Below are 72,089 nucleotides of genomic sequence, written 5' to 3' on the forward strand. Positions count from 1 at the left end.
TCGTATGTATGGCACGTTTAATTTGTTGAACGTGCCGCACAAATGATTAACCCCCGTCACACGTACTTACCTTCCATACGACCTCGATGTGGGCGGCGAACGTCCACTTCCTGGAGTGGGAGGGACGTTCGGCGTCACATCGACGTCACGCGGCAGCCGGGCAATAGAAGCAGAGGGGCGGAGCTGAGCGGAATGTAAACATCCCGCCCACCTCCTTCCTTCCGCATTGTGGGCTGGGAGCCGCAGGATGCTGGTAAGATCTGTTCATCGTTCCCGGGGTGTCACACACTGCGATGTGTGCTACCCCGGGTACGATGAACAATCTGACGTGCAATTCTAGAGAAAGGTACGATGTGTATGTGATGAACGTTTTAACGTTCAATCACAATCGCACGTACCTGTCACACACTGCAATGTACTTAAAATGCCGGATGTGCGTCACTTACGACGTGCCCCCGCCGACACATTGTAAGATACATTGCAGTGTGTAAAGCCCGCTTTACAAATTCTATTGTAGTAAATACTCACGGAAAAATCAATATAGAGCCGTACTTTGCTCACTTCTGTGTTTAAAGCCATTGCTTTGTATGAAATTAGAGCTGAACAACTACATTAACAATAATTCCAGATCCATCACATTGCCTGCCATTTTACCGGACATAGAAATGCAGTATACACTATTTTGTCTGGTATTTCCCCCAGGATTTGTGATGAACCTTCCCTGACCAAAGCCTCTAACCCAGATGTGAACACAGCCTAAAATGTATTATTAAATCTTGATTTGTAAATACGTAAAACACAATGTTCTGTACAGTCCCCGTATTTAAAGTATATCTGTATAATTGCTATATTATCTACAATTTTCCTGCTAGGTCGGATAGTTTTTGGCATATACTACATGCTGCATGATGCTAAATGGTGCATGACTGGAAAGAGGCCAAACCCCATAAAGTCTACCTTACGACGCTCCGAAGCAATTATGTTACAGCTCGGGCGGTTAGCTTTATTATTACATCTGTGCTAAAACTAGACCTTAGTGAGTTACACTTATTAGTTAAAACACATACTTAAACATATCCATTTTATTTCCTCTTTATTTTCTCATCTTTTCTTTCTCATATACAGAATAATATGGACACAAAACTAGATCACCAAATTATTAATTGACTTCTATGGGATAGGGGAGAGTATTGTGGGCACGCACAGTAGTCATTATGCAGGGGGATAGAGGACAGAGGTGAAGGTCAGCTATGGCCATTGTGAGGTAGCCACCAGCTATATTGTAAATGATTGCTATGTATCACAGTGGAGGAGGTCCTCTGTAATATAAAACCGGAAATGTTTACTATGGGAGTTGTAGTTCCACAAGTCTTGTTAAATGTATTAAGTGCCAGATGTACGAGTTGTCAGAGTGCTGGGCGGCTCTGACTATTCAGATACCTCCACCTATGGGTGTGTCTGGTCTGATATATGAGACTGGTTGTTTGTTCACATGGTCTCTGTGTGCTTGGAAGCAGTTCACTTCCCGGAGGCACACTGCGTGCAGACCATGTGGGTTTAGAGCCAGCTGCAGACTTCCCTAGAGACACTGGCTAGGAGGCCAGGTGTATGGAGCCTGTGGTCGCTCTGTACTTTGGAAGCTGGAGTCTTTCTGAAGAATCTGGACTGGCAGGAGTCAGTGGCTGGAGCAAGTCACAGTTCCTAGTTGGTGATCACAGTGAGGCAGTCTTCCAGAGTGTCTGTTGGAGCATTGCGCAAACTCCAGAAAAGTAAACTCACTAAAAGAGGGTTGTATACTGACCAAGGTCAGTGAGTGGACAGTGCTATACCTCCACTGGGATACTGCTGCGAGGGATTGTATCCGAAGCCATGTGAGTGTGCCTGCGGATGAAACAGGCTGTATGTCAAATACGTTTCTGTAAAGCCAATGGAAGGCTCATGTTTGTGTTTGTTTGAAGCCGGAAGAAGGCCTTTGTTATATTGCTGCAGTGCTGGTTTATGTATGTGAATAAACCAACTGCACTGTTTAAATAGAAAAAAAATCCTGTGTGCCTTAATCTAGCAGCCAAGTGAGTATCTCCCAGTACATTCAGTGAGCACAGCCTCACACTGACCTAATGTCAGTGCTGTACGCTGTGTTATCTGCTTCCAAAGTTATAACTGAGGTGTAATTGTCATTGTACTCCTAACCTCTAGTATTCTTAGTACAATATGAATTGTAATCTTATTTTGAGTGCTCAATGGCCAGTGTGGCTAGCCTGCAAACAAAACAACAAACAATAAAAAACACAATTCAAAATGTGGCTCTTCCATCTGGATTCTCAGACTGAAAATCTGCGATGTATATAAATTGTATTTTACCAAATCTCATACACATGCTGCAGTAATAATCAATGGAGGAAACAAACCTGCCTTGACGGTGTGAATTTTTCCATTATGCAATGTACATTTTTTAAATAATGTTTAAAATAATGCAATAATACACATATAAGTAGTAGAATGCGGCTTTTATTTTACAAAGTGAATGTGAATATCAAGACACTGATAAAGTTAAACCCCCTGAATGCCCCATGGCTGCACTGGCCACACATCACCGGTAGGAGGGGGACTGTCTTCTGGATGTCTGAGAACTGCGTGAATTGCTCCGTTCTGTGAATGTAAATTAGGGATCGGTCTTGGCCATTTCCCTGAATCCTGTTTTTGATAAGTGAGCTTCAGCAGTGAAACATCTGCTGGGAACCATGCAGGCAGATCTTGGGTGAGGTCATGCTGCTTTCCACTGAGCTTCCTCTTTCTGTTTGTAGCTATTGAGTGCATGTGACCCTGTGGCATTTAGGAACAGCCCAGTTCCCTGAGGAACGGCTGAACCACTCTCTGTTTTTATCTCTCTCCACACAAAGCCTCCATGACGCTGAAAAAGGAAACAGAGTTGACATTAGCCAGAGGAACACAGGCAGAATGAAAATGCAGCTGTGGACTGAGCAGAAATATCGGCCAAACCTCCATATAGTGATATGACTTTCCTAGACATTAGCCTGATGTCTAAGAACTGGTAGTCATGGCAAAATGACCTTTCTATGAAGCCCCCACCTAGGAATGTCATCTGAAGCTACTAAATATATAAAAGCTATGGGGTCAGGTGAAAAAATGAAGTCTGAGATACTCAAAGGGAATCTGTCAGCAGGTTTTTGTTACCTCATCTGAGAGCAGCATGATGTAGGCAAAGAGGCTCTGCGTTCAATGATGTATCACTCAGATTATTGGGTGCTGCGGTTCTGACACAATCAAAGGTCTTAGATTTAGCAATGCAGCAGAGCTGAGAAAGCTGCTCCTGCCTACACCAGGCTTTCTATAGACATTATATATTGATAGTGAGCTGCAAATCAGAGGAGGGGATGTATCGGACAACATAGCAAGTGTCAGCTAGTCACAGTAATGATAAGCTATTACTGCTAAAACAAAAATTGCAAATAAAGAACACTACAGACCTTGACAAGAGAAGCATCGCTACAGCACGCTGTCTTCAGATTACATACTAAAAACCTGCTGACAGATTCCCTTTAAAGAGAGTATCCATATACATATTTTTACTATGTGCCCATAAACTAACAGGTAGGTAGTTGATAAGAGAGCAAAAAAAAAGAAAATCTCCAGCTCGTCCTTGGTATGACGTCTCGTATAGTCCGGACAATGAAGAAGAACGGTATCTCACTACTGGTGAGCGTAAGCCCCGTTTAAGAAAGCAAGTCATTCAAGACGTGTCTGGTTTTATGCTTGTATACTAACCTTTACAAGTGTCTATTTCAGAATGTCTAGATTTTAATATTTTTCATTAAAGTATGGATTTTATCAAGCCGGTCTCTCGAAACCTGGATCAATTCCCCCTTTCCACAGTTGCTAACAGAGGCAGCCACCTGTTTATTGTGCCCAGTGCCGTCACAAGTCTTCACCAACCGCTCCTGCCGTGGATTCAGTTGCCCAATGTCAACAGAGCAGCTCTTCTTCTTCTTAGCTGCTCTGTCGACAGGGTGTGTCTGCTGGCGTACTGCTGATTGACAGCCGGTTTCCCGCAATTAGACAGAGGAGAGCCGACTGTCAATCAGGATGATGTGGGCAGGCATGCCCTGTCAACAGAGCAGAGGGGAAAATAAGCCGCCACTCTTCCGACAGGAAGTCAGCGGAAGACCTGGTGACCTGGTACAATAGGCAGGTAGTTAGCAACTATCAACTATCTGCTTGTTTTCAAAATATGGTCATGCTGATAGAGCTGTTCTTATGCTCAATATAAAATTAGATATATATGCAAACGATAAGAAGTATGGATAATAACATTGTTCTATCTTAACTGCTAAAGATATTATGGACTTTATATGACTGTTTATTGTTATATTTAAATATTACTATCTATATACTGAGCTATCTTTATATGGCAAATGTCAGTTGTACCATGTTTGAAATTGTTAATAAAACGAAGTTAAAAAAAACCCAAAACTATCTGCTTGTTAGTACTAAGGCACATTGTAAAAAAAAATAATGAAAAAGTCCCGGATATCATCTTTAACTAGATAGTTTTCCAGGTCATGTTATTTTAGTCTTCCTCTTTCATTGACCCTAAAACTTTTGTCTAACAAAATATTTCTATATGAAGTTGAATGTAGGTTGTTCTTAATCCAGTGTTGGTGTCTGTCAGTTTCCACATTGCACTGAAACAGAAAACTAGGAATATGCTGATGTAGCCAGTGCCACATTTTTTCCGTTGTAGGAAAAGTGTTTTGGGTTTTTTACATCCCATCTGTACACACCCTCACTGTGCTGGCTACATACAGTACATAAGAGAAGTAAACCAGAAGTTTAGTGCAGGCAAACGTTTAAGTAGGAGTTTACTACTGGGTAAATAATCAGGGCTCTTTTTCACTCTTGGTACTTTAACCAATTTCCTTAGTAAAATAAAGACTAAAGTCGGAGGAATCACATCACAGATCTGTACACTCTGTATACAAACAGAAACTATATTGGTTTCGATTTTATTCAGAAATAGTTGGAACAGATCTCAGTTTTGACAATTCTTCACATAAAACAATAGTAGGTTGAGGCAGGCCAAGAACGAAAAGCAACACATCCAACCTTCACATACCCGGCACAACTCCAGAGAACGATGCTTATCCATACAGGTATTCTATGTATGCATTAGCATTAAAGAGAATCTGTCAGTAGGATCAGCCCTGCTAGGCCATCTATATGGGCATGTAAGTCATAGAAAGTTGGATAAAAAAGAGAATTTTGTTACTTACCGTAAATTCTTTTTCTTATAGTTCCGTCATGGGAGACCCAGACCATGGGTGTATAGCTACTGCCCCCGGAGGACACACAAAGTTACTACACTCAAAACGTGTAGCTCCTCCCTCCTAGCATATACACCCCCTGCTAGCCAGTCCTAGCCAGTTTAGTGCAAAAGCTGAAGGAGGACATCCACCCACAAGAAGAGACAGAGTAAAATCCGGAAGAACCGGAACCTCTGTCTACAACAATAACAGCCGGTGAAGACACACGGAACAAGAAACCTGCCAACAGGCAATAGGGAGGGTGCTGGGTCTCCCATGACGGAACTATAAGAAAAAGAATTTACGGTAAGTAACAAAATTCTCTTTTTCTTTATCGTTCCTATGGGAGACCCAGACCATGGGACGTTCAAAAGCAGTCCATGGGTGGGAATAAACAGACAACTGAGAAGCAGGCAAACCTAACTTCACAAATGGGCGACAGACGCCGGAAAAATGCGTCTGCCCAAGCCCACGTCTGCCAAAGCATGAGCATGCCTTGGGTAGTGCTCCGAAAAAGTATGCAGACTAATTCGAGCTGCAGTCTGACAGACCTACTGAGCCGTAACCTGGTGCCTGAAAGCCCAAAAAGGCGCCGACAGGTCTGATCAAATGTGCTCTGATCCCCGGCGGGGAAGGCACTTGAGTACACTTGTAGGTCTCGGAAATGGCCGACCTAAGCCAACGAACTAGGGTCGGCTTAGATGCCGAGAGACCGCTACGCTGACTAGCAGTCAGCACCAGAGAGAGGTGCACCGCCTAATAACGGCGGTGCGAGACACATAGATCCGGAGCGCCCGCACCAGATCCAGGATATGCAACGCTTCCTCAAGCGATGAACAGGAGCTGGACAAAAGGAAGGCAGGAAAATTGCCCCGGATAAGGTGGAAGCAGTAACCACCTTAGGGAAAAAAGTCCGGAGTCGGACGAAGACCACCTTGTCTTGATGCAAAAGACCAAAAAAAGGGGGTGACTCCGAGAGAGTGCAGCCAGAACTCTCTGGCGGGAAAATATAGCCACTAGAAAGAATACTTTCTGTGAAAGATGAAACAAAGAAACCTCCCCAAGAGGCGCAAAGGGGGGTTTCCGGGAACCGGGAGGACCGGATTAAGGTCCCAGGGCTCCATAGGCCGCTGGAAAGGCGGAATGATGTTGAGATGCGCCCTCAAAGGAGCGCACCGGAGCCAGCCGGACAATACGCCGCTGGCACATACTGACAGAGCCGAGACCTGTCCCTTAATGAGGGATAGTCCTATCTGTAGACCGGACTGTGGAAGGGACAGGAGGGTCGGCAAGTCCAAAAAGGTCAAAGGACACTTTGGAGCTCGAGTCATAGCGGAGATGACTTCAGGAAGGATATCAGAAGTCGCCAAGATCCAGGACTCAAGAGCTACGCCGTCAATCTGAGAATTCAGAATTCTGACGAAAAAAACGGACCTTTTGAGAAAAGGTCTGAACGGTCCGGAAGATGCCATGGCAACCCAACGGACAGAAGGAGCAGGTCAGAGTGCCAAGCCTGCCTGGGTCAGTCTGGAGTATGAGAATGACCCGACGGCCCCCTTTACTGATCTTGCGCAGGACTCTGAACAAGAGGTAGAGGGTGAAATACGTAAAGAGACGAAGCTGGGATCAAACATGAACCAGTGTGTCTACCGCAAAACCTGAGGATTGTGGACCACGGTTGGACAGCTGAAATAGTCTGCCTCGCAGTTTTCACATCTAGGATGTGGGCTGCGGATACGGTGGACTAGGAGTCCCTTGTCCACTGAAGAATGTTGAGCCGCCAAGATTGCCAGGCGGCTGAGTGACCCGCCCTGGAAGCTGATGTAGGAAAACGCTGTCACGTTGTCCGACTGGACTCGAATGTGCCTAGCCGCCAACAGATGGTGAAGGCTTAGAGAGCTAGAAATACAGCTCTGGTTTCCAGCACATTGATCCAGAGGGCTGATTCGGACAGAGTCCAAGCGCCCTGCGCTCCACGGTGGAGATATACTGCTCCCAAGGCGGATAGGCTAGCATCCTGGTGAGGATCACCCGGGACGGGGCCAGGAAGGAGCGCCCCTGAGACAGAGTGGCCGAAGCCACCACTGAAACGAGCCCCTGGTCAGTGGCGAAGCCACCACCCCGTGGGAGGAGGGAGTTCGCTTGTACAGCGGAAAACATCCAGTCTCAGAGGACGCAGGAGGAACTGGGCAAGGAATCGCTTCCATTGACGCCACCGTCTGACCAGCACCTGTATATGGTGTCTGATAGAACGACGTCGACCGCCAGCGGAGGGACTACTGATCGACTAAGAGCAGCTTCACAAGTGCCGACAGAGTCTCAAGAAGGCCGTCCAGGGCAAAAGATCACTGCAAATCCCTAGGGGTGCAGGACCTTAATCACAGCTGCCCCAATGAGAATACTCGAGGGGCCGTGGCTAACCCCAAGGGAAGAGCCACGAATTGGACCACTCCGATTGTCAAAACGTAGTCAACGCTGGTGTGAAACTGCGATTGACTCCTGCAGATAGGCATCTCTGATGCCGATGGCTGCTAGGGAATCTCCTTGGGTTCTTGATTGATCCGGTGAAAAACACACGGAACAAAACCGAGACTCCATGTGAAAACGCCAAACCTGACTATGCTGCAGTCTGACAGACCTACTGAGCCGTAACCTGGTGCCTGAAAGCCCAAAAAGGCGCCGACAGGTCTGATCAAATGTGCTCTGATCCCCGGCGGGGAAGGCACTTGAGTACACTTGTAGGTCTCGGAAATGGCCGACCTAAGCCAACGAACTAGGGTCGGCTTAGATGCCGAGAGACCGCTACGCTGACTAGCAGTCAGCACCAGAGAGAGGTGCACCGCCTAATAACGGCGGTGCGAGACACATAGATCCGGAGCGCCCGCACCAGATCCAGGATATGCAACGCTTCCTCAAGCGATGAACAGGAGCCGGACAAAAGGAAGGCAGGAAAATTGCCCCGGATAAGGTGGAAGCAGTAACCACCTTAGGGAAAAAAGTCCGGAGTCGGACGAAGACCACCTTGTCTTGATGCAAAAGACCAAAGAAAGGGGGTGACTCCGAGAGAGTGCAGCCAGAACTCTCTGGCGGGAAAATATAGCCACTAGAAAGAATACTTTCTGTGAAAGATGAAACAAAGAAACCTCCCCAAGAGGCGCAAAGGGGGGTTTCCGGGAACCGGGAGGACCGGATTAAGGTCCCAGGGCTCCATAGGCCGCCGGAAAGGCGGAATGATGTTGAGATGCGCCCTCAAAGGAGCGCACCGGAGCCAGCCGGACGATACGCCGCTGGCACATACTGACAGAGCCGAGACCTGTCCCTTAATGAGGGATAGTCCTATCTGTAGACCGGACTGTGGAAGGGACAGGAGGGTCGGCAAGTCCAAAAAGGTCAAAGGACACTTTGGAGCTCGAGTCATAGCGGAGATGACTTCAGGAAGGATATCAGAAGTCGCCAAGATCCAGGACTCAAGAGCTACGCCGTCAATCTGAGAATTCAGAATTCTGACGAAAAAAACGGACCTTTTGAGAAAAGGTCTGAACGGTCCGGAAGATGCCATGGCAACCCAACGGACAGAAGGAGCAGGTCAGAGTACCAAGCCTGCCTGGGTCAGTCTGGAGTATGAGAATGACCCGACGGCCCCCTTTACTGATCTTGCGCAGGACTCTGGACAAGAGGTAGAGGGTGAAATACGTAAAGAGACGAAGCTGGGATCAAACATGAACCAGTGTGTCTACCGCAAAACCTGAGGATTGTGGACCACGGTTGGACAGCTGAAATAGTCTGCCTCGCAGTTTTCACATCTAGGATGTGGGCTGCGGATACGGTGGACTAGGAGTCCCTTGTCCACTGAAGAATGTTGAGCCGCCAAGATTGCCAGGCGGCTGAGTGACCCGCCCTGGAAGCTGATGTAGGAAAACGCTGTCACGTTGTCCGACTGGACTCGAATGTGCCTAGCCGCCAACAGATGGTGAAGGCTTAGAGAGCTAGAAATACAGCTCTGATTTCCAGCACATTGATCTAGAGAGCTGATTCGGACAGAGTCCAAGCGCCCTGCGCTCCACGGTGGAGATATACTGCTCCCAAGGCGGATAGGCTAGCATCCTGGTGAGGATCACCCGGGACGGGGCCAGGAAGGAGCGCCCCTGAGACAGAGTGGCCGAAGCCACCACTGAAACGAGCCCCTGGTCAGTGGCGAAGCCACCACCCCGTGGGAGGAGGGAGTTCGCTTGTACAGCGGAAAACATCCAGTCTCAGAGGACGCAGGAGGAACTGGGCAAGGAATCGCTTCCATTGACGCCACCGTCTGACCAGCACCTGTATATGGTGTCTGATAGAACGACGTCGACCGCCAGCGGAGGGACTACTGATCGACTAAGAGCAGCTTCACAAGTGCCGACAGAGTCTCAAGAAGGCCGTCCAGGGCAAAAGATCACTGCAAATCCCTAGGGGTGCAGGACCTTAATCACAGCTGCCCCAATGAGAATACTCGAGGGGCCGTGGCTAACCCCAAGGGAAGAGCCACGAATTGGACCACTCCGATTGTCAAAACGTAGTCAACGCTGGTGTGAAACTGCGATTGACTCCTGCAGATAGGCATCTCTGATGCCGATGGCTGCTAGGGAATCTCCTTGGGTTCTTGATTGATCCGGTGAAAAATACACAGAACAAAACCGAGACTCCATGTGAAAACGCCACACCTGACTATGCTTGAAAAGCTAAAGATCCAGGTCGAAAGGCACCGCCCTCTTCGGGGACTAGTAATAGATTTAAGCAAAAATCTCAGAACCGTTCCCAGTCGGGAACCGGTACAATTACTCCATTGGCCTGCAAGAAATGCCACGGCCTGTGAGAAGGCGGCGGCCTTGGAGCCGGGAGAAGTTGACAGAAAAAATCTGTTTGGCGGGTGGACAGAATTCCATCCTGTAGCCATGGGAGATATAATCCCGCCCCCACTGAACGGAGACGTGTTAGAACCCTACGTCGCCAAGTGGAGAGAGCCTGCCCCCGACCAAGGAGGTTGTTGGCGTGGCTAGATAGCTCGGAGGAAGCTGACTCAGTGGCAGCATCTCCTGCGGTCTTCTGAAGACGCAGCTACGAGCCATTTGGTTCTATGAACCTAGGCCGAGCTAGAGGACGATCAGATGGAGGAACGGAAACCACCGAAACCTCAACTGATTCCTGCCCTGGACAGGTTCCCTGGTTTAGGTTTGTGGCAAGGAAGAACACTCCCCGCCAAGAGCTTCCTTAATTTCATCCAGTTGGTTCCGAGGAAACTGGTCCCTCCGAAGCCACAGGGGCCTGCGGATAGCGAGGAAAGTAACCAAGACCACCGCCGTGCGGTGTCCAGCATGGCAGACCTGGCAGAGGATGAAAAGACTGAAGTTCAGGCAACCGTTTTGGGCATAGAGTCCCTGTGAGGGAATGCATCTCCTCCAGAAAAGCAGAGAAGGTACAAAAAAACCCGCCTGCTGTAAAGCTGAGGAGAACGAAGCTCCTGCCGCCCCCATACCGACTTGGCCAAAAGGACAACCGGGCGGACCGCAAAACCTTAAGTGAAGAGCCATCAGCCACTGACATAACGGTCCGGGCTGAGCCACCTGAGGTGAATGAGCCCACTTCTTGACCACCATTGGTGGACAGGGGAAACAGTCCTCAGAATCATGCTTCATGGGAAGCGACTGTCAGAGCGGACCCTGGGCTGGTCACAGGGATCTGAAAACTGGAGTGGTTAAGGAACACACGTTGTGTTCACCTAGATAAGGTAATTCCGGCGGATTGAGGTCCAGTACAAAATTAATGTACCGTGGATCCTTATAGAGGTGCCGTCAGCCACTGATACAACTATCCGGGCTGAAAGTCTAGACACCGGAGTGGCCACCCTTGGCGAATGAGTACACTCCTTGACCACCTCTGATGGGAGGGGGAGACAGGCAGCAGAACCCCGCTGTGGGGTCTGCAGGACAGGCTGTGGGCTTGGACGCAGCGGGCTGAAAACTGGAGTGGTTAAGGAACACACTCCTCGTCCTGTTAAAGGTATACTGATGCCTTTCTGCCAGCGGGGAATACTCCCCTGATACAGGCGGATGGATGTCCAGTACAAGTATAATGGACGCAATCCAATCATTCGCATCTGCGTCACCTACGGACGGATCAATTAAGTAGCGTCCGAGCCCCTGTAGAGACATCCTCCTCGTCCAGTGAGTCAGCTCGTAATCGGAGCTGCGGGACGGGGAGGACAGGGGACCCTGCGTCTCCCTGTCAGGAGGACGGGGTCTGAGCCCAGAAGGAGAGTCCCTTGTGAGCTTTGCTGAGCGAGCTGAAGCAGAAAACACCCTGAGAAGGGGGCTGCATGCTCCGCAGATGCCGGGACAGCCGACCCCTGGAAATAGGATTCCCCCAGGGGTCAGCCACCGAAACCGGAGCAGCTGGAGGGACCATTAATGAGCCTCCAAGCTGAGGGGCCACAGTGGTTATGAGCTCGGTACAGCCGTACGAGACTACCTGCAGTGGACAATAAAAACAGCCTGCAGCCTCGTTCTGTGAGACATGCTGCAGAGGTGGGGGCTCTGTCTAGAATGTCTAGAATACCCAAGACAGGGGTTCAGCCTGGGGAGACTCCAGGCTGAGGCACCACCACATAAGAACCATTACAGTGTGGGTCTGTGCCGGTTCAGGCAATATCAGCTTACATGCAGAACATGTAGTGTACAGCCTTGGAGCTTTGCTCCTAGTGTGAGACATGCTGCTGAGGAGGAGGTTCTATAATAAAGAATTAACTCCTTCAGAATGCGCTGAGAGTATATAAAAGTGCACAACCAGAGGTTGTGACTTATCAGGCCGCTATATGAGTGCCCCCCGGATTCCAAGCCTGGACCCCCAGCCAGATATTCACTCCCTCTGCACTGCAGAGCAGCCAGCGCCGACCAGTGTACTAAGAACGCTGAGAAAATGGCGCCAGAGTGAGGGGGAGGGCGGGGGTTAACCCAGGAGCGGGAATCGGAGGGCTAAGGAGATGTACAGGGGAGGGAATCATCTCCTCAAAAAGGAGTGTCCTCCCCTGAGCAGAGCGGCCGGCGGGCGGCGCTGCAGTGTCCCCCTGCATGACTGACATGCAGGGGAACGAAACGAAACTAGGCCGCGGCTGAAGCCGGGGCCTAGAGTTATGCATGCGGCCGACAATCAGGCATCATCGGCGCGGTTCTCAGTAAAAACCGTGGAACCGGCCGGAAACACAATAAAACGCAGCATTATCAAAGTAAATCACTGTTCCCCCCAATAAAAGTGCCCCACATTGCAGAAGGACCCTCTGAATAACGTCTCTATACTTAGCTTTGAGACGCAGGGCCCAGTCTCTGGGTGGGGTGGGGGTTCAGTGCTCCGTCCAGCAGGGTCCTGCAAAAGGGCTGCGGATGGAGGCCGGTCTCCTGCAAGGCAGTGAGAACCGTGTAGGCTCTAACTTCAAGCCAGAGCCCCTAAGGGATGGTGAAGGAGCGCGGCATGAAGGGCTCCTGCCCTGAAGTCAACCTTAACAGCACCGCCGCCAGGGGGGTGAGAAGGGACATGCCGGGAGTCCAGTGGACCCGCTTTTCTTCCAAATCTTTAGAAAAAATGAAAAATCAAAAAAGGATGCATGTGTGTGTGTGATCCTCCTGACACAAAGCATGAAACTGGCTAGGACTGGCTAGCAGGGGGTGTATATGCTAGGAGGGAGGAGCTACACGTTTTGAGTGTAGTAACTTTGTGTGTCCTCCGGGGGCAGTAGCTATACACCCATGGTCTGGGTCTCCCATAGGAACGATAAAGAAATAATATTTTGATACACAGTATGTGATTCAATGTTTTATGAGCTGTTAAAATCTATGGACCGGACATAGATCTCCTTGAGAATCTGCCTCCAGAGCTTATTTTAAAAGAAAGGAGGCATTACCAGTGTGAAACATGTAGATCAGGAGAGCAGACTGTCAGTCATTACATGTCTCACACTAATAATGCCTCCTTTCTTTTAAAATAAGCTCTGGAGGCAGAGTCTTATGGAGATCTACAATTATGGCTGAAAGTGTCGACACACCCTTGAAATTGTTTTAGAAAATTAAGGATTTCTCCCAGAAAATTATTGCAATCATACATGTTTTGTTATACACGTTTATTTCCTTTGTGTATATTGGAACTAAACACAAAAAAAGAGAAAAAAGGCAAATTTGATATAATTTCACACACAATCCCCAAAATGAGCCTGACAAAATTGTTGGCACCTTTCGAAAATTGTTGGTTTATTTCAAGGACATGATGCTTGTTCAAAATCACCTGTGGCAGTAACAGTTGTGGGCAATATGAAAACACAGCTGAAACTTAATAAAAAGGGGAGAAGTTGAGTTAATCTTTGCAGTGTGTTTCTGTGTGAGCCACAATAAGCATGGAGAACAGAAAGAGGTGAAGAGAACTGTCTGAGGACTGGAGGACCCACATTGTTTAAAAATATCAACAATCTCAAAGTTACAAATCCATCTCCAGAGAGCTTGATGTTCCTTTATTTACAGTGTACAACATAATTAAGAAGTTTACAACCCATGGTACTGGATGCGTATGGCAGAGAAAAATTTATGAAAGACTGCAATGCAGGATAATCCAGATGGTGGATAAGCAGTACCAATCAAGATCCAAACAAATTCAAGTTGTCCTGCAGACTCAGGGTGCATCAGTGTTAGCGTGAACTATCCATCCACATTTGAATTAAATGAAACACTATGGCAGGAGACCCAGGAGGACCCCACTGCTGACACAGACATATAAAAAAAGCTAGACTGAAGTTCGCCAAAATGTAAATGAGTAAGCCAAAATCCTTCTGAGAAAGATTCTTGTGGACAGATAAGGCCAAGATAGAGCTTTTTGGTAAAATGCATCATTCTACTGTTTACCGAAAACAGAATGAGGTGAACAAAGAAAAGAACACAGTACCTACAGTCAAATATGGTGGAGGCTCAAAGATGTTTTGGGGTTGTTTAGCTGCCTCTTGCACTGACCATTTTCAGAAAGCTGGGTGTGCATCTTAGGTTATGGGTTAAAGGGAATCTGTCACCAGGTTTTTACTATGAAGACCGCATGCTGCAGGGGTTAACCCAGAGATTTCAGCGATGTGTAGCTTTTGAAAAAGTTAGATATGTTTAGCTTAGAAAAAAGACGTCTCAGAGGAGATCTTATTTATTTGTCTAAATACATGTGTGGTCAATATAAAGGACTGGCACATGACTTATTCCTTCCAACGACAATACTAAGGACGAGGGGGCATACACTGTGAGTGGAAGAAAAGCGATTCCGGCAGCTAAATAGGAAAGGGTTCTTTACAGTTAGAGCAGTCAGACTGTGGAATGCCCTACCACAAGAGGTAATAATGGCAGACACTATAACAGCTTTTAAAAAAGGGCTGGATGATGATTTCCTCAGTACACACAACATTGTTGGTTTTAAATTACTTAGTGACCAAATGTAGAACTGGTGGAGGAAGGTTGAACTAGATGGACCTAGGTCTTTTTTCAATCTAAGTAACTATGTAACTATACTGTGTGCGGTTGTTTACCTGCAATGTTTGTTTTAGCTTCCGAAGATTATCATTGCTGGACTAGGTTAGCTGGAGATCAGCTAGTTTGGCATGCCCTCTCCTGTGATTAGCAGATCACTGTCTATAGAAATGTACATTCAGAGCCTGGTGTGGGCGTGGTTAGCTTTCTGAGCTCTGTTGCATTGCTAAAACTAAAAACTCTGTTTGTGTCAGAACCGTTGCACCCAGTAAACTAAGTGATACATCATTGGATTCTGGGTCTCTTTCTTTTGGCCATTAAAGGGGTATTGTTTATTTAAAAATAGATAGTATGCCTTTCTTTTTATTACTTTAGGGATATTTCTGTGCTAAATCGGAATTGCACAAAACATCTCAACAGCCCCTTAATCACCTCCTTTAATTTACTTTGATTTTGTCTCATATTACAGGTAAAATTGAGCACTTCTCTATCTCAGGAGCTCAGTCTTTTCTCCCCCTCCTCCTTTTCACTTTCCCATGTATGGCTTTAAGTCTGACTGCAGCAGGAGCCTCCCCCCACTTCTAGGCTAGGGAAATTTTAATCATTTATTTCTATGTTTAGTATTTCTTTAAGTGTCTCATCAAATTAACTAATAATATAATAATATTTATTCATTTATATAGCACTATTAATTCCACAGCGCTTTACATACATTGTGAGCCCCAATGGGGACAGTGTTGCCAATCTAAATTCCCTATCAGTATGTTTTTTGGAGTGTGGGAGGAAACCGGAAAACCCAGAGGAAACCCACGCAAACACAGGGAGAACATACAAACTCCTTGTAGATGTTGTCTTTAGTGGGACTAGAACCCAGGACCCCAGCGCTGCAAGACTGCAGTGCTAACCACTGAGCCACCGTGCCACCCATATTAGATAATAACTATAGTGCATTCAGCTTTGTTTTTTGCTGTTTTACATCTTGTGGTAAAAGCTATCTTACTGGAGTTAATACGTCTTGGCATTCCTTGTAAAACAGTCAGACCCATTACGTTTTACGTGAACTCCTTCCCTATGAACATACATAGTTTCATGCATAGGCTTCTACTGGTAAAATCAACAGGAGAGCAATGTATGCGGCTGTAAATCCTCCGTTTGCACCTTACTCCCACTGTGTATGGAGGGGGTTTCATTTCACGTCCTGGAGGCTTTACACAATGTATATACTATAAACCGTAACATTAATAAAGAAAGGAACGCATAATATGATTTACTATAATGGACCGAACAGCTTAAGATGCCTGGAGAAATCTAGAAGAAATCTGAATTTTCTTACCTTTCCCCGAATGGGTTCATTGGGTGTTAATCTTGAATTGTATTGATGCAAAAAGGAAATCTCTTCCTGTAATAGTTTTGGCAGCCGATTTCTCCCCCTGGGAGATGCTAGAGGAACTATAAAGCAGTGCATGTGTTAATGACATAGAAAGAGCATGCTTTCCGAGACTATGAGGTTCTATAGAATTTTCTAATAAATGAAGCAAAACAAAATGTGACACCTTTACATATTAAGATGTTCTTATTAGTATAGTATTAGAGGTGATGGCAATACGGTGTCGGATCTGTGGATCCTTCATCAGTGACTATGGGTGTGCGCCGGCTAGAAGACGTCTTCTATAGGGATCCAAATGGTTTGGCATTTTTCAGCCTATGAGTATCAACAGCTGATATTTTATACTGCACGTCTGTTACATAATTACATACAAGTACATCTCAATAAATTAGAATATCATCAAAAAGTTAATTTATTTCAGTAATTTAATACAAAAAGGGAAACACATTATATAGAGTCATAACACACAGAGGGATCTATTTCAAGTGTTTATTTCTGTTACTGTTGATGATTATGGCCTACAGCCAATGAAAACCCAAAAGTCATTATCTCAGAAAATTAGAATAATTACCACAAAACATCTGCAAAGTATTCCTAAGCATTTAAAATGGTCCCTTAGTCTGGTTCAGTAGGCTACACAACCATGGGGAAGACTGCTGACATTTGACAGATGTCCAGAAGATAGTTATTGACACACAAGGAAAGTAAGCCACAAAAGGTAAAAACCAAAGAGAAAAATTTAGTATATACTAACTTAGTATATACATTTTTGTAAAAACATGGCTTCTTACGTTTTTGCAAAAATGTATATACTAAGTACCCTGTTATTAAGCACTTGAATTTTATTCATTATTATTCAGGGTATTTTTTATACAATTATTCTCTGTTTTTTTCTTGTCTAGAGGCTGCCATTTACATGCTTGTAATGTTGCATGTTTACTGGGTTTTTTTTGTTACAGCTGAGTTTTTTGGTGATTTTTAAGCCACAAAAGGTCTATCAAGTTGAACCGTTCTCCACTAGTCACAGGTTATCTATTGTTGGATTATTTGTAACCCAAAAACCCATTTGTTCTGAGAAAAGCATCCAGCCCTGTCTTAAATGCTGTTATAGTATCTGCCATTACTACCTCTTGCTGTAGATCATTCCACAGTCTGACTGCTCTAACTGTAAAGAACCCTTTTCTATTTATATGCTGGAATCGCCTTTCCTCCACACGTAAAGGGGACTTTACACGCAATGACATTGCTAACGAGATGTCGTTGGGGGTCACAGAATTCGTGACCCTCATCCGGCCTCGTTAACGACATCACTGCATGTGAAACGCACGAACGACCGCTAACAATCAAATTTACTCACCTAATCGTTGATCGCTGACACATCGGTCTAATCCCAAATATCGTTGCTGTTGCAAGACGCAGGTTGTTCGTCGTTCCTGAGGCAGCACACATCGCTATGTGTGACAGCGCAGGAACGAGGAACAACATCATACCTGCGTCCGCCGTCAGTGAGGAAGGAAGGAGGTGGGCGGGATGTTACAGTCGCTCATCTCCACCCCTCCGCATCTATTGGGCAGCCACTTAGTGACGCCGCTGTGACGCCGCACGAACTGCCCCCTTAGAAAGGAGGCGGTTTGCCGGCCACAGCGAAGTTGCTAGAAAGGTAAGTATGTGTGACGGGTGTTAGCGATGTTGTGCGCCATGGGCAGCGATTTGCCCATAACGCACAACCGACAAGGGCGGGTACGCACGCTAGCGATATCGCTGCGTGTAAAATGGCCTTAATGAATGCCTGCCCCCAGGTCATTTGTATGGTGCTTGGAAGGAATACGTCATGTGTCAGTCTTCTATCTATATATGTAAATGAGGTTGTCTCTGAGGCATCTTTTTTTTAAAGCTAAACAACCCATATTTTCCATCCTCTTATCCTCTTCCACCCCATGTAATAATCTAGTTGCCCACCTTTTAGAAATATGGAGCCCAAAACTGGATCCCATAGTCTAGATGTGGCCTTACAAGTGATTTAGAAAGGGGTAAAACTACATTGGGATCACAGGATTTTATCTCTCTTTTTATAAACCCTAAAAAAACCCTTATTTGCTTTTGCAGCTTCTGCCTGACATTGAGTAGTGCTGCTCAACTTACTTGTAACCAGAATACCCAAGAAGTCTTTCTTCTGTGATCCCGAGTATATTTCCATTTAATGTGTATTCAGCAACATTAACCCCTTCACAATCTTGGACGTACTAATAAATTCCAAGATCATGTTCCTCCCTTTGATGTGGGTTTGCGCGGTGAGCTCCCATGTTTCCCTGCACATGTTGACTGATCTGATGAGCCGACATGTGCCTCTAATAGGCACATGTGGATCAGAGATCCACCTGTGCTGGTTAAGTTGTTAAATCCCACTTTCAATCTCTGACAGCGGAATTTAACGTGCGTCATTCCCCGCTCCCAACAGCGGTGCCATGACGTGATCACAGGGCGCTTATGGGCTGTCATGACAGCCAGGGGTCAGCTGATGACCTCTGTATCTGTCATGACAGTTTCTGTGAACGCCGGTGTTCATAGGAACACAGCATTTGTGCAGAGTGGAGCTAATGCCCCAGCTTTATATAGCACAAGCAAACAGAAGATCACATCTTAAAGTCGTCCCCTAAGGGGACTAGTAAAAACAATAAAAAGTGTAAAAAAAAGATTTTTAAAAAAATATGAAAAAAAAATAAAAAACACAAAATTCTAATTTTGCCTCATTGAAAAATAAAAGAATTAAGAAACATTGTAAATAAAAAAAGAAAACAAAACAATTGTGGAATTACATTTTTTTTCCAATTTCCCTTCAATTGAATTTTTTTTCTTCGTTTTCCAGTACAATATGAGGCAGTGTGAATAGTTTCATTCAAAAGTACAACTCGTCCCACAAAAAAGAAGCCTTCATATGGCTATATTGACGGAAAAATAAACTTATGGCTCTTGGAAGAAGGGAAGGAAAAAAATAAAAACAGAAAATCGCCGGGTGATGAAGGGGTTAAAGAAGCATGCCGATCAAAGTTTTATCCTCTTAATATATTGCAGTCATCATATTATATAGCACTGTGTACTTACAATTGCTTATTTTCCCTTTCTACCTAATTAATTCTTGTCTTTTCCATTAGGTCTATGACATCACGTGGTTTATTAAAAACACTCCAGCTGAATCCTTCTAAGCTCCATATGGAAACAGAAAATCACTTTTCCCAGCATGAGAAAGACACCCCTGCAAAAGTCCCTGGCAGGAGATGCGAGCGGAGAAGCTGGGTGAAGAGCTCAAAAGTGGAAAGTGACTTCCTGTTTCTACTTAGAGCTTACAAGGATTCACTTAATCTGTTTTAAGAACCAGGTCTCTCTGGATAAAACCAGACACTCCGCATGAATATAAGAGTCTGGTACCCAAATCCTCTCTTCAGGACCATAACCCTACCAGTGAACCAAGTACTGTAAAGAACAACGGACAGCACGAGAATCTATAATTTTAGATACCTTAAACTCCAAAGACCCATCTACTAAGACAGGAGGTGGAGGTGGTACTCGAAAGAAGGCTCCCAAACCCACAAATTTCTTTAATAGGAATTTGTGAAATACGTTATGAATTTTATATAATGCCGGTAACGCCAGGCTACAAACCAGCAGATTGATGACAGTAGTGATTCTGAATGGACCAATGAACTGAGGACCTATCTTAAGTGACAGCACTTTAAGCTTCATGTTTCTCGTGGACAACCACACCAGATCAACCACACACAGCTCCGGATCAGGCACACATCTACAGTCAGCCACCCACTCATACTTAGAGCAAATGCTACACAAATGCTGCTTAACCTTCTCTCATGTAGATGACAATGTAGAGGCTAATTGATCCTCCCTAGATACCCCAGATAAGTGTCCCTCCTGAAACGAACAGAACTGGGGATGACTACCATAAACACAAAAAAAAGGAGATACACCAGAGGATTTAGGGTGGTGATTATTGATGGGAAATTCGGAGAGAGAAAGGAATGAGGACCACTCCTTCTGATTATCTGAAACAAAACAGCGCAAATACTGCTCCAGGTTGTGAATCATGCGTTCCATTTGTCCTTTAGACTGAGGATGGAATGCTGACGAATGAGACAGTTTTTATCCCTAACCAAGAGCAGAAAGCTCTCCAAAAGTTGGAAATAAACTGAGTTCCTCTATCAGAAACAATATTAGAAGGGACTCCATGGAGTCTGATAATCTCACATATAAACACCTGAGTAGTGATGGGTGGACTCAGACTGTAAAAGTCCGGATCCGCATGGTAGTATCAGACCGGAATATTCCGGGTATTTATACGGCAACTCGAGAAATAAAGAAAAATAAAGGAAAAATAAAGAAAATAAGAATGAAGCAAGCAGGCTGTACTTACCTAGGCTCCAGGGCGGTTGTAACTGCTCATTCACTTCCAGGTCCGCTCATTACCTTCATTGCATATGTACTGCTTTCCCCACCTACCGGCGTCTGTGATTGGTCGAAGTCAGACGAGCCCCCAGCTTCTGTGACAGTGTCTGACTGCAACCAATCACAGGCCCTGTCTGTGGGTCTATCGTACATTAAAAATAAATAAAACATTTGGCGTAGATATTACATTATTATATATAATATTATAATATCCAGCATAAATAAAACCTATGGTTACAGGCTGCAGTCCCCAGCCATGCGCTTATCTAGGCTGTGTATCAAAATAGTGGGAATCTCCAGCTGTGACAGTTACTTACCTGAGTGACGTCACCGTTGATTGCTGCTCAGTCTCTGCTTGAAGTCTGCAGTGGGCAGTCATGTACCATGATTGAGCTCTGTGACTGCAGATATCTAGCAGAGCTGGAATCGTCATGGGACCTCGTGTGGACTATGTCAAACCTACAGGGATGTTTTGGGGATTAATAAAGTGGTGAAAGAGGGTTTTTTTGTATGTTATTTCAAATAAAGGATTTTTTTAGGAGCTTGTGTTTATTTACTTTCACTTACAGATTAGTTAGGGGGGGGGGTTCACAGACCCCCCCATCACTAATCAAGGGCTTAGTGGTAGCTGTGAGCTGCGATTAACCCCTTTATTAGCTTGATTGCCACAGCACCAGGGCAATCGGAAAGAGCTGGGTAAAGTACTGAGATTGTCGCAGCTAATGAATGCGACAATTGTGGGCTGCTGCAGGATGCTATTTTTAGGCTCCAATCTCTATAGCCTATTCATGGCCACCAGGACCTGGCCGCAGCAACAGATCCTTGCCCCTCCACCTCACAGCACCAACAACCTCACTCACCAAATATGTCGCTTACTGTGGTACTTCTCAGCCCCCCTAAATGGGCAGAAGTACTCATCACGCCCACCCTCTTAGACAGTTTCTACATGAAGCTCAAAGTATGAAGGTTCCAGAAGCCCAGTCTCAGGCCCCATGTTACGTCACCGCCGGAGTCTGCTCCAGCGACTTCTGCTCCGATCGCCAGGCGATGCCGTGTTCCTGTCGTGGATGGTGCTGGTGATGGGAGAGGAGTCGATGCCAGCAGCACCGGTGGGCGCAGGCTCCGATCATCCACTGGGCTGGGTTATCTTGGGATCTGCAGTACCGCTGGCTGACTGTTGGTGGCGGGTGTCTCCCAGCTGAAGTACCATCATTCTGCTACAGGTAATGGGAAGACACCACACCCTTCTTATTCCCCCTCCTGTCTGCTGACCTCTGCCAGAGATAGTTCTGATTCTGGCTCATGTTCTGTTTGTTTTGTGATTCCTGTGCGCTGACTTGGTTGTTGTTGACTACCCTTCTGCCTGCTGTTTTGTACCTCGCTGCCTGACCCGGATCTGACCACTGCTACGTTTTCTGTTTACGCCTTTGCCTGCCGATTCTGTCCCTGTTCTGCTGTTCCTGGTTTGACCCTGCCTGACGACTACTCTCATCGGACTGCAGCCTTCTACGGGTAGGGATCTCCAGGGCCCTGTGTAATTCCAAATCCCTGTATAGGGGTTAAAGGGTTTTAGGGTTCTGGGGTCCTGTTGGTGAGGGGCTTCCCTCTAGTCTGTCCATTACATCCTACCTGAGTCTGTTGATCCAGGCAGGTATTACATTATCTCTCGCCCACTAAACAAAAAACAAAAAAAATGGATTCTCTCCATGCTGTGCTGAATCAGGTGCACACCCTTTCTGGCCTGGTACATGGACTTACACAGCAAGTGCAGGTCTGCTCAGGTTAAAGCCCCTACAGCACCGACCTCCGCATGTCCAGAGTCCCGTCAACTGCAAGGGAACAGATCACATTGTGGAGCCAATCGTGGAGGGCCTGGATCTCTGAGGCAATCGTTTCCAAGGCAGCAACCGCACCTGAGCGGGCCCCAGGATACCCGCTCAGGTGCCCAGGTACTTCCTGCAGACCCTATGAGGTTAATGATACCTGTCTCATTGTTTCACCAGGGTAAATCTGTGCGGCTGCAGGCCTTTGTTGATTGTGGATCTGCTACTAATTTTATAGACACTATTGTAGCAAAAGAGCTGGGTTTGACTTTGCTAAGGTTAAATGCACCTATTAGAATCTCTGCTATTGACAGTACACCTCTCACGCAGGGTGTGGTTACTTTTGTAACTCCAGAGATCTTCATGCTTGTTGGGGCTCTGCATGTAGAATCCGTGTCATTTTTTGTTCTTGAGAATCTGATGTCAGCAGTGGTTTTGGGCATGCCATGGCTACGCAAGCATAACCCTGTCATAGACTGGCATCAGGGTGAGATTGTGCGATGGAGCCCTGAGTGTCAGGAGACGTGTATGTCGTTATCTGTTAACCTGACCAGAGCTGAACCTATCTTCATACCTCATGCATTCAGGGATTTTGCTGACGTGTTTTCTGTATCTGAATCTGAAAAATTACCTCCGCACAGAGATTATGACTGCCCCATAGATTTGGTCCCCAATTCCCGACTCCCCAAGGGTAAAATGTATAATCTTTCTGGTCCGGAGCGTCAGGCCATGAAAGATTATATAGCAGACAGTCTGCAGAGAGGGTTAATCAGACCATCCAGGTCACCAGTCGGCGCTGGATTCTTTTTCGTTGATAAGAAAGATGGTGGCCTCAGACCTTGTATTGACTACCGTGAACTGAATGCTATTACTGTAAAGAATCAGTACCCTCTGCCACTCATCCCCGATCTGTTTAACCAGCTCATAGAAGCCCGGTGGTTCACCAAGCTGGATCTCAGGGGAGCATATAACTTAATCCGCATCAGAGAAGGGGATGAGTGGAAAACGGCATTTAATACTCCAGAGGGACACTATGAGTATCTGGTAATGCCTTTTGGATTGAGTAATGCGCCGGCGGTGTTTCAGAACTTTGTAAATTACATTTTCAGAGATATTTGTGGTCAATATGTGGTGGTCTATCTGGATGACATCCTGATTTATTCTCCTGATGCTACGTCACATGTCCAACATGTCCGCACTGTACTCCAGAGACTCAGGGAGAACTCCCTATTTGCGAAATATGAGAAATGTGTTTTTTTCGAGGCAGAGGTTAATTTCCTGGGTTATATATTGTCCGCAGAAGGCTTCCGCATGGATCCCTCTAAGCTTCAACCAATTAAGGAGTGGGTACAACCCACGTCTCTGAAATCCTTGCAGCGTTTCCTTGGGTTTGCTAATTATTACCGCAAATTTATTAGAGATTTTTCCAAAATTGCCAAACCCTTCACTGATTTGACTAAAAAGGGGGCTGATGTGGTTAATTGAAAGCCAGAGGTGATCCATGCCTTCTCAAAATTAAAAGAATGTTTCTCCTCAGACCCGATTCTGGTTCAGCCTGACCTTATGCGTCCGTTTATTGTGGAAGTCGATGCATCCGAGGTTGGAGTGGGAGCGGTGCTATCACAAGGTACTCCGTCTCTCACTCAGCTTCGTCCTTGTGCCTTCTTTTCCCGCAAGTTTTCTCCCGCAGAGAGAAATTATGACATTGGTAATCGTGAGCTGTTGGCAATTAAATGGGCCTTCGAGGAATGGCGCCACTTCCTTGAAGGCGCCAAACATAAGGTCACAGTCATCACAGACCATAAGAACCTCACTTATCTGGAATCTGCTAAGAGACTCAATCCTAGGCAAGCTAGGTGGGCATTGTTCTTCTCCAGATTTGATTTTGTAGTAACATTCCGGCCCGGTACCAGGAACACCAAAGCTGATGCACTTTCCCATAGCTTCTGTCCCTCTCAGTCTGAAAACTCTGAACCAGAGCATATTTTAGCTACAGGCATTATTATGTCATCTGTTTCCTTAGATTTGATAGAAGAGGTTCATACTACCCCAGACCAAGCTCCTGAAACCACTCTTGTACATAAACTGTTTGTCGCCCCCTTACTTCGCCTACGGGTACTTCAGGAATCCCACAAGTCTGTGCTAGCAGGTCACCCTGGTATCGGCAATACCCTCCGATTAGTAACCAGGCATTTTTGGTGGCCAACCGTAGCGAAAGATTGTGAGGAATATGTACTGGCTTGTGAAACTTGTGCTCGAGCCAAGGCACCTCGTACCCGCCCTGCCGGATTTCTCTAGTCCCTACCTACCCCAGTAAGCCCTTGGACACATCTGTCCATGGACTTCATCACTGACCTTCCACGCTCAGAAGAGAAGACCTGTATCTGGGTAGTAGTGGATAGAATCAGCAAACAGTGTCAATTTGTTCCTCTGTCCAGATTACCCAATTCTGAAACTCTTAGCAAGTTGTTTATTAGGCATATTGTGCGGTTACACGGGGTAAATATTGTTTCTGACCGAGGAACACAGTTCGTCTCGAAATTCTGGAGGGCATTTTGTAAGAAGATCAATATAGAGCTATCTTTTTCTTCTGCCTACCACCCAGAGACCAATGGTCAGACCGAACGTTCCAATCAAACCCTTGAACAATATCTCCGGTGTTATGTGTCTGACCGTCAGTCTGACTGGGTGGAATATATGCCGCTAGCTGAGTTCGCAATCAATAATCAGTATCAGGAATCCATCAAGACTACCCCCTTTTTCTGCAATTTAGGGTTGCATCCCCGTTTTGGTTCTTTTTCTTCCGCTGTGGTGGATACTCCTGAGGCTGAATCAACTGTGGACAAATTGAAGGCTATCTGGTCTGAGGTGAAAGAGAACCTGAAGAAGGCAAAGGTTGGTCAAGTCTCCTCTGCTAATAAGAGATGTTCCAAGGGCCCTAGCCTTGGAGTTGGGGACAAGGTATGGTTATCCACACGGAATATCAAACTCAAGGTCCCTTCTGCTAAACTGGGTCCGAGATTTATTGGACCTTACGAGATAATCGAGGTCATTAATCCCACAGCTTTCCGTCTGCAACTCCCCCCGTCCTTTAAGATATCGAATGTGTTCCATAAGTCCCTCCTCAAGTTATATCGTGTCCCCATTCACCCAGTCAGTGACCCCCCTCCTCCTGTTTTGGTTGAAGGTAACTTGGAGTATGAGGTACAGAGAATACTTGATTCCCATATTGTCAGAGGCGCGGTACAGTATTTGGTGCATTGGAAGGGTTACGACCCTGAGGAGAGGTCATGGGTCCCTGCAAGCGACATTCATGCTAAGGGTCACTTCCAATTTCCTGGGAAGCCGGGTTTTGAGGGTCCGGAGGCCCCTCGTTGAGGGGGGGGTACTGTTACGTCACCGCCGGAGTCTGCTCCAGCGACTTCTGCTCCGATCGCCAGGCGACGCCGTGTTCCTGCCGTGGATGGTGCTGGTGATGGGAGAGGAGTCGATGCCAGCAGCACCGGTGGGCGCAGGCTCCGATCATCCACTGGGCTGGGTTATCTTGGGATCTGCAGTACCGCTGGCTGACTGTAGGTGGCGGGTGTCTCCCAGCTGAAGTACCATCATTCAGCTACAGCTAATGGGAAGACACCACACCCTTCTTATTCCCCCTCCTGTCTGCTGACCTCTGCCAGAGATAGTTCTGATTCTGGCTCATGTGCTGTTTGTTTTGTGATTCCTGTGCGCTGACTTGCTTGTTGTTGACTACCCTTCTGCCTGCTGTTTTGTACCTCGCTGCTCGACCCGGATCTGACCACTGCTACGTTTTCTGTTTACGCCTTTGCCTGCCGATTCTGTCCCTGTTCTGCTGTTCCTGGTTTGACCCTGCCTGACGACTACTCTCATCGGACTGCAGCCTTCCACGGGTAGAGATCTCCAGGGCCCTGTGTAATTCCAAATCCCTGTATAGGGGTTAAAGGGTTTCAGGGTTCTGGGGTCCTGCTTGGTGAGAGGCTTCCCTCTAGTCTGTCCATTACATCCTACCTGAGTCTGTTGATCCAGGCAGGTGTTACACCCCATCTGCAGGATTGTGTATTAGAGAAGCCCCCTGCAGAGAGCAACAAAAAATTCACAGCCCCCCCTAAATGCAGGACAATTAATCCTACTGCAGGCCTGATTACATTAAAAGTCCATGGAGGCTAACTAGTATGACACACTGTTACAACCCCTTCCCACTTCAAATCGTGTACCTTAAACTAACGAGCAAGCAATCTCTAATAAAACAGAACAATAAAGCGGTCTTTACACGCTGCAATCTCGCTAGCGAGATCTCAAGCAATCGTACCCGCCCCTGTCGCTTGTGCGACACAGGCAAATCGCTGCCCGTGCCGCACAACCTTGCTTACCCCCGTCACATGGACTTACCTCCCCTGTGACGTCGCTCTGGCCGGCGAACCGCCTCCTTTCTACGGGGGCGGTTTGTGCGGCGTCACAGCGACGTCACGCGGCAGCTGTCCAATAGAAGCGGAGGGGCGGAGATGAGCGGGACGTAACATCCCGCCCACCTCCTTCCTTCCGCATTGCCGGTGGAGGCAGGTAAGGAGATGTTCCTCGCTCCTGCGGTGTCACACACAGCGTTGTGTGGTGCCGCAGGAACGAGGGACAACATCGCTAATAAACAGAAAACGATTTTTTGTTTCAGGACGACCTCTCTGCGGCAAACAATTTTGGCCGCTTTTGCGATCGTTTAAGGTCGCTCATAAGTGTCACACACTGCGATATCGTTAATGACGCCGGATGTGCGTCACAAACACCGTGACCCCGACGATAATTCATTAACGATATCGATAGCGTAGCGCGCTTAAGATCACTGTAACAAGTGCTCCGTGCTGGAAAAAGTCCAATTGTCTTTAGTTCATGACTAGCTCCTCACAAAGGGCAGTGTCTTAAATTTCTGGCTTTAGCTTTGACAGTAGTTGAGTATGCTGTCTCTGCACACGTGATCACAGCTGCCACGCTTCCTGCCGCCACCTTTGTATATGTGCTCAGAGTAGCCAATGCTGCTAATGCCCAACCTCTGGATCTGGGCCCACAACGAAGTCAGGATCATCCATCTCACTGGCAGCCAGGAAGCAGCAGCCTATTGGGCACACACACACACACACACACACACACACACACACACACACACACACACACACACACACACACTAGTAAGGTTAGAAGAAATGCAATAAAGTCTCACAGAATAAGGGTAATAACAATGGCTCCTTTACAGCTTTTTCACAGATATATTGCAAGGAAACGCTGTACGTTAGATAAACATATACTTTGCAGCATAGCATGTAATATACAATAATATAATACACACAACAGTCAAATACGATTGAAAATAATTGACATTTCTCAATACAGCCATAAAAGTATGTTATTTTGCCCAATAAAAAGACACCCACGTATCAGATGTCAAATGAGATTAGGTTGGAAAGCAGATTTTTATCCCTTCTGCTTAGTTTGTGCTGTATTAACCCTCTCTACGCTGCCTGAGAACCATATGAATTCATAAATTAGAGGTGAGCCTTCCTTTAAGGCACCTACAAGGTTAATGTAGAAAGAGAGGATTTTTACCCAACAGCTGCTCATATAAAAAGACTGAACACACGCCATGGAAGGTAGAGTTGTAGAGAGACGCGGTTTTATAATCACCTGATATGTGTATATATAGAACCCTGGGTTACGGTGGTAAAAATATATATATACTACATATATATATACAGTATATTAGGTAGAGAGAACATCCTCTATTGTAACTGAATGCTGTGCCACATATAGCATTAGTGGGATTGACCTGCTCCTTTTTATTCTCTTTGTTGTGTAATATCTGTTTCTAGCTAAAGTGATTAATGATCAAAATCAAAGCATTATTATATAATTTATCATTGATGTAATGGATTCTACTCACATAAAAATATGATCAATATACAAAGGAAACATGGTGTTTTATCATTACACTTGTTAGACAAATTGCGCATTTGTCGCCATTTTCCGAGACTCGTAACACTCTCATTTTTTGTGATCCCAGGGCTAAGTGCTTATTTTTTGTGTCATTAGCTGGCATTTGTAATTATACCATTGTCGTGTAGATGTGATGTTTTAGTCACCTGTTATTGCATTTTATTGGACTGTTAGGACGACCAAAAGAAATATAAATTTGGTGTATTGTATTTTTTTTATTGCGTAGTTTACTGAACAGATTAATTTCTTTTACAATTTTTTTTCGTGAGGTCACTGAGTTTAATGAGGTCAAATGAGGTCAGGTTAGCTGCAGTCACAGGTGGAGGACCATGGGAGCCTCCAGCTGTGATTCCAAATAACCTGAGTGACGTCACCTCTCACCACTGTGGCTCAGTTCATTCTCTGCCTGAAGCCCACAGCAGGCGGTCATGTTCAGTGCCCGCGCGCTGTGCCTTCAGTATGTGGCAGAACCGGAATCGTCATGGGACCTCATGTGGATTACGACAGAACTCGGTGTTTTTGGGGTTAGTAAATTGGTGAAAGAGCTTGTATTTTCTGTATTTTATTTTAAATAAAGGATTTTTTTGGTGCTTGTATTTATTTTCACCTACAGATTAGTAATGGGGTGGTCTCATAGACGCCTCTCATTAGTAGTCTAGGGCTTAGTGGCAATTGTGAGCTGTCATTAACCCCTTATTACCCATCTGCCACAGAACCAGGGCAATTGGGATGAGTCGGGTTAAGTGCTGGGATTGCCGTATCGAATTGATGCGACATGTCTGGGTGGCTGCAGACTGCTATTTTTAGGCGGAGGGGGGCGATAACTATGGCCCCCCCAGCCTGAGAATACCAGATACCAGTTTTATCATGGCTGGGTATCAAAATTGGGGGGCTGCACCTTTTTTTTAATTTTTAATTCTTTACTTAACTAATTTAAAAAAAAAAAAAAAAGCTGCATGGGCTCCCTCTTATTTTGATACATAGCCAAAAAAAGCACAAGGCTGGGGGCTGCAGCTTGTAGTCGTATGCTTTATCTGTGCTGGGTATCAAAATATGGTGGGACTCTATGCCAATTTTTTTATTTATTTATTTTTACACCAATATAGACACACACAGCGTCTGTGATTGCAAGTAGTCAGACATGCTGTCACATAGGGTGGAGGCGCTGTCTGCCTGCAACCAATCACAGACACTGGGACTGCCGGTGGGCGGGAAAAGCAGTGCATATGTATGAAGGCTAATGAAGTATGGGCACTCCGATACTAGCGTTACAGCCGCACGAAGACTAGTATGTATAATGCACTTGCTCTAATCCCCCTATCCTTTCTACCACCATTTTAAAGCACCTGATTTGGGTCCCCATAGACTTATATGGGGACCGGCATTCGGCCAGATATCCAGGATCAATTATGGGCCTAGGTATCGGTGGGTCTGCCCATCATTATTCAGGAGCATTATAATGACACTGCTATTTTTAAGGATATTGTGACGGGATGTGCTGTATGAGATAGGAGAAGATGGAAATCTGCAGAGACAAGCTGTGAATGTGACAAATCATCATGACGTCTGGACAAGCTGAAAAAAAAAGAGAACGACTCCTATCAGAGATAACCTCATCTATAAGGTAACTGGAAGAAAATGTTTATTTGTGATAGTGACTAATTCTCATCAGTATTGTGGTTCCTGTATGGTCCACAGTCTGATGATAACTGATAGCAACAACTCCCAGCATCTCCTTACCATTGTTAAGGACATACCGTTGTGGGTTCATACGATACAAATGTATATGGGTCTGACCTGTCATTGCAATTGATGTACCACATACTTATGGTCTTTTGGAGAGGTATGCCTGTACTGATGAGAGTTTTGATGCTGTGTTTTTGTACTGATGAGAGTTTTGATGATACATTTTTGTACGGTTAGTGGTTGTGATGATGAATGTCTGTACTACTGGTGGTTTTGTTGATGTGTTTCTCTATTGATAAGGGTTGTGATGCTATGTTTCTGTAGTGATGGGGGTTCTAGTGATGTATTTCTGTACTTTCTGGTGATGTATTCGTGTGCTGTTATTGGTTCTGATTCTGCATATATGTAACAATCCATAACTTGTAAGATTATGTGATACATGTGATACATGACTATAAAGTGTCATGCTATCTGACAAGTTAAGGGTTACTATGTTTTTATTTATGTTAGAAGCATTAAACAGGATGTCCAAGTTTTTGATGAGTCTGCAATCACTCTATGTGACTGCAGACTTCTGAACTCTCAAAGCGCGAAGGATTCTCTGGTGGTGAGAGTGGGAGGTAATGAAAATGCAAGTATGCAATTTACATATCTGCAGTCACATGCCAACTAGACATGCGCTGCCTCGTTCAATAAAAATGAATTGAGCAAGGCCAAATGTGGCTAAAAGTATACAAATCACATACTTACACTCACATGACTGTCCTCTCTCGCTGCTGCCACAGGAGAATCCTGAAAGTGTGCAGTGCACACACTGTGAGAATTTAGAAGTCTGCAGTCACCTAGAGTGACTGCAGACTTTCATGTCAAACCTGGACAACCCCTTTAATCCTAAAATTAAGCACTGGAGCATGCCAACAATGTGTAACATACTCACTGTCAGGATTCAACTCTGCTTGCTAGTTCCAGCAGTCATCCCATGGCTGTTCCACTCATATACGATTTTCATACTTACGGTCATGTGACAACTGTCTTTTCTTTGTACAAAAAATAATTCCTTCAGCCTTGAGGACCATGTAGAAGGCACACATACGCCGAAACGCGTAGTACGAGAGGCCACCACCCCCTATTTGGATCTTATTTATTGCCTGAATTTGTGGACCCGATTTTATGCTAATATTTAAATAAAAAAACTTGCTCAGCAAGAAGAAATTTTTTAAGTACAAATATTGAAATTCTGGAGTTTTTGCGCTGGAGACTTTAACCTTTCTACATTTATCTTTTCTTTGTGCTTCTCTCAGTTTTTCACTGAGCATTGAAAGAATTAGGAAGACCAGCTCATCGGTACATTACTGTAAGTGTGAAAATCGCATATAAATTTTTAGTCACGTGACAACTACTTAAACTGCTTGGTGGGGGGAGGGCAAACTGAATTCTTGCCCTGGGTGCTGGAAAACCTAAATACGAGGGGCTGCTGATAAGTCTTTGGCTTTACCCAGAAAGAAACGCGATAGGATGATGAAAGTTTACATTTATTCCACACACTCTCCACTGATGTCAACACATTTCTTACATCGGTATTCCAAGTTCTGTAAGCCTAGCAAAAAAAAGAATTTCGGTTGTGCCTCAAACCAGGCATCCGTAGCAGCAATGGCATCAGACATGGTGTGAAGTTTGGTACTTGTGAGGTGTTTCTTCAGGTTTGGAAACAGATGCTAGTCAGAGGAAGCTAGATCTGGTGAATAAGGTGGGTGGTCAACCAGTTGGAAGCCCAGCTCTGCCGTGGTCGCTTGTGCAGTGTAAGCAGGGGCGTTGTCTTGCTGGAACAAGATTCCTTTGGACAGCTTGCTGCGCCTTTTGGTCTTCAGACCTGCCTTCAATTGGTCCAAAAGTTCAATGTAATACCTTGCATTGATGGTGGAACCCTTTTGAAGGTAGTCCACTAGTAGCACACCCTCCTTATCTCAGAACACAGACGACATCACCTTAGTGGCTCATTTTTGCACCCGTCTTTGGATAAGGAGAACTACTGTGCCTCCACTCTTTTGACTGCTCCTTGTTTTCAGGATCATACAAATAAATCCAGGTCTCATTCATAGTGACCAGTCGATGCAGGAAGTTCTTATCAGTCCGGAAATGCTGACAAATGGACCGGGAAGTTTTCACTCGCATGCTTCTCTGATCTGTTGTTAAACATTTGGGTACCAACTTTGCAGATAGCTTCCTCATGTCCAAATGTTCATGGATAATGACAGAAACACGTCTATGGGAAATCCCCATGATGTTTGCTATTGCTTTAGCTAAAATTCGTCGATTCTCCAGTATGAGGTGGTGCATAGCATCGATGATCTCCGTAACAACCACTCTCGGTCGTCCAGGACGTTCCTCATCATTGGTGCTGATGTGGCCCGTTTTAAATTTGGCAACCCAGTTCTTAACTGTGGAATATGAAGGGCATTGATCTCCCAATGTCTGCAACATATCACCATGAGTATCCTTCACGGACTTTCCTTGCAGAAACAAGAATTTAATCACTCCTCTGCTCTCAGTTGCTGTGAATATCGCATTAGACTCTGACATTTTGTTTTCCTGCATGTCGAGAACACTGTTACCATAAGCAACAAATACAATTTTTTTTAAAACATATAGCACAGACCAAATGTTTGGACACACCTTCTCATTCAAAGAGTTTTCATTATTTTCATGACTCTGAAAATTGTAGATTCACATTGAAGGCATCAAAACTATGAATTAACACATGTGGAATGAAATACTTAACAAAAAAGTGTGAAACAACTGAAAATATGTCTTATATTCTGGGTTCTTCAAAGTAGCCACCTTTTGCTTTGATTACTGCTTTGCACACTCTTGGCATTCTCTTGATGAGCTTCAAGAGGTAGTCACCGGAAATGGTTTTCACTTCACAGGTGTGCCCTGTCAGGTTTAATAAGTGGGATTTCTTGCCTTAAAAATGGCGTTGGGACCATCAGTTGTGTTGTGCAGAAGTCTGGAGGATACACAGCGGATAGTCCTACTGAATAGACTGTTAGCATTTGTATTATGGCAAGAAAAAATCAGCTAAGTAAAGAAAAACAAGTGGCCATCATTACTTTAAGAAATGAAGGTCAGTCAGTCCAAAAAATTGAGAAAAATTGGAAAATATCCCCAAGTGCAGTGGCAAAAACCATCAAACACTACAAAGAAACTGGCTCACATGAGGACCGCCCCAGAAAAGGAAGACCTCTGCTGCGGAGGATAAGTTTATCCGAGTCACCATCTTCAGAAATCACATGTTAACAGCAGCTCAGATTAGAGACCAGTTCAATGCCATACAGAGTTCTAGCAGCAGACACATCTCTAGAACAACTGTTAAGAGGAGACTTTGTGCAGCAGGCCTTCATGGTAAAATAGCTGCTAGGAAACCACTGCTAAGGACAGGCAACAAGTAGAAGAGACTTGTTTGGGCTAAAGAACACAAGGAATAGACATTAGACCAGTGGAAATCTGTGCTTTGGTCTGATGAGTTCAAATTTGAGATCTTTGGATCCAACCACCGTGTCTATGTGCGACACAGAAAAGGTGAATGGATGGACTCTACATGCCTGGTTCCCACCGTGAAGCATGGAGGAGGAGGTGTGATGGTGTGGGGGTGCTTTGCTGGTGACACTGTTGGGGATTTATTCAAAATTGAAGGCATACTGAACCAGCATGCCTACCACAGCATCTTGCAGCAGCATGCTATTCCATCTGGTTTGCGTTTAGTTGGACCATCATTTATTTTTTAACAGGACAATAACCCCAAACACACCTCCAGGCTATGTAAGGGCTATTTGACTAAGAAGGAGAGTGATGGGGTGCTACGCCAGATGACCTGGCCTCCACAGTCACCAGACCTGAACACAATCGAGATGGTTTGGGGTGAGTTGGACCGCAGAGTGAAGGCAAAAGGGCCAACAAGTGCTAAGCATCTCTGGGAACTCCTTCAAGACTGTTGGAGGACCATTTTCGGTGACTACCTCTTGAAGCTCATCAAAAGAATGCCAAGAGTAATCAAAGCAAAAGGTGGCTACTTTGAAGAACCTAGAATATAAGACATATTTTCAGTTGTTTCACACTTTTTTGTTAAGTATTTCATTCCACATGTGTTAATTCATAGTTTTGATGCCTTCAAGGTGAATCTACAATTTTCAGAGTCATGAAAATAAAGAAAACACTTTGAATGGGAAGGTGTGTCCAAACCTTTGGTCTGTACTGTATATTAGACACATAAGGCTGTAATGTGATGTAACATTCGTTACCATAGAAACAAAAAGATCACAAAGCCAAAGACTTATCAGCAGCCCCTTGTTCACCTCTGCAATCCATTTTGGTGGTCTGTACAATACAGTAGGAGAATCAACTTGCAATGATTTTACCGCACGTGCCACTGCAGAACCTTAACATAAATTATCTTACATTTGCCAATAATTTGTAATCACCGGCAAATCTGGCAAATTATCAATATTTGGATTGGACAATTACATTTTCTCACCTCTAAACCAGAGATTTTCACATGAAAACCAATGCAATAATCACGTGACACTACTAGTGTACTTTGCCGTACATACATTAGACGTAATACCTATTGTAGAGCTTTTTTTAATAGTTATTTTTGTTTTTTTTTGTTATATAAAGAGCTGTATCTTACCTATTCCATGCAAAGGGTATTTATGAGGATTGCAGCCATGGCGAGTCTGAGGACTAGAATAAGTCATGTGGCTGAAATCGCTTCTCTGCGTAGTCATCAAATCGTAAGGAGGTCTGTGAAGTTTTACACTTTCTTCATGGCTTGGCCACCACTCCGCCTATAATAAATAGAGTAGGTAAATGGAAAATTTTTGCATGTCTCTGATAATTTTATTTATACCATTTGCACCATATTAGTCAAAGTAATCACCGCCCATGGCGCTGCCTACATGGAGGGACTATTCAGTGAAAGGGATTGGATTTAATTCTAGTAAGAGCATAATTACACAATATTAATTTTAAAATTAAATATAGTCCAAGGATCGCAATGCACCATCTCTAATGAGGGCAGTGTAGTAATGCACTGGTACTGATCTATGTGATCGCCAGAAATAGCCGGGGGCTGTATTGGTATTTCCGACCGTCCCGTAGACAATGAATGAATCAGTGGTTAAGTATGTGTACTCCACTCCATTCACACGGTTGACTATGTATACTCCTCTCCATTCACACGTTTGAGTATGTGTACTCCCCTCCATTCACAGAGTTGAGTATGTGTACTCCCCTCCATTCACACGGTTGAGTATGTGTACTCCCCTCCATTCACATAGTTGAGTATGCGTAACTCTGCTCCATTCACACAGTATAGTATGTGTACTCCGCTCTTTTCACACGGTTGAGTATGTGTACCTCCACTTCATTCATATCGTTGAGTATGTGTACCTCCACTTCATTCATATGGTTGAGTATGTGTACCTCCGCTCCATTCACATGGTTGAGTATGTGTACCTCTGCTCCATTCACATGGTTGAGTATGTGTACCTCCGCTCCATTCACACGGTATAGTATGTGTACTCCACTCTATTCACACGGTTGAGTATGTGTACCTCCGCTCCATTCACACGGTTGAGTATGTGTACTCTCCTCCATTCACATAGTTTAGTATGTGTAACTCTGCTCCATTCACACAGTATAGTATGTGTACTCCGCTCTATTCACACGGTTAAGTATTTGTACCTCCACTTCATTCATATCGTTGAGTATGTGTACCTCTGCTCCATTCACATGGTTGAGTATGTGTACCTTCGCGCCATTCACACGGTATAGTATGTGTACTCCATTCTATTCACACGGTTGAGTATGTGTACTCCCCTCCATTCACATAGTTGAGTATGTGTACCTCTGCTCCATTCACACGGTATAGTATGTGTACTCCGCTCTATTCACACGGTTGAGTATGTGTACCTCCGCTCCATTCACACGGTTGAGTATGTGTACCTCCGCTCCATTCACACGGTTGAGTATGTGTACCTCCGCTCCATTCACACGGTTGAGTATGTGTACCTCCGCTCCATTCACACGGCTGAGTATGTGTACCTCCGCTCCATTCACACGGTTGAGTATGTATACTCTGCTCCATTCACACAGGGCAATGCAGAAACCAGTTCTGAGTATCACTGGGGTCATAGTGGTCTGATCCCCAAATATCAGTAGGTTCTTCACTATCCTGTGGATAAGGATTACCTTCAATCATTTAAATATTCCTTTAACTATTACACAATTCTCACTGAAATCAATATCAGGCATTTCACATTAGCAGACACTAGCTGCTTAGTCTGCAACCACCTCCATGCAAATTGTTTTTGGAAAAGCTTGCTTTATTGATGAAGATGGACTGGGTGAAGGCCTCTCCTCAAAAGGGACACAGAGTTGAAGATATCTTTGACATTTGGGAGAGTTTTCTAGAACTTTTACCTGGCCACATACGTAAATCCTTGCAAGATACTGTAGTTTTTGAACAACCATATGATTTCAATAAAAGTTGTTGATGTGAGATTCTCTACTACTATTTCCTTTACAATCGCTATCATTTTCCCTGATGGGAGAGGAGGAAAGACGGGCAATTGTTATTGGCACTCGTTTGACGCCGCTGTTACAGTTTACTTCATTGTTCATTACCTATGGCACAGCAATTTATATTGATACAGCAACTTATATCAAAAAGGTTATATACAGAATGGTTTCTCTTTAGTCAAATCAACCATTTATTACTCTATTTCCTTTGTTTATACAGCGCCTTGCGAAAGTATTCAGACCCCTTGAATTTTTCAACCTTTTCCCACATTTCAGGCTTCAAACATAAAGATAAAGATTTTAATGTTATAGTGAAGAATCAGCAACAAGTGGGACACAATTGTGAAGTTGAACAAAATTCATTGCTTATTTTAAACTTTTTAAAAAAATAAATAACAGAAAAGTGGAGCGTTTTGTGAAAAGCAGTTTTCAGCTCTTTCCACAGATTCTCGATTGGATTCAGGTCTGGACTTTGACTTGGCCATTCTAACACCTGGATACGTTTATTTGTGAACCATTACATTGTAGATTTTGCATTATGTTTGGATCATATTCTTGTTGGAAGAAAAATCTCCGTCCCAGTCTCAGGTCTTTTGCAGACTCCAACAGGTTTTCTTCAAGAATGGTCCTGTATTTGGCTCTATCCATCTTCCCATCAATTTTAACCACCTTGCCTGTCCCTGCTGAAGAAAAGCAGGCCCAAACCATGATGCTCCCACCACTATGTTTGACAGTGGGGATGGTGTGTTCAGGGTGATGAGCTGTGTTGCTTTTACGCCAAACATATCGTATGGCATTGTGCCCAAATAGTTACATTTTGGTTTTATCTGACCAGAGCACCTTCTTCCACGTTTTGTGTGTCTCCCAGGTGGCTTGTGGCAAACTTTAAATGACACTTTTTATGGATATCTTTGAGAAATGGCTTTCTCCTTGCCACTTGTAACGCCTGCCTGGATCAACAGACTCATATGGGATGTAATGGACAGGTTAGAGGGAAGCCACTCACCAAGCAGGACCCCCAGAACCCTGAAACCCTTTAACCCCTATACAGGGATTTGGAATTACACAGGGCCCTGGAGATCACTACCTGTGGAAGGCTACAGTCCGATGAGAATAGTCGTCAGGCAGGGTCAAACCAGGAATAGCAGAACAGGGACAGAATAGGCAGGCAAGGACGTAATCAGAAAACGTAGCAGAGGTCAAATCCGGATCGGGCAGCAAGGTACAAAAACAGCAAGCAGAAGGGTAGTCAGAAAACACGCAGAAGTCAGCACACAGGAATCACTAAACAGAATAGGGCGGACCAGGAGCCAGGAAATCAGAACTATCTCTGGCAGAGGTCAGCAGACAGAAGGGGAACTAAGAAGGGTGTGGTGTCTTCCCATTGGCTGTAGCTGAACGCTGGCAACTTCAGCTGGAAGACACACGCCACCCACAGTCAGTCAGTGGTACTGCAGATCCCAAGATAACCCAGCCCACTGGATGATCGGAGCCTGCGCCCACCGATGCCGCTGGCATCGACTCCTCTTCCATCACCAGTACCATCAACGGCAGGAACACGGCGTCGCCTGACGATCGGAGCAGAAGTCGCTGGAGCGGACTCCGGGGGTGACGTAACACCACTCTTCCATAAAGGCCAGATTTGTGTTTGAGATGAAATTTTTGAGGGACGGCCGGGTCTTGGTAGATTTGCAGTGGAATGATACTCCTTCCATTTCAATATGATCGCTTCATGCAGCAGAGCTGCTGGACCATCCTGGATTACGCCGGACATGGAGGGCTTTTTGGGGCTTATTAAATTGGTGAACCAGGGAATTTGTTAGTGTTTTTTATTTCTAATAAATGATTTTTTCAGGTGTGTGTGTGTGTGTGTTTATTTACTGTAACTTACAGATTAATCATGGAAGGTATCTCGGGGAGACGCCTGACATGATTAATCTAGGATTTAGTGGCAGCTATGGGCTTCCATTAACTCCTTATTACCCCGATTTGCCAACGCACCAGGGCAAATCGGGAAGAGCCGGGTACAGTCCCAGAACTGTTGCATCTAATGTATGCGGCAATTCTGGGCGGCTGCTGACTGATATTGTTAGGCTGGGGGGCTCCCCATAACGTGGAGCTCCCCATCCTGAGAATACCAGTCTTCAGCCGTATGGCTTTATCTGGCTGGTATTAAAATTGGGGGGACCGCACGCCGTTTTTTTTAATTATTTAATTATTTATTTCACTGCACAGTATAGACACGCCCACCGGCTGCTGTGATTGGGTGCAGTGAGACACCTGTCACTAAGCGTGGGGGCATGTCTCACTGCAACCAATCATAGGCGCCTGTGGGCGGGGAAAGCAGGGAATACGAGATTGTTTAACGAGCGGCCGGCTTTTTCAAAATAGTAAAAGCCGCCGCAGCAGTGTGAATGCCGTGCAGCGCCGCGCCGGTGATCGGTGAGTATGAGAGAGGGGGGAAAATGACCGACAGGCTGTGAGAGAGGGACAGAGATAGTGACGGACCGACAGAGAGAGAATAGAGACCGAGAGGGAGAGACCGACTGACAGAGAATAGTGATTGACAGACATTGTGAGACCTCGCTCGTTTCCAGTGTTTTAGGAAACATGTGAGAAATGTATTTAGAAAATCGCATGTCACTAGGATAGTGTGAGTGCCCTCCCGTGACATCCGATTTTTTACACGCTCCCATAGACTTGCATTTAAGAGACTCGCAGTAGAAACTCGCAAAAAAGCAGCATGCTGCGATTTTTTTCTCAGTCCGATTTGGACTGAGAAAAAAATCGCAAATGCGAGCTGAATCATGCACTAACATGTGTCCGATTCCAATACGAGATTTTCTCGCATTGCTCTACTGCGAGAAACTCGAAAGTGAGGAGCTGGCCTAAACAGAACGCTGAGACTATCACAGAGCAGGTGCATTTATACGGAGACTTGATTACACACAGGTGGTTTATATTTATCATCATCAGTCATTTAGGACAACATTGGATCATTCAGAGATCCTCAATGAACTTCTGGAGTGAGTTTGCTGCACTGAAAGTAAAGGGGCCGAATAATCTTGCACGCCCCACTTTTCAGTTTATTATTTTTTAAAAAAGTTTAAAATAAGCAATAAATTTCGTTCAACTTCACAATTGTGTCCCACTTGTTGTTGATTCTTCACCATAACATTCAAATTTTTATCTTTCTGTTTGAAGTCTGAAATGTGGGAAAAGGTTGAAAAATTCAAGGGGGCCGAATACTTTCGCAAGGCACTGTATATGTTATGGGTTTTTGTAATAAAAAATATTTTTAATAAAAATATTTTAAAAAATAAATAAATAAATAAATGAACATTCTCCAAAGCCTTTCTCTACTTTGGCTAACAGGTGAGGATCTTAACTGAGAGGATCACTTCTAATATTACAGAATTTTCAAATGAGTAACTTTTATTCCTTAATATTTTCTAAACCACATAACCATTTTGAATACACATTTTGCTAGATATGGGGTGACTGGGCACAAAGCAATCCTCACTACAGCTCTTATATATGACTCAGATCTCTCCTTGACTCCCTACATCCGATCACTCGCACGCTCATGTCACCTCTACCTCAAAAACATCTCTAGAATTCGACCTTTTCTTAGTATTGACTTTGCAAAAACCCTTACTGTTTTTCTTATTCAACTCTCTACTAATCGATGTCCCTCTTACTAAACCCTCCCATCTCCAATCAATCACAAATGCAGCAGGCAGGTTCATATTTCTCTCCAACCACTACACCGATGCCTCCACCTTGTGCCAGTCATTGCACTGGTTATCCCTCTGCTACAGAGTCTAATATAAACTTATCACTCTCACCTACAAAGCTCTCCACGTTTCTGCACCGCCCTACATCTCCTCCCTCATCTATGTCTATCACCCTACTCGTGCCCTCTGTTCAGCTAATGACTTAAGACTGACATCATCTATAATCCAAACCTCCCCCTCCTTTCTCCAAAACTTCTCACAAGCTGCGCCAATTTTCTGGAAAGCACTACCCAGGACAATTCGCTTAATTCACAATATCCACAGCTTTAAGCGTGCCCTAAAACACATTTCTTTAGACTGGTCTATCACCTCACCTGACTTATCTAACTATTCCCATTTTGCCCTTACAGTATTTTCTTCAAAATATGTATTTTTATCATCAGTTTGCACCCTATTTGCACTTAATAGCACTCTGTACTTAATATTATATTTGAAAATTGCCTTATAACCCTATAAAAAAATTAAAATATTATTATTATGATATTGGCAATACAGGCCGGCTCCAAGTTTGTGCAGACTCATGGGCGACAGTCGCATTGGGACCCTTTTCGCTTTTGATTTTTTTCCCCTTCCCCATGGTATACATAGAAATCATGAGGCCCCATAGCAAAAATTATTTCTCTAGATCTGAAGATCTGCTCTGTCCTCCAATATGGTGGATGGTAACTCGAATTAAACTGCAAAAGTAGTAATGGAGCGACTACCATCCAATCATATAAAGTAGCCAACGCTCTGTTTGCTACATCTGAAATATTGCCAATGTAAGCTTTGATAAAAACACTAAAGGCCACATGAAATGTGATTATCTGCCTTTGTTTCTTTTGTGCTTATAGGAAAAAGGCCAAAATCATTATTTATGTTTATTTTGTTAAACGAACTAAATGTGAGAATGTAACAACCAAGAAAATATTGACATAACAAGAGAAAAATGCTTAAATTCTCAACTTAGAGTATAATGGGACTGATGTACTATTATGAGTTGTCTCGTTTTTGGTGCTTTTAGGAGAAAATTGTCCCATTATTTATTATGTGTTGTTTACAGTTCAAATCAAAAGGGAGTGTGGTTTGACAAAGGAGGTGTGATTTATCTGAAGGGAGCATTGCCTATCTGTAAGAGGGCATAGCTTAAGATGTACCAATGTGTGCCGAAATTATGGCCCAAAAATTAGTCTTTAGGCCGCTTTACACGCTACGACATTGCTAAAGCGATCTCGTTGGGGTCACGGAATTTGTGACGCACATCCGGCCGCTTTAGCGATGTAGTTGTGTGTGACACCTACGGTATGAGCGATTTTGAATCGTCGCAAAAACGTTCAAAATCGCTCATCGGTGACATGCCCCCCTAATCTCAATTATCATTGCTGCTGCGTGTATAATGTTGTTCGTCGTTCCTGCGGCAGCACACATCGCTATGTGTGACACCGCAAGAACGAGGAACCTCACCTTACCTGCGGCGGCCCGCAATGCGGAAGGAAGGAGGTGGGCCGGATGTTACGTCCCGCTCATCTCCGCCCCTCCGCTTCTATTGGTCGCCCGCTTAGTGACATCGCTGTGACGCCGCACGAACCACCCCCTTAGAAAGGAGGCGGTTCACCGGTCACAGCGACGTCGCTAGGCAGGTAAGTAGTGTGACAGGTCCGCATGATTTTGAGCGCCACGGGCAGCGATTTGCCCGTGTCGCACAAACGATGGGGGCGGGTACGCACGCTAGCGATATCGGTAACGATATCGCAGCGTGTAAAGCGGCCTTTAAAGTAAGCCAATCAACAGTCAATATACAATTAGACAAAAGTATCTAAAAATGCACCAAATGCTCTCTCTAGCCTAAGCCCCCGACACACACTATTAGAAATGTATCTGGTAGTATATTCTGTAAATTTAGAGTTTTGATATTTAATGTGGTATAAAACAATTTGCTACCCATCTAGATAGATGAAAACGTGTTAATCAGTGGGTATCTGTGTGGTGCCCCTGAGGCTTCAGTAGCCACAGAGTATGGCACCTAATTTAAGGTGTAATGCTGCACCCGGATACGGAGGAGGTTGGTACTGGTTTCACCACTTACACACTCAAATACACAAAGAGGTTGCCCTCCCCAATGCGGACCGGGCTAGGGTAAGGTCTTAAGGTTGCCTTCAAACATGGGGGGCACCACCCACTAGTGACAGGGACCCGGGGGAGGAGCAGCCACAAGGAGGAGTTAGGAGCCAACACAACAGTTAGGGCGGCGTTATACGAGACGATATATCGTGCGATCGCACCCGCCCACGTCGTTTGTGCGTCACGGGCAATTTATTGCCCGTGTCGCACAAAGTCGTCAAACCCCCGTCACACATGCTTACCTCCCTAACGACGTCGCTGTGGGCGACGAACATCCTCTTCCTGAAGGGGGAGGGAGATTTGGCTTCACAGCGACGTCACACAGCGGCCACCCAATAGAAGTGGGGGGTGGTGATGAGCGGGACGTAACATCCCGCCCACCTCCTTCCTTCCTCATTGTCGGCGGGACACAGGTAAGGAGATGTTTGTCGTTCCCGAGGTGTCACACATAGTGATGTGTGCTGCCACGGGAACGACGAACAATCGACGCGTAGAAGGAGGAACGATATTATGGAAATGAACGACGTGTCAACGAGCAACGATAAGGTGAGTATTTTTGCTCGTTAACAGTCGTTCGGAGGTGTCACACGGTACGACATCTCTAAAGATGCCGGATGTGCGTCACGAATTCCGTGACCCCACCGACATATCGCACGATATATCATGCCGTGTAACACCGTCCTTAGTGTGTCGCCCCCACGTCAGCAGCCGGACTGCTCGGATCCAGATCTGCGGTGGCTCGAGGGGTCTCCGGACCCGGGGGTCGTGCGGCCACTCAAATGAAAAGGGTATTTACAGGGGATTATAAATTTAGAGTTCGTGACGCCACCCATGGTGTGTGGTAAGGTGGAGTACCACCACTGCCGTTGGGAAGTACCCGGGGTGATGACGGGGGGCAGCCAGGTGTTGTGACCCTGCACAAGTAGGGGGGATGCCCCGGGACTCAGTGATGGAGTTGGGAAGTGCTGTTGGGGGTGAAAGGGTCAATTACGTACTCACTCAGTCCATAAAGCTGACACCATCAACAAAACCAAAGTTCTGGACACCGCTGCCGCCGAGGGGAGCTGGTTTGGGTCCCGTTCTCACAGGTGTTGCTCGATGATCTGTGACCTTTCTCTTGGCACCAAGTTCTCTTGCTAATTGGCCCCTATAGTTTAAAACTAGTCGGGTCCCGCTTCCCAGTGTGGCTAACTGTGGGAGCTTGCTCTCAGGGTTCACGCTTGGGATTTTCTGGACCATTTTTGTGGAAAGTCCTATCCCCCTCGTTGTGCTAGTACCCCGATTCTGGAGCGGGTGGAGAGCGGATCTTGAAGGCTCCGTCCTCGTTGGGTGAATTGTCAGGTTGCCTGAAGCTACTCCCTGACCTAGGGTCCATGTACCCCGTCGTACCCTGGCCCCAGCCCGGTGATGACCTACTTCTGACACTCCTGACCTCTCCTTACCAACCCCCCTACTGGGCGACCCTATTCCTCTCAGGCCGTCCACTAGTATGTCTGGTGGGTGTGGTGCAGAGTGTTCCTAGGATTTTGATTGGCTGGTATTGGCAACACCATAAGTTGGGGACCCGTAACCAAGGAGGAGGTGGATATTGCACAGAAGGGCAGATTGCACAATACCCTGTGACAACCTGATAGGCCAGGGCGTCACATTAGGAGTTCTCGAACAGGAGAGGAAGGGAGCAGACGTGCCTCACCGGTGCTCTGGTGGGACACAGGAGTTGTTCACGCGGTTGCCGAGGGGAGAGCTTTATTGCTCCCTCGGAACCGACACCACACTCAGGGTGCAGGACCCTAGGGAAGATCATTCTCCAAGTTGGTTTTCCAGAATCTGCCGGGACAGGGAGGTTTCAAGCTTCCCTGGCCACAAAGAGCCCAAAAGCACAGTGCCACATTGGATCCGGGGCCTTGGACAGCACCAGGCCCCACTGCAGAGCCGCGGTACCTGCAAATAGGGACAAGAGTACTACTCGAGATGAAGTGGGGTCCCCAAGTAGCTTTAAGCCACGGGGATCCAACACACACAGTCTTGTCTTCTAATGCACTTCTACGGGTCCATTAGAAGACAGGACCCGTAGAAGTGCTTTTGGGCATGAAACGGCCGTCGTCCTGAGGGGACCTGCATCTAGCTCTCCTCCCACTTTTTACCTGCACCATTGGATGAAATAAAGAACGTTAATATCTGGATCTTTGTTGGTATGTGCCGTTGTTTTTCTATCTACTTGCTGGCTTTATCAACAATAATTAACTTTTGCTAGCCTGCCTATGAACTACAAGTCTGTGGGTCGATGCCCGAGTCTCCCTGTGATGATCACAGACATCAGAAAGGTTAGGAGGCAGACTGCCAGACTCTGTAGTCTCCACAGATCCTGACGCCGCCATGATAGTTGGCAATGCTTGCCAAAATGTCCTTGTGACAGTAACTCTTTTCAGTGGAAAACCTCTTTAAGCCTTTTTTTTATATCGACAAGGGTACAAAATTGTCTTTAGCTCAACTGGACAATGAGAAGGTGCAGACACAGAAGAGCCCCTCTATCACTTGTTCTGTTTCTTATCGATCTAGCTAAAAGTTTACCTGTGGACACATCTGTGTTTTTACTTGTTGCTCTGCTATGGGAAGCAGCAAAGTGGAACATAAAACGGTGCCTAATAAAATCAATCTGCCGTTTACTTGGCCACACCATAACCCGGCATGTAAACAAAGCTTGTCTTTCTCTGTTCACACTTTCCAAACTCTCATCTACTTGTCTGCTGTTGTAATCTGATGCGGACTTAAGCTGCACAAATCAACAGGTAAAATCTGTATCATCTGGATCTCTCTGGGTCGACATAGATAGAATCTAAAATTCATCACAGAAAAATGTGATCTAGATATAGGAAGACCTTATCATAGAGGTGGGCACTTAGAGGGATTTCACTTTATATATATTACCTGATTGCAGTCTGGGTAACAGAGCAGGGTAGTGCCAGTGAAATCGATTTTTCGGAGACTGAAGACAGCTTGAATTGCCAGAATCCAGGTGCCATACAGAAGGCGAGTATTCTCTCACTAAGGGGTTAGGATCATTACACAGCCTCCTGGCTAGTTGCATCGATACGACATTGAATGCTGTAAAGTATACCGCTACTCTGCTGACCTTGTTCACTAGGAAATTAGAGAATTCTAGATAATGCCATTGCTTAATACTGTCCAAGGTAAATGGTGGCTCCAATCTGGAGCTGCAATTAAAGCTTCCTTACACCTCCGAGCAAAAATTAGAGTTCTAAATATGAGCCCCCCACCAATTCCTAGGCAGTGACATGGCTAGCCCCACTGCAATAGCCCTGAATCCAGATTATCAGGTCATGGCATAATGGTATCTTGGCCCCGCACCTGGCACCAATGTCCCCCCAGCTATAACCTTTCTTAGAGCTTACTGCATGGCTATAAGCCGCTGTGATTTTAGCAGGTGAAAGTGGAATATGTCGCAGTTTGGGCTCCCAGTATTAGGCGGCACTTACCTGCTTGTGTTTGGTGTTTGAGGTTAGCACGTATGTTGTAGGTTCATTCAGCAACCTGACATTGTCTCGGATGAACCTAGCATGGTACGAATGTGGCATGTTGTTTCGATTTGGTGACCTGGGATGTGGTGGAGGGCTATCAGACTTCTTGAACAGAATAGGAGGCATGCTTTTACTTTGATCCAAACTGACGTCAAATAGATTTTCATTAAATATTCTGTATGTATTTGGCCTGTTGACAGAAGGAACAGTTATCCCAGGCGGTTGCCGTAAGTAATAAATTAGGAGTCAAAAGAGGTGGATTCATTTTGGACTTTACAATCTTCCTAGTCCTCCACAAATCCATACACAACACTGGTCATCCTGGGCTTGATTGCTCATACATTGAAGACTGAACTACAAAGAAACACTGATGCTAACTTATGTGTATAGAAGGTAGGTGGACAACGACCCTACAGGTGATATGATAGTTGCCTTTAGTAATTGTCATGCCTCATCCTTCATGTATAAGGCTGAGTTCACACATCCAACATTCACACTGAAGTATAAACCGGCTACGGCTCTCCTGACCAGAACTCAACATGTTCAACAGGCCAACGAGGATGTTGGGTTTGGATCATGGGACCCGCAGCCAGTCTGCGTCCTTACTAGGAACAGGAATTTTGGATGTGTCAAACCGGCATGAAATCATGCTATATTATTAATGTCTAAACAGCTTTTCTTTTGTTTCATCTTTTTTCATGTCCATGTTTATACTTCTCAGCTCCATTAGTCTAGAGCAGGGGGCTCAACCTGTGGCTTGGAAACCATGATGTGTGGCTCACGACTGTCAGCTTGCTAGAGGAGCACGAGGTCTAACAAAAAGCTATGAAGAGCAGGTCTCCAGATGGTGACTATTGTGAGTAGCAACACACAGGAGAGTAGATATGGATGTGGATATCCTAGCCTTGCGGGTTTAGAGATAAATTAAGTATAGTAATCTGGGGATAGGATACTGCTGCCAGTTGGATGAGATGTTTGAACCTGGATGGGATAGTGTGGTGGGAAGGCTTGATGTAAGAATACTGAATCAGGGTAAGGTGGGAACCCCTACATGAAAGTATTCTGCCTTACTGTGATTTTGTGAGAAAGATTTGGCTATATTTTATGCTGGTAATCGGGGCTTTGGGTGTCACTACTGTGAATTGAGTAGGAGCAGGATGTCACTACTCCTGGGAAAGTGGGGTATGAATGTGGCTCAGGAACCTCTCTTAGAGCTCAATGTGGCTCTCCAGGAAAGAAAGGTTGGGGACCATCACCGCATATTTGGATATTTTTCCTACAGTCTATCCGTCAGGATACAAGGCTTATAACTTACTGCTCACATGACAATAAGATCAGGAGGTGAACTAATGCATCTTAATTCAAATTTCATTTTTCAGGGTAGTGCGGCCATGTCTGGATTATACCTCACCACTTTAAAGTGGTTTTGCTTTTTGCTTAATATATCTTCAGTTCCCTTTATTTGCAAAAAAAACCCCCCAATCTTTACAAATCTGCCATCTGCAAAGTCCACTGAAATTAAGTTTTTCTCTAGACTCAGCTCATCTCCGTGAACCCGCTCACTTCACCCTCTTCCAGAGGTGCAATGTAAGCTAGTGGGCCACAATGCAAAAATGACCTTTTTGGGCCACCTCGGCTTAAGTACCTGGATACGACTGTAACCCCTGCATTATGACCATTGGACCAGTTCCCTTCCACACTTGAACCAGGAATGAAAGGAAGGGATAAGTGGCTGCTGACAGCTGATTTCTATTGATTTTACCATCTCAGCTGGTGCGTATAGGGCATAGTTATAGGGCACTGTTATAGGGCTACCTGCTGTATGGCATTATTCATGGGTGAAGCTATTGTGGGTGTGAGATGCCATTTCTGACAGGGAACTGTAGCTTAGGGGAACACTGTGACTCTCTACTGGACCCTTTAGGGGAGCACTGTGACTCTTTATAGGGGACACTTTAGGGGAGAACTATGGCTTTCTGTAAGGAACACTTTAGGGGAGCACTGTGAGTGACTATATACGGGACACTTTAGGGGAGCACTGTGACTCTATAGGGAACACTTTAAGGGAGCACTCTAAAGGCCACTTTACACACAGAGATAAATCTGCGGCAGATCTGTGGTTGCAGTGAAATTGTGGACAATCAGTGCCAGGTTTGTGGCTGTGCACAAATGGAACAATATGTCCATGATTTCACTGCAACCACAGATCTGCCAAAGATTTATCTGTGTCTGTAAAGTGGCCTTTACTCTCTATACAGGACACTTTACGGGACCACTGTGACTCTCTTAACGGGACACTTTAGGGGAGTACTGTGACTCTATAATAGATACTTTAGGGGATCAGTGTGACTCTCTATAGGGGACACTTTAGGGGAGCCCTGTGACTCTCTATACGGGACACTTTAGGGGGAGCACTGTGACTCTCTTTACAGGACACTTTAGAGGAGCACTGTGATTCTATAGGGAACACTTTAAGGGAGCACTAACTCTCTATACAGGACACTAAGGGACCACTGTGATTCTCTATAGGGGACACTTTAGGGGGAGCACTGTGACTCTATAATGGATACTTTAGGGGATCACTGTGACTCTCTATAGGGGACACTTTAGGGGAGCACTGTGACTCTATAGGGGACACTTTAGAGGGAGCACTGTGACTCTCTATAGGGGACACTTTAGAGGAGCACTGTGACTCTCTATAGGGGACACTTTAGAGGGAGCACTGTGACTCTCTTTACGGGACACTTTAGAGGAGCACTGTGACTCTCTATAATGGATAGTTTAGGGCAGACTTGGGCAAGGGGCGGCCCGCGGGCCACATCCGGCCCGCCTACTCTCTGTGACCGGCCCGCCTGGCTCCGGGCGTCCTTGCTGCCGGTCACTGATGAGGGCAATCTGACCTGTTGTTCGGAGCTCCAGGCTCCGGGCGGCCCGTGGTCAGATTACCCTCATCACACGCTGCGAGTCGGCGTGCAGGGAACAGAGGACAGATCCTGCAGTGCCGCACAGTGCAGCAGTGGAACGCAGGAATCTGTCCTCTGTTGCCTGCCGGCACTTTCTCTGTGACACACACGCGCGCTCCCTGATGTCGTCAGTACGGCGCGCGTGTGTGCCATTTGAAAAGTTCCCGCCCGGCAGGAGAAGAAGCTGCAGCAGCCGGGGCCTCTATGAAGAGAGGAAGCAGCTCAGCGGGGGGCCGTACAAGAGAAAAAGGATGTCAGCGGGAGACCGTACAGAGGTGCCTGAGGAGGGAAAGGTGAGTGGTGACTAGTAACCTGAGGGGACAATGGGGGGAGTGGAGTGGAGGGTAACTGGTGAGTAATATTTGGGTGTAGTGATGTAGTATATGGCAATGTAGTTTTACAAGTGTAGTATATAGGGGTCTAGTGATGTATATGTGGATGTAGTGATGTATATTACAGGTGTATATAGGGGTGTAGTGATGTATATTACAGGTATATATGGGGGTGTAGTGATGTATATTACAGGTATATATGGGGGTGCAGTGATGTATATTACAGGTGCATATGGGGGTGTAGTGATGTATATTACAGGTGTATATGGGGGTGTAGTGATGTATATTACAGGTATATATGGGGGTGCAGTGATGTATATTACAGGTGTATATGGGGGTGTAGTGATGTATAATACAGGTGTATATGGGGGTGTAGTGATGTATATTACAGGTATATATGGGGGTGCAGTGATGTATATTACAGGTACATATGGGGGTGTAGTGATGTATATTACAGGTGTATATGGGGGTGTAGTGATGTAGTATATGGGGATTGTTTGTGTATATATGTATATATATATTGCAGTATTTATGGCTAGAACAGCTTGTCCCCCTGCCATAGAGATAGTTCTGTTTCATATAACCTGTTCTTTTTTTTTTTTTTTTTTTTTTTTTTTTACTGCACTATTCTAAGTCCTGTTGTGTATAAATACGTGACTCTTCAGATTTTGTGTTATACCATGCCTGATGAAGAGACCTGAGTAGTCTCGAAAGCTTGCAATTATTACCATCTTTTCAGTTAGCCATTAAAAGGTATCAACCACTGAGGACTCTCTGTTCTTTTAAACAATTTTTTTTATATGTATATAGTGTGTGTGTATATATGTATATATGTATATATATATATATATATATATATATATATACAGAGAGAGAGAAGCCCGTAACTGCGAGTGGTACTGGAGTTACATCGGGTACCACGCGCTCTCTCCCCGCCCCCTGCAGCACCATACCACCATTACAGGGCCTGATTGCGTTTCTCCGGTACCTGTTTGCATACATGTGACAGGTACCGGAGAAAACACGAGTCTGTGAAATAAAAAGATTTTCCATATTTACCTGCTTTCTTCAGCTCTGCTGCCTCCCGCTCCTGACCACGGCTCATTCATTGATTATTCACCGCACTCAGGACCTGGAAGCCGGAGCATCGCGATGACAGCACCGGGCACAGCACCGTTGAGGACATCACCGCAGGGACAGGTGAGTATTCTGCAAGCACAGTGACCTCCAGGAGGTCATCAGAGTTTCCAATGAACTCTGATGACCACCCTGCGACACCCACACTACAGCTTCATGGGTTCATCAGAGTTCATTGGGAACTGTAACGAGTCCCCGAGATGCTCCGGCTTCCAGGTTCTCAACACACACACACCTGTATACTCACCCAACGATGCGGTCCCCAGCGCTGTCCCTGCTTCCAGCTGCTCACTGCAGTGAATATTCAGTGAGTATAATTACCAGCGATAAGGAGCGGGAGGCAGCAGAGCCAGAGGCAGCAGAGCCAGAGACAGCAGAGACAGCAGAGCCAGAGACAGCAGCGCTGGAGAGAGGTAAATATAGAAAATCTTTTTATTAAAAAGACCCGTGTTTTCTCTGGTACTTGTCACACTGATGTCACACAGATCACATCAGTGTGCGATCCGTGTGACACCCGTGCTGACGGAGAAAAAACGGACATGTGTGCGTGCAGGGTCACGAGGGGTCACACAGTCCGTAACTTACTGTTTGTATATGAAGGGATAGTATATATACTGTATACAGTATTGGGTAAAACGGAGTTAATTATATTAGTTCGGCCCTCTAAAACCATCCCAATTTTTTCATGCGGCCCCATGGGAAAATTAATTGCCCACCCCTGGTTTAGGGGATCACTGTAACTATATGGGACACTTTAAGGGAGTACTATGACTATAGGGAACACTTTACAGGATCACTGTGACTCTTTATAGGGGACACTTTAGGAGGGCACTGTGACTCTATAATGGATACTTTAGGGGATCACTGTGACTCTCTATAGGGGACACTTTAGGGGAGCACTGTGACTATCTTTACGGGACACTTTAGGGGAGCACTGTGACTCTTTACGGGACACTTTGGAGGAGCACTATGACTCTCTAGAATGGACACTTTAGGGGATACTGTGATTTTCTATAGGGGACACTTTAGGGGAGCACTGTGACTCTCTATATGGGACATTTTAAGCAACTACTGTGACTATAGGGAACACTTTAAGGGTGCACTGTAACTCTCTATACAGGACACTTTACGGGACTACTGTGACTATCTATAGGGGACACTTTAGAGGGAGCACTGTGACTCACTATAATGGATACTTTAGGGGATCACTGTGACTCTCTATATGGGACACTTTAAGGGAGTACTGTGACTCTATAGGGAACACTTTAGGGGAGCACTGTAACTTTATACAGGACACTTTAGGGGAGCACTGTGACTCTCTATAATGGATACTAGGGGATCACTGTGACTCTCTATAGGGGACACTTTAGGGGAACACTGTGACTTTCTATAGGGGACATTAGGGAACACTGTGCCTTTTATAGGGGACACTTTAGTGGAGCACTGTGACTCTATAGGGGACACTTTAGGGAACACTATGGCCCTCGGCATGTGGTCACTAGAGCTGATTATGGGGGCGCTCCGCTCTCCGCTCACTGATTATGGGGGCACTCTGGCTCTTATAGAGGCATGATGAATATCTGAGGGCAAAATTTATCTCTTAAAACCCCATCTACAGTGTCCTTTCTATCCGTGATTTCTGTGGTCTGGCTCCATGCTGGGCGCCGAGCATTAGTTTCTCCCTCCAGGACATTGGAAAGTAACATTTCAGCTCAAAAACCACATAACCTGCTGATAGCAGAGGAGGTGAGCGGAGGCCGGGGCAGACTTACAGGACGCGGCCCGGCACCGGCTTCTTCCTGGCCAGGTACATCTCCACAGTCTGATACATGGCGCGGAGCAGGCTCCCGGGAAATCTCAGCGATCCAGGCAAAGAACACCGCGTTCTCGTCGCCTGGCGACCACTCCGTGCGCATGCGCAAACTTGTGTCTGGAGACGTGAATTGTGTTGTATCCGGCTTCTAGGGTGATGTAAAGTTCACGGCAGAGACGATCCGCGGAGAGGTCACAGGCGGCGGACGTGTGCGGGTATATATGTATGTGGTGTGGACGTGTGTGTGTATTATGTGTACTGTGTGTATGTGTGTGTATATGATATGTGTGTGTTACTGTGTATATGTATGTATTTGTATGTCTGTGCATGTGTGTGTGTATATGATATGTGTGTGTGTGTGTGTTACTGTGTATATGTATGTATTTGTATGTCTGTGCATGTGTGTGTGTATATGATATGTGTGTGTGTTACTGTGTATATGTATGTATTTGTATGTCTGTGCATGTGTGTGTGTATATGTATATGTGTGTATTATACTGTATGTGTGCACGCGTATGTGGGTGTGTATGTATGTGTGTGTGGTGTGTGGATGTGTGTGTGTATATATTTATGTGTGTACGTATGTGTGTGCATGTGTGTATTATATGTGTGTGTGGGCGTATTTGGGTATGTGTGTATGTATGTGTGTATATGTGTGTATATTTATGTGGTGAGTAGACGTGTGAGTGTGTGTATATATGTGTGTGTGTATATGTGTGTGTGTGTGTATGTGTGTGTATGTGTGTATATATGTGTGTGTATGTATGTGTGTGCATGTGTGTATTATGTGTGTACGTATATGGGGTGTGTGTATATGTATGTGTGTATATGTGTGTGGTGTGTGTGTAAACGTATGTGTGTGCATGTGTGTATTATGTGTGTGTCTACGTATATGGGGTGTGTGTATATGTATGTGTTGGTGTGTGTGTATACGTATGTGTGTGCATGTGTGTATTATGTGTGTACGTATATGGGGTGTGTGTATATGTATGTGTATATGTGTGTGGTGTGTGTGTATACGTATGTGTGTGCATGTGTGTATTATGTGTGTGTCTACGTATATGGGTTGTGTGTATATGTGTGTGGTGTGTGGACGTGTGAGAATATGTATGTGGTTAAAAGTCTGCAGCAGCTTTAAAATCTGTTTTGTTTTTTTATTTTGCTGCGTGTGGATCATCTGCCAGGTAAATATGAGTAGGGATTTTATATATATACTAGAAGGTGGCCCGATTCTACGCATCGGGTATTCTAGAATTTACGTATTGTGTAGTTCATGTATGATTTTTGTTATATATATATCTATATATATAATTGCCTTATTCTGTCTGTCTGTCTGTCTGTCTGTCTGTCTGTCTATCTGTCTGTCTGTCATGCTCCGAAATTGTGTCCTTACGGTGACACAAAGCTGATTGGCCGCTGGGCTCGCCATGGCCCCGCCACCCCACACGGATTGGCCTCTCGCCCGGCTCTCTGCAGGCCCCGCCCCCCTCACGCAATCCACGCTCGCTCTTGCCCAACTGACACGGAGCTCCGATTCCCAGGTGAGTACACACACATCAGATCACACTCACTCTCACACTCACTCTCACACACACCTCACACATCACAACATGCTGGGATATCGCTGGCTTCTACACCGGCTCCGTCAGGATCCCAGCAGCGCCACACATAACCTTGCGATGCTGGGATCTTCACGGAGGCCGTGAAAGCTGGTAACCATTATACACATCGGGTAACTAAGGTCCCTTAGTTACCCGATGTGTATCATAGTTACCAGTGTACACCGGCTCACACTCACTCTCACACACACCTCACACACACATCACATCGCATCCACACATCAAGGTCCTGCAGCGCCGGAAAATACAGACACATAACAGCACACACATAACAGCACACACACACACACACACACACAAATCAGATCACACTCACTCACACACACACACATCACATCGCATCCACATACTCACAACATCCTGGGATATCGCTTGCTTCTCGGCCTCGATACTGTGCTGTTGTGATCTTCCAGGACCTGCCGGAGGATCACATGGCCAGAAGCATGTGATATCCCCGGATGTTGTGAGTATAAGCGCGTATGTGCGATATCGTCAGTGTCTGTGTGTGTGAGTGTATGCGATAGGGTGTGTGTGAGTGTATGCGATAGGGTGTGTGTGAGTGGATGCGATCGGGTGTGTGTGAGTGGATGCGATCGGGTGTGTGTGAGTGGATGCGATCGGGTGTGTGTGAGTGGATGCGATCGGGTGTGTGAGTGTCGGCAGAGGAGCACGGCGTGCTGGAGGAGGCTGGGAGCAGAGAGGCTGATCATGGGGAAGGCTGGGAGGAGAGAGGCTGATGGTGGGGGAGGCTGGGAGGGGGAGGCTGGGACGAGGGAGGCTGATGCTGGTGGAGGCTGATGCTTGGGGAGGCTGGGAGCGGAAGGCTGATGCTGAGGGAGGCTGGGAGAGGGAGGCTGGGAGGAAGGAGGCTGGGAGGAGAGAGGCTGATCCTGGGGAAGGCTGGGAAGGGGAGGCTGATGCTGGGGGAAGCTGGAAGGAGAGAGGCTGGAAGGAGAGAGGCTGATGCATGGGGAGGCTGATGCTGGGGGAGGCTGGAAGGAGAGAGGCTAATGCTGGTGGAGGCTGATGCTTGGGGAGGCTGATGCTGGGGGAGACTGGGAGGGGAAGGCTGATGCTGAGGGAGGCTGGGAGGAAGGAGGCTGGGAGGAGAGAGGCTGATCCTGGGGAAGACTGGGAACGGGAGGCTGATGCTGAGGGAGGCTGGAAGGAGAGAGGCTGATGCTGGGGGAGGCTGGAAGGAGAGAGGCTGATGCTGGTGGAGGCTGATGCTTGGGGAGGCTGATGCTGGGGGAGACTGGGAGCGGAAGGCTGATGCTGAGGGAGGCTGGGAGAGGGAGGCTGGGAGGAAGGAGGCTGGGAGGAGAGAGGCTGATCCTGGGGAAGGCTGGGAAGGGGAGGCTGATGCTGGGGGAGGCTGGAAGGAGAGAGGCTGATGCTGGTGGAGGCTGATGCATGGGGAGGCTGATGCTGGGGGAGACTGGGAGCAGAAGGCTGATGCTGAGGGAGGCTGGGAGGAAGGAGGCTGGGAGGAGAGAGGCTGATGCTGGGGAAGGCTGATGCTGAGGGAGGCTGGGAGGGGAAAGCTGATGCTGGGGAAGGCTGGGAGGACGGAGGCTGGGAGGAGAGAGGCTAATCTTGGGGAAGGGTGGGAGAGGGAGGCTGATGCTGGAGGAGGCTGGAAGGAGAGAGGCTGATGCTGGCGGAGGCTGATGCTGGGGAGGCTGGGAGAGGGAGGCTGATGCTGAGGGAGGCTGGGAGGAGGGAGGCTGGGAGAGGTAGGCTGAGAGAAGAGAGGCTGATGCACACACACACACACACACACACGCGCGCGCACTGCACAACACACCACACACACACACACACACTGGGAACCACAAACAACTGCCCTACACAGACACCCACACACACAGACAACGCTGCACACACACAACACCCAACACACAAACACCGCGGCACACACAAATATACGCACATACCGCACAACACACACATTGCTCAAAACATACCTCCCCCCAAAACACACCACACACACACAAACCGCGCAACACACACACAACGCTACAGACACACAGCGCTCCACAAACAACGCAACACACGCAACACACATACAACACCGCTCTCACCCCCCGTCACACCCAGACAACACCCAGAACATGTACAGCGCCTACACAAACACTTGGTAACTACAGACAACAACATCTATATATATATATATATATATAACAAAAATCATACATGAACTACACAATACGTAAATTCTAGAATACCCGATGCGTAGAATCGGGCCACCTTCTAGTATATATATATAGATGTTGTTGTCTGTAGTTACCAAGTGTTTGTGTAGGCGCTGTACATGTTCTGGGTGTTGTCTGGGTGTGACGGGGGGTGAGAGCGGTGTTGTATGTGTGTTGCGTGTGTTGCGTTGTTTGTGGAGCGCTGTGTGTCTGTAGCGTTGTGTGTGTGTTGCGCGGTTTGTGTGTGTGTGGTGTGTTTTGGGGGGAGGTATGTTTTGAGCAATGTGTGTGTTGTGCGGTATGTGCGTATATTTGTGTGTGCCGCGGTGTTTGTGTGTTGGGTGTTGTGTGTGTGCAGCGTTGTCTGTGTGTGTGGGTGTCTGTGTAGGGCAGTTGTTTGTGGTTCCCAGTGTGTGTGTGTGTGTGTGGTGTGTTGTGCAGTGCGCGCGCGTGTGTGTGTGTGTGTGTGTGTGCATCAGCCTCTCTTCTCTCAGCCTACCTCTCCCAGCCTCCCTCCTCCCAGCCTCCCTCAGCATCAGCCTCCCTCTCCCAGCCTCCCCAGCATCAGCCTCCGCCAGCATCAGCCTCTCTCCTTCCAGCCTCCTCCAGCATCAGCCTCCCTCTCCCACCCTTCCCCAAGATTAGCCTCTCTCCTCCCAGCCTCCGTCCTCCCAGCCTTCCCCAGCATCAGCTTTCCCCTCCCAGCCTCCCTCAGCATCAGCCTTCCCCAGCATCAGCCTCTCTCCTCCCAGCCTCCTTCCTCCCAGCCTCCCTCAGCATCAGCCTTCTGCTCCCAGTCTCCCCCAGCATCAGCCTCCCCATGCATCAGCCTCCACCAGCATCAGCCTCTCTCCTTCCAGCCTCCCCCAGCATCAGCCTCCCCTTCCCAGCCTTCCCCAGGATCAGCCTCTCTCCTCCCAGCCTCCTTCCTCCCAGCCTCCCTCTCCCAGCCTCCCTCAGCATCAGCCTTCCGCTCCCAGTCTCCCCCAGCATCAGCCTCCCCAAGCATCAGCCTCCACCAGCATCAGCCTCTCTCCTTCCAGCCTCCCCCAGCATCAGCCTCTCTCCTTCCAGCCTCCCTCAGCATCAGCCTCCCGTTCCCAGTCTTCCCCAGGATCAGCCTCTCTCCTCCCAGCCTCCTTCCTCCCAGCCTCCCTCAGCATCAGCCTTCCCCTCCCAGTCTCCCCCAGCATCAGCCTCCCCAAGCATCAGCCTCCACCAGCATTAGCCTCTCTCCTTCCAGCCTCCCCCAGCATCAGCCTCCCCATGCATCAGCCTCTCTCCTTCCAGCCTCTCTCCTTCCAGCTTCCCCCAGCATCAGCCTCCCCTTCCCAGCCTTCCCCAGGATCAGCCTCTCTCCTCCCAGCCTCCTTCCTCCCAGCCTCCCTCTCCCAGCCTCCCTCAGCATCAGCCTTCCGCTCCCAGCCTCCCCAAGCATCAGCCTCCACCAGCATCAGCCTCCCTCGTCCCAGCCTCCCCCTCCCAGCCTCCCCCACCATCAGCCTCTCTCCTCCCAGCCTTCCCCATGATCAGCCTCTCTGCTCCCAGCCTCCTCCAGCACGCCGTGCTCCTCTGCCGACACTCACACACCCGATCGCATCCACTCACACACACCCGATCGCATCCACTCACACACACCCGATCGCATCCACTCACACACACCCGATCGCATCCACTCACACACACCCTATCGCATACACTCACACACACCCTATCGCATACACTCACACACACAGACACTGACGATATCGCACATACGCGCTTATACTCACAACATCCGGGGATATCACATGCTTCTGGCCATGTGATCCTCCGGCAGGTCCTGGAAGATCACAACAGCACAGTATCGAGGCCGAGAAGCAAGCGATATCCCAGGATGTTGTGAGTATGTGGATGCGATGTGATGTGTGTGTGTGTGAGTGAGTGTGATCTGATTTGTGTGTGTGTGTGTGTGTGTGCTGTTATGTGTGTGCTGTTATGTGTCTGTATTTTCCGGCGCTGCAGGACCTTGATGTGTGGATGCGATGTGATGTGTGTGTGAGGTGTGTGTGAGAGTGAGTGTGAGCCGGTGTACACTGGTAACTATGATACACATCGGGTAACTAAGGGACCTTAGTTACCCGATGTGTATAATGGTTACCAGCTTTCACGGCCTCCGTGAAGATCCCAGCATCGCAAGGTTATGTGTGGCGCTGCTGGGATCCTGACGGAGCCGGTGTAGAAGCCAGCGATATCCCAGCATGTTGTGATGTGTGAGGTGTGTGTGAGAGTGAGTGTGAGAGTGAGTGTGATCTGATGTGTGTGTGTACTCACCTGGGAATCGGAGCTCCGTGTCAGTTGGGCAAGAGCGAGCGTGGATTGCGTGAGGGGGGCGGGGCCTGCAGAGAGCCGGGCGAGAGGCCAATCCGTGTGGGGTGGCGGGGCCATGGCGAGCCCAGCGGCCAATCAGCTTTGTGTCACCGTAAGGACACAATTTCGGAGCATGACAGACAGACAGATAGACAGACAGACAGACAGACAGACAGACAGACAGAATAAGGCAATTATATATATAGATTTTGCCAATTCAAATCTACAATCCTTTTGTGTCTGGATGCTCAGTGTCATTATTCATCCTAGTTCAGTACGTTGTTGTAAACTTCTAGGAGAGACGTAAAACCCATGAATGGATGATATGTGATGACGAGAATGAGAACAGTAGCCCCGTGTCACCTTATCAAATGGAGCAGTGGCCTCTCATCCACATTGATGCTGATGCTCTGCTGTTTTATTTTTTCCCGGCGTCGGGTCCTGCGTTGGTGCTGGGAGGGGTCTGATCATATTACTCTCACAATTTAATTAATACTAGGAGAACCATAAAACCAATTCACAGACTAAAAAACTCCTACATTTATAGAGATACAATTTGATTACAAAAGTGACAAAAATACAATGCACTTTCACAGTTAATTTACCTGAAAGTAAACACACCAAGCAACACAATAGAAAAATATGTATCCCCCTTTTTTATTTTATAATTATGCAATATATTTCCAATATTATATTTCCCTCCTTCAAGGATCCAATCATCAGTGTTTATATAATATCGCTCAGTATTGAATACGAGTACTTGTTAACAGCTGATAATGGGGACTGCTAAGATTCACAATATAACTCAAGCAATAGAAATTAACCCCTAGTCTGTCCGATAGTCAAGAGTCCTAAGGTCAAGGTCTCTAAGGACATCGTAACACTATCCCCAAATTTCGCTACGGGGTATAAATCGGCATATGCTCATTTGCACCATATGAAAAAGAGGCTGCTATACTGACAACCCACATACCCCTAATCGACCCAACGCGTTTCTCCTCCCAGTGGGAGGTTCCTCAGGGGTTGTTTATGCAGAGGCGCATCAAGGGGGGCTCGCGGGGCATTTGTGTCGGGCGCAGTGTCGGGGGGGGGCGCTGTCGGGCCGACTGATGCAGCACTCTGAGTCTCCCAGGCGGCCAGGGCTGGCATCAGCACCTAGATGTCAACAAGGACAGTGTTGCATGCTGCGGCCCCTGGGCTGAGTTCCGGGGACCGCAGCGCTCCTGCCGGCAGCCGCTCTTTCCTGATTTGCAGGCTCTTAACTCCTCACTTGCATGCAGCTTTCACTGCTGCGTGTAGGGTCTAAGTTTGTCTGTGGGCGGAGCTAGCACGCACTGTGCACTGGCGCTCCCGTCCCACAGATGAAGGTAGATCCTAGAATGTATGGGCTTCTATATATTATATGCAGTGGAACCTTCGTTAACGAGAACAATCCGTTCTGGGACTGTGCTTGTTAACCAAGTTACTCGTTCAGCAAAGCAAGATTTCCCATAGGAAATCATTGCAATGCAGACGATTCGTTCCACAACTTGTTAAATGTCTTAACCTGGTCCCTTATTGTGTCATTCCACACACGTACAAACACACACAAACACACACACATTATGCTCACCTTACCTTCCGTTCCATCGCCGGCCTCCTGGATCTTGCAGTTCGCCGGTACAGGATGTGTATCAGGTAACCATCGCGACAAGGGCGGAACGTCCGCTGTCAGAGCGCTGACCTCAAATGCAGGAGCCGCCTGCCTCTGATTGGTCACCGCGATGCCTTTGAGTAGCGGATGACAGTGGAATTTCCTCCATCATCGCGATGGTTACCGATACACATCCTGTAGCGGCGAACTACAAGAACTATGAGGCCGGCGATGGAACAGAAGGTAAGGTAAGCATACTATGTGCGTGTTTGTGTGTGCTTGTGTGTGTTTGTGTGGACTGTAAAAGCGGATCAGAGCGCGGTGGATGTACGGAATCGGAAGTGTGTGCAGTGAGTATTTTGCTCGTACAGCAAAGGTTTCTCGTAAATCAAGTTACAAATTTAGAGCAAGCTTTGCTCGTTAAGCAAAATACTCGCTAACTGGGTTACTCGTTAAGTGAGGTTCCACTGTATTTATGAAATAAAAAAAAGGGGATACACATTTTTCTATTGTGCTGCTTGCCGTGTTTACTACTAAGTACATTTTCAAGAACAAATATATAGAGAGCAGTCCTGCACCACTGAGTGTTACCTTGCGGAATCGCACGTGCGCTAGGAGTGTGGCTCCAACTTGCAATGTCTGTCGGATGTCGGGTGCCCGTCCACAAACGGGGTAAATCCAAGCAGCTCCAGAAAGGAAAAAGACCGCAGTTGTCCGTTGTGCCGAAATCCTTTTTATTAGAACATGTGCAGGTTAAAAGGCAGGAGGAGAACTAGGTGCAGGTTCCTCGCAAGGGACAACTAGTAAATTTTCATATAACTGTGAAAGTGCCTTGTATTTTTGTCACTTTTGTAATAAAATTGTATTTCTATAAATTTAGGAGTTTTCAGTCTGTGAATTGGTCTGTTCACAGGAGCCTGCTTCATTAGGGAACAACCTCACTTGGTACTGTTCTGATCTTGTCTCTAGACACTGGACCTTAGTTACCTTTCTCTGCCCGTGCCCCTGACTCTGATGTTACCCCCTGGCTCCTCACCTCTGGCTCGTACCCTGAACTCGACTCCACTTCCTCAATACGTCACTTTCTGGCTCCTGACCTCCGGTTCATACCCTGACCTCGGCTCCGCTTTCTCCATGTGTTCCATGTGACTTCCTGGCTCCTGACCCCAATCTTGTTTGGCTACTCTTTTACTAATTTTAGGTCGTGACACAAAGTAATTGAGCATCACACATATCATCTAGCTAAATACCTGAGCTTGCCTGATAATGTGTTTGATCATGTTACTGTGGCGCCTATGAGGCTTCAGTTGCCACAGGGTATTGCATCTGACTTAAGGTGCAATTTTCATCCCGGGTAAGGAAGAGATTAACCACTGTTTTTCACTTACACAACACACACACAGCTTAACAGCCCCGCTAAAACTGGGCTAAAAGTAGTCACCATAACAACGGGTTTTTCCCAGCCACCAGTGAGTCATCAGGAAGGTGGGGCAGCACAGGGGAAGTGAGAGAGCATTCACACATTCACCTCAGAATAGTCTGAGACTCAGAAGAACACGGTTGCTATAGAGAGTGCTTCAGAGCTTCTATAGTTAGGACCAGGCAGAATGGAAGGAGCAGGAGATAATAGTGGAGGAGCCAGCTAACCAGTAGCTTCTATTCGACGAAGGAGAAACACGGTGTAACAGCGTGTCCCTCCCCCGCCTGTGCTCATGGTGTAATAGTCTGTCCCTCCTTTGTACTGCTTCTGCTGGGAGATTGTTTGTTCTTCTCAGCATGGGACTTCTCCAACCACAACTTGGTAAACAGAACAGAGCCAGGAGTCTAAAGTGCATTGATGTATCAGATGTCTAGGGGGAGGTGTGCCCACCTAAAGAGCTGATCCCAAGAGAGAAGAACAATGAGACCCATGTTATGTTAGTTGGATGTCGGCTGGAGAAGCACTAGGATCTATAGCTGAGGCTGGATCCTAGGGCCTGTGTATGGACTGTTACAGACTGGAGATCAGTGGCCACTTGGGATTGTGTTTTATTGTTCCCCCTGTTGGACTCAAGGAACTCATATAAGGACCATTGCCCTATTTTCCCTGGCATCGGAATACCAGGCGGTGCCCCTGGATCTTTTGTTTTGTTGAGGACTCCTTTCAGACTTTAAGGATTTATTTTTGTTTGGTGCTTTATCTTTGGGGTTCCAATAAAGCCCTTTGGATTGTTCCTTGGCCTGGCGTCCCTCACTGCTCTGTCGCATACCCCGTCACACACGGTTCACAAGGGGAGAGCTTCATTGCTCCCTTGGAACCGGCGTTAATCAGAGTGCAGAGCCCTAGGGGGGAACAGACTTCACGTTGGATCACCAGAATCTGCAGGACATGGGGATTGCATGTCCCTCTGGTCACCACAGTTCCCGGAGCACAGTGCTACATAGAGTCCGGGGTCATGATCTAAGTCAGGCCCCACCATGGACCCACAGCACCTGCAGACGGAACACGAACTTTAACACTATACCGGGGTCCCCAAGCACTTCAGGTCACGGGGATCCACACTAAAAAGCGCAAGGAGGAAGGGCCCACAGACTACCACACCGGTTCTGACCTTTGATTTACCCGGGATTGGCTGGAGCTTAATCGCAGCGGAGACTGGTGCCTCCGAGCAATCTACGAACTTTGAGTAAAAGACCTGGAACCGCAATTGCCATGTCACTCCATTATTGCCGTCGCCCTGCACTTTGGCGCCAATGGCCACCGTCTCCCGTATCACCAACGCGGGGCCCACTCCACCTGTGGGGAGCAGGATCATCCTTGCTGCGACACCATCAGGCCCGGAGGACATAACCAGCAGCGGTGGCTAATCCCTGGCCGCGTACCACAGGTGGCGTCATGAAACAAATCATCCTTCATCATCCCCCTCTCTTTATTGCCACGAAACTGGGCAGGGCCCCCCGTGACATCCCGAGACCCGACATCACCAGCCCGGTGACGAGTAACAAGTTTAACCCCTTGCCCCGTGGGTGCTACATTACAACAATTTAATTTTGGCAATGTACTACTATATTAGTTGGACAGTCTATGGTGTTAATGGCAGGTGTTGCTCAAGACATCTCACCATCCTATGGCTGGCCCTAGGGTAGAACAACAACGTATTCATTTCTATGGTTTTGGATTGAGGTAGTCATTGCTTCTCTCTCCCACAACTAATATTAGATAAAGTTTAAAGGAGTTGTCCATCATTTAGATACTGATGAGGTCAGGTGGTTGGCCAACACCCAGTATCCCCACTGATGTGCTGTTGGAGCACCAGATGTGAACAGAGAACGGAGCTGACAGATCTCTGTTGTAATGCTCACCGCTGGTGAGGGCGGTGAGCAGGAGTGGATCAACTAGACCATAGGGGGAACCCGGGCTTATCCTTATGTGGGAGAGGCTTAACTAAGCACCCGCGGCGAGGCAGAACGCCAGGTGCCACTCCCAGGGCAGTAACCGAGACTATGACAGCTGTGCGGAGAAGGAAGACCGCAGGACTGGGGTCATGTAACGGACAGGACAGGCAGCATGGGCACAGGCAGGATGGGCACAGGCAGGACAAAGGGGGTGGCAGAATGAACAAGGCAGAAAAAGAACACAGTCTGGAAGGGAACAGGCAGAACTGGTGCAGGCAGGTGCAGAACTTCTGAGGACCACGCAACACAAGGATCATGCAACACAAGGATGGCCATGTGGGAGTGCAGAGGACCACGCGACACATGGGCAGCCAGCGACACGTGGGTGGCCATGCAGGTAAGCAGAGGTCCACCCAGCACGATGATGGCTGTGCAGAAAAGAGGAGGGAGCAGGAATATGGTGCTAGGATGCCGCGGAGCACTAGGGAAGCCGGCGCTACAGCCATACACTGAGTAGTGGTCATTCCCAGGTACTGCAGATCAGCTCCCTTTGAAGTAAATAAGAACTGAGCTGTTGTACCCCGGAATGGTCACTACACACTTTATGGTGCAATGATTTTTTAGCTTCATAATCCATTTACATGCAGTCACCACCCGAGTTGGTAACAGCTGATAGGTTGGACTGTTGGGATGGGATCTCCTAATGATCAAATATTGATGACCTATTTTAACTTATTTGTTGATCCATACACACAAAAAATGATCCATGAATCCAATGTCTGACCCAGCATATCCTATTTAGATCTGTTTTGCGGATCAGATTTCACCATTAAGATCTATGGGGATCTTTTAAAGACAGATGAAATGCAGTAGACATCCTTTTCACTTCTGTTCCATGTTTCATCTGATTCATTGCTAAAAGCCAATGGTTAAAAAAGTTCAGACAGACAGAAAGAGGTTTTGACCGCTTTCATGTAAGAAAAAGAATAATAATAATGAGGGGAAAAAACTGATACAACACAGAAGTAAAACAGAGGCAAAAGAAATGACATAAGTGAAGAATAATGGATGTAAAAATGGAAACCGGTGTGTAACCTTAAAGGGACTCGGATCCACCCTCCTAATTCGTCTCTTTGGGCATATTGGTCATAGGAAGCTGAATAAAATGATGCCTGGATATTGGCTATCCAATGTCTTATTCCAGAGCTATCCTGGCATTATTAGTCTTTATCAGACAGGCACAAAACAGCTCCATCAGGGCTTTGTCGGAGCTCCTGTCCGAACCCTGTTTTATATGGATACTGATAGAAACCCAATATATTTCTCAGTGGAGAGAACTGTATTTGTGTGAATTGAGCCTAATACTTTGATTTTCACTCTTGAACCCCATAAACGTCATAATAATTCCACTGCAATCAGAAGACTAATTCATCTTTTCTAATAATCCTAACGCTGTAAGTCAAGATCTTGGTTTTCTTCGGTTCATTGCTTCCAGACGTACAGACAAGGGCTCCACAGATGCGAATGAACAACCTACTCAATATATGACACTATCCCTCGAAGAGATGGCTATGGGTTGCTGACACTTTAAAAACAAAGTGATGACTGGTGACTAATGTGCTCTCATAACAATGACTGATACAGGAGATGAATAGGACTAAATGCAGCATTTGTCAGTGTTAATCCTCTGCCTGAACACTGGAGTGCTGATTGCCTAAATTTATTATTCGAGCGGTATCATCCAGCATTTTGTAAGGTACATGTGAGGAGGAGTGTCTTTTTGCTGTAACTGTGCTAAATTTCTTGGATGTCTGACAGTTCTTTAATGAAATCACACATCACTTTGCGCTACTTGTCTACATAGTTGAGGTTTTGAAATAGTGTCAGGTCCTTATATTTTCGTTATTTTTAAAATACTTATCCAGTTTTCCCATTTTCAGTAGAGTTGTGTGCCTAGGCACAGTTTGTTACATAAGAAAAAAAACAAACCAGTGCTTTACTCACCTTTGCCAGGTCAAGATCTCAGCTGTCCCTGTGATGTCAGCCAATAATTGAGCTTAATGGCTTTGCCTATGTAGATAACACCAAATGCCCAGAGCCGATGAGCTCATTGATTGGCTCCAGCGCTGTCGATGGGATGTCAGTGTGGTACCCCTGAGGCTCTGGTCGAAACAGGGTACTGCACCTCAATTAAGGTGCAGTATCCATCTCAGGTAAGGGGGATGTTCCAAATTCACACACACATATACAGTTAGGTCCAGAAATATTTGGACAGTGACACAATTTTCGCGAGTTGGGCTCTGCATGCCACCACATTGGATTTGAAATGAAACCTCTACAACAGAATTCAAGTGCAGATTGTAACGTTTAATTTGAAGGTTTGAACAAAAATATCTGATAGAAATTGTAGGAATTGTACACATTTCTTTACAAACACTCCACATTTTAGGAGGTCAAAAGTAATTGGACAAATAAACCAAACCCAAACAAAATATTTTTATTTTCAATATTTTGTTGCGAATCCTTTGGAGGCAATCACTGCCTTAAGTCTGGAACCCATGGACATCACCAAACGCTGGGTTTCCTCCTTCTTAATGCTTTGCCAGGCCTTTACAGCCACAGCCTTCAGGTCTTCCTTGTTTGTGGGTCTTTCCGTCTTAAGTCTGGATTTGAGCAAGTGAAATGCATGCTCAATTGGGTTAAGATCTGGTGATTGACTTGGCCATTGCAGAATGTTCCACTTTTTTGCACTCATGAACTCCTGGGTAGCTTTGGCTGTATGCTTGGGGTCATTGTCCATCTGTACTATGAAGCGCCGTCCGATCAACTTTGCGGCATTTGGCTGAATCTGGGCTGAAAGTATATCCCGGTACACTTCAGAATGAATCCGGCTACTCTTGTCTGCTGTTATGTCATCAATAAACACAAGTGACCCAGTGCCATTGAAAGCCATGCATGCCCATGCCATCACGTTGCCTCCATCATGTTTTACAGAGGATGTGGTGTGCCTTGGATCATGTGCCGTTCCCTTTCTTCTCCAAACTTTTTTCTTCCCATCATTCTGGTACAGGTTGATCTTTGTCTCATCTGTCCATAGAATACTTTTCCAGAACTGAGCTGGCTTCATGAGGTGTTTTTCAGCAAATTTAACTCTGGCATGTCTATTTTTGGAATTGATGAATGGTTTGCATCTAGATGTGAACCCTTTGTATTTACTTTCATGGAGTCTTCTCTTTACTGTTGACTTAGAGACAGATACACTTACTTCACTGAGAGTGTTCTGGACTTCAGTTGATGTTGTGAACGGGTTCTTCTTCACCAAAGAAAGTATGCGGCGATCATCCACCACTGTTGTCATCCGTGGACGCCCAGGCCTTTTTGAGTTCCCAAGCTCACCAGTCAATTCCTTTTTTCTCAGAATGTACCCAACTGTTGATTTTGCTACTCCAAGCATGTCTGCTATCTCTCTGATGGATTTTTTCTTTTTTTTTCAGCCTCAGGATGTTCTGCTTCACCTCAATTTGAGAGTTCCTTAGACCGCATGTTGCCTGGTCACAGCAACAGCTTCCAAATGCAAAACCACACACCTGTAATCAATCCCAGACCTTTTAACTACTTCATTGATTACAGGTTAACGAGGGAGACGCCTTCAGAGTGAATTGCAGCCCTTAGAGTCCCTTGTCCAATTACTTTTGGTCCCTTGAAAAAGAGGAGGCTATGCATTACAGAGCTATGATTCCTAAACCCTTTCTCCGATTTGGATGTGAAAACTCTCATATTGCAGCTGGGAGTGTGCACTTTCAGCCCATATTATATATATAATTGTATTTCTGAACATGTTTTTGTAAACAGCTAAAATAACAAAACTTGTGTCACTGTCCAAATATTTCTGGCCCTTACTGTAGTTCAGGAGCCTTCCCACATGGTGGGATGGCTCAGGGTAGGCAGAGGGTTGGCCATCATGATACATGGGACTTCCCCGGTCACTGAAGCCAGCCACCTGGGGGGCGGGGTCCACATGGGATATAAGCGAAACACACTCTCACCAGAGAGATCCGTCGGGACCATAGTTCTGACAAGACACTGCAGAAATTCTTGGACTTTTAATAGGCCCAGGGACTGGAGCGGGAGCTCTGTCGGGGAATCTAATAGTGGAGGCGAACATCCTAGACCAGGGACATTCTCTTTCTCTCTTCCTTCAAACATTAGTGGTGACCCCTTTTCCTGCCTGGGATTGACCGGAGCCCACAACGACAGAGACCAGCACCTGGATGCAGCTTTGAACCAGTTAGTAAAAGAATCTTGAACCGTAGTTGCCGACTCAGATTCTGATTAGCACAGGTGGCATCATGACAAACTTTCCCCAATTACCCCGCTTTCCCCACTGTTTACTACACGCCTCGGGGCAAGGCCACCCATGACAATGCCTGACCCGACCCGAAAAGGCCCGGCAACGAGTAGGTTAACCACCTACCCCGTGGGGCGCTGCATCAGCACTGCAGACAATAGCAGAAACTGGGGCAGCATTGGAGACTTAGTGCTGGAATTAATTAACTTAGCAATATGCAGCTCCTTTCTGTGTATAGTATTTCAGCTCCTGTTCTATTGAATAGGAAATACCTGCAGTGACTGCTAAACAATGAATATACAGTAGGAGCACAATGCAGCTTCATCTGTAACAGCAGATTGGTGGGTTGCCAGGTGTTAGACCCCACTGATCTGATATTGATGACCTATCCCTTCTATCATCCCTCCTGATTATTGATGGGCGAAGCCCCCAATGTTCGGGATTGGTAGCCTCACCTGAACGTTTTGTAAAGTCCATGTTCATGGTTGGAGATAATGTGAACTTGCGTCTGAACACCGAGCTTGGACTTTACAGTTATGGGATGAGTCGGTGGGTGCTGTAAAATAAAGAATATAGTTAATAATAAACATTTTCATTATACTTACAGATCCCACAACGCGTCCTGCAGACTCTTTCTCCCGCCCCGCTTCTGCTTCCGGGTCCAATCGTTAACTTCCGTCAGTATTCACTGCCCTGCTCGTCACTCAGCAGTCTTCAGCTGTTTATGGCCGTGTTCGCGGTGACGTCAGGGTTCATCCAAGTCCATAACTTAGCCATGGACTCAACTGAACTTTGACTGTCACTGTGCAAGTCTCACATCTGTATTACCCGGCACTGCGCACACTCTCCTGACAGGAGCGGGTCGGCTGCATGTATTTCCATGCAGCTGAGACGCTCCTGTCAGGAGACTGTGCGCTGTGCCGGGTGATACCAATTCCAGACTTGCAGGAGTCATACGCAAGTGGAATCATACCCTCACTGTCAGCCTGCTTCTCGCTCTGCAAAGATGCCTGTCTATACAGAGTGATGAAGCAGAGCTGACATTGTTCTCTCTGTTTCTTGCTCCGTAGAGACGCGTGTCTGTACAGAGCGAAGAAGCAGAGCTGACATTGCTCTCCATGTAGACAACATCGGACTAAGGAGGTTTTTTTATAATAAAGATGGAGTCTCTAAATGTTTTTTTTTTTATTTCTCATAAAAAAGTTTTCTATGTGTTGTGTTTTTTTTTACTGTTTACTAGAAATTCATGGTGGCCATGTCTAGTTTGGCGTGACACCATAAATTTCGGGCTTAGTACCAGCTAAGAATACAAAGCAGTATTGACTCCTTTATTACCCTGTGTGCCACCGCCATCAGGGTCGCTGGACGAGCCACGTAAAGTGCCTGGAAATGGCGCTAAGAAACATTGCACCATTTCCAGGGGCGGCTGCGGGCTGTAGTTTTTAGCGTGGGGGGCCCAGAACACTTGGGCCTTACCATGCTGAGAATCCCAGCCCCCAGCTGGCTGGTTTTACCTGACTGGAGATCAAAATACGGTGAGAGTAATAAAAAAACCCAAATATTTCACTCAACAGCCACACGTGTGTAATTTATAAGATTTTACATTTAAAATATTGTTTTGTTAATGAAATAAAGAAATTGCATGACTGATTCACTTTTACAATTAGGCCTTTTTTTATTAGCTTTTTTTTGTATTAAAACTATTTTTCACTTGTACCTCATTCTTCTATTAATTTGCGCCTTTTTTAAATTCACTTTTTAATGTGTTCATTTGTTATTTTATTTAGATCACCATTGTGGGAGGGGTTTTGAGACGTTTCAATCTGACTCATCATATGTGACTTTTCAAAAGTCACAAATTTTTGGCGCAAATAAACTTCCCTCCCCTCCTGGAGTGGTTTTATGTACCCCAGTTTTTTTTATGCACCTTTGCAACATGTGGAATGGGCGACTTTTTGCAATAAAGAGTTGCTAAAAAGGTTAAAGACACTTAAAGAAGACACTTTTTGACTTACACAATATTCATGAACCCCTGCACTATTTAGAACAATTAGACAAAAAGTCCATGAAGACCAAATGAACAAAGAAGATGGTAAAGTCCTTTCACTGGAAGTGGGATGCAAGTCAGTCCAGTGGATTCACCTGGCATAAAACATCCAAAAAGCGGACAGCATACCAGGAGTATTTTCCATAGATATCATTCCAACAAAAACATATGCAACGTTTCACCATAGAAATGGGATTTTCAAGGCCCATTTGTAGGGTGAAACATTGCATACGTTTTGATGGAATAAAATCTAATGAAAATACCCCCAGAATGCATGAATCCCGTAAGACTTAAAAGAAAAGTGACATAAGAAGACACAAATTATTAATTAGAACCTATGACTCAGCAAACAAATTAAACTTTATATAATTTGCCTACGGGGGAACACTATTCTCCTTAAGGAGACTTTGCAAGCCAGTCTGGCTGCCAGGTAAGGGGACTTATAGCTGCAATGCCCCTCTGGGAAATATTCAAATTGTCTCTCCAGTAAAGGAGACAAACTCTAGCACAGCGCCACCTATTGGAAGTAGCGATCCTAAAAGTCACAAGTGGATTTTCGACAATCCTTTGCAATATGACTCAGGATATATAAGCCAGATCAGAATCCCAATTTGCAGACACGGTGTTTCGGGGTGCTTGCCCCTCGTCAGTGCAAAGTATGGGGGTGTCTGATCTGGCTCATGAGAAAGCTATGTGGGGACCACGGGGGAACACTATTCTCCTTAAGGAGACTTTGCAAGCCAGTCTGGCTGCCAGGTAAGGGGACTTATAGCTGCAATGCCCCTCTGGGAAATATTCAAATTGTCTCTCCAGTAAAGGAGACAAACTCTAGCACAGCGCCACCTATTGGAAGTAGCGATCCTAAAAGTCACAAGTGGATTTTCGACAATCCTTTGCAATATGACTCAATAGGTGGCGCTGTGCTAGAGTTTGTCTCCTTTACTGGAGAGACAATTTGTATAATTTGCCTATAAGAAAAAAATAAAAACCAACAAAGATTAGCAATGAAGATATGAATGGCAGGTAATGCACTGCAACAAGTCAACTGTTGATGTGATTTAATAATTTTGATCTAGACTTTTATATTATACATACTGTATATAGTTGTCAATTTTTACATGTTGACAGAAAACAATTGACACAATAAAACATGTACATTCAAGAGGGAAATTCACACATCAGACTTCTTGCTAGTAGTGATGAGTGAGCATGCGTGGTACTGTTCAATGCGCTATAGAGCATTGGTATGCTCAGCACGCTGGTTGTTCAGCCTAGTTTCATGAGTGCTTAAGCACTATGCTCAAGTCCCTGCCCCGCATGTTTCGCAACTTGCTCAAGTCCCTGCCCCGCATGTTTCGCAACTTATTTTCAGCCACATAACATGTAGGGATTGCCTGCCAATCACAGTAATGCTATCGTCATGTGGCACTAAAGGGTGTTTTTAGCCTGGTTTGATTTAATACATAAATAAATAATTTAAAAAAATAACGTGAGGTCCCCTCTTATTTTTGATAAACAGCCAAGGTAAAGCAGACAGCTGCAGGCTGGTATTATCAGGTTGGGATCTCCCATGGTTATTGGGCCCTTCCCAGCCTAAAAATAGCAGCGTGAAGCCTCCCTAGAATTGGCGTATCCATTTGTTTCACTAGTTCTAGTGCTGCGCCCCGGCTCTTCCTGATTGTCCCGGTGTCGTGGCAATCAGAGTAATATTTTTTTGGTTGATGCCAACTGTGAATTGTCAGCTGGCATAAAGCCCAGGGGTTGGTAAGAGACAAGCATCTATTTTTAGGCTGGGGATGGCCAAACAACCTGCTTTACCTTGGCTAGTTATCAAAAATAGGGGGGACTCCATACCATTATTTAAAATGATTTATTTATAAATAGATGTAAAAAAAAAAAAAGTTGTGTCCTCTCTAATTTTTAGAACCAAGGAGGTAAAGCAGACAGGTCAACTTTACCTTGGTTGGTTATCAAAAATTAGGTGACATGCTTTTTTATTAATTTTTTACTTCCCAGCAGCGACCTGGGAGTCAGAGATGTGTCCAGGTCTCTTCCCCATGCATTTTTCCGGTCTCC

The 72,089-nt window shown here is 46.2% G+C and overlaps 2 protein-coding genes across 2 annotated transcripts in view; both read right to left on the minus strand.

The window, feature by feature from the left end:
- Window positions 1-2,507: 2,507 nt before the first annotated feature.
- Window positions 2,508-52,528, minus strand: CIMIP6 (ciliary microtubule inner protein 6). The gene is given in 7 exon segments (XM_075338090.1): window positions 2,508-2,725; window positions 2,727-2,803; window positions 2,806-2,911; window positions 16,173-16,288; window positions 34,875-35,031; window positions 46,161-46,392; window positions 52,407-52,528. Coding segments are annotated over 7 exon segments (810 nt in total). The 5' UTR covers window positions 52,466-52,528; the 3' UTR covers window positions 2,508-2,662.
- An 18,528-nt stretch (window positions 52,529-71,056) lies between these two features.
- The window catches only part of ACYP2 (acylphosphatase 2), a 245,041-nt gene continuing 244,008 nt past the window's right edge, over window positions 71,057-72,089 (minus strand). Inside the window, exon 4 of the mRNA XM_075339343.1 lies at window positions 71,057-72,089. This exon is cut by the window's right edge and continues 3,189 nt beyond it. The gene's annotated coding sequence lies outside the window, so the exon portion shown is untranslated.

This window comes from Anomaloglossus baeobatrachus, chromosome 3 (assembly GCF_048569485.1).
Source record: "Anomaloglossus baeobatrachus isolate aAnoBae1 chromosome 3, aAnoBae1.hap1, whole genome shotgun sequence".
NCBI classification, from domain to species: Eukaryota; Metazoa; Chordata; class Amphibia; order Anura; family Aromobatidae; genus Anomaloglossus; species Anomaloglossus baeobatrachus.